The sequence below is a fragment of the Crassostrea angulata genome, chromosome 10 (assembly GCF_025612915.1).
Source record: "Crassostrea angulata isolate pt1a10 chromosome 10, ASM2561291v2, whole genome shotgun sequence".
Classification (NCBI taxonomy): domain Eukaryota; kingdom Metazoa; phylum Mollusca; class Bivalvia; order Ostreida; family Ostreidae; genus Magallana; species Magallana angulata.
Genome location: NC_069120.1, coordinates 9,052,266 through 9,124,354, shown reverse-complemented (window position 1 = coordinate 9,124,354; position 72,089 = coordinate 9,052,266). Strand labels below are relative to the sequence as shown.

The following is a 72,089-nucleotide window of genomic DNA, read 5'->3' as shown; positions in this document are numbered from 1 at the left end:
TATTTTTATCAGTGGGGATCTATTTTTATAACAACGTAATTCCACTCTACATTAATCTATACTTATAAATAAAGGCATTTTGCAAATAAACTACAAGTGCCTACACCAGAGTACTTGCTTTGGTATTTCAACACATGTGTGATGATGTCCGTAAGGTATAATTAAATTTAAACTGAGAAATTATTAATTATTTAAGTAATTATTTAAAATAATAAAAAAACCACTACTTTCATTTTCGATTAAAAGCCCAAAATAGCAAAAAGAAAAGTAAGGTGGTGGACACGCTTTGGCGGATCCATATCATGGATATGTGAGCGAGTCACATATTTTTATAATATTGGAATGTATTCCGGATTTCTTCCTATTTCTGTAGCTCCGGTTTTGTTTTCTATTATACGCCGGAAAAAGCGGTAAAAAAGAACGCTGGCACAACTATTGTTCTTCAACAGATATATTTGCTGAATTTATAGGTAATACATTACATGTTGTTTAGTTATTATTGTTATTCATACATAACTTACTGCAACACTATTTTTATATATTTAATTTGTCAATGTAAACATGCAGTCTATATTCACGGTCGATCACGTGTACACAACAGTATTACACCCGTGTTATCTTCTCGAGTTTATGGTCATGATATTTGAAGTATGATACAGTTTTGTATAGATTTGTAGAGTAGGTCTATTCTGATTTGTGTATCAGTTGCATGTTGTTACTTTAATACGTATTTTGCATATTTGCACTCATTTGACCTAGTTTTAGGTACCCATATCATCGAGATGTATTTGAAGGCATCAGTGTTCACAATTTAATTTGTAATATGATATTTTGTACATGTGTGTGCACATCATTAAGTAACCCATCATTTGTGCAAATGTATGGAACATAGATCTAGTCATAATGTTTTGATTCAGTAAACTTCTTGTAAAAGATCTGGTTTAGGATGTTGTTCCACCTATGTATCTTTTGATCTACCGGAACATGTATAGTGCTGTTAATACATGTAGATGCAATGTAATGTTGTCATGAGTAGGTTCAATTAGACAGGTGATGACCGTTTATTTTAGTTGCACACTTAACAAGAAATTCTTAACTGAAACTTGTTTCTTGTGAAAATGAATGTTTATTGTACAATTTATCACATAATTGTGTTCACTTACGAAGGTATATGTACCTTGTATATAGCTATTGTATTACTTATTGTGTTCTTGTTCATATTGCAGATTGTTATCCTGCCACCTTTTTCATTCAATAAATATGGAAATGTCTTTCGTGTCTACTTGGTCACAAATGGCGTCGCCGGTAGGATAACAATCTACATTCCAATATTATAAAATATGTGACTCGCTCACAGATAGTTTCGATCAAAATATATTCTTGCAATGAAATAATATTAAATGATTACGTAAAGAGTGAAAATATTTACTGTGAGCATACTTAGAGAATACAAAGAAGTTAAGATTTGACAAATGTTGAAGAAATAAATGAGTCAATTCGTTTCTTTAATGGGCGATTTTAATTTTGATACTTATTGGCTTGCCAAGCATGATATCTGGTGAGAGAATGGGATAGAACTTTCCAGTATGTGTAACCAAGAACGCGGATTGACTAATTAACAAAATGTGTTGGACGAGTTCATCATGCATTGCGGGCAGATTCCTTGGATCAGAATCCGATTAATACAAAAAGGTAATAAATAAATTGGAACAATTAATGCGATTTCAGCATTAATGGAAAGAACTTTAGAGCGGGGTGCCCAGAAACGGTTTGACTAATTGACATCATTGCGAAAAGTGTAAGGCAGGGTACCATCGGGCAGATACTTTGAATCTGACCACTTTGGGTTAAAAAATATGCATGCAAGTGGATAATAATGCATAACCTAGCGTGTTTTAATTTGATACTTTTTTATGCCACGACAGATAGGTTGTAAACCTTAGACATTAATTTGTAAAAATTAATGATTGATGAACTGAACAGATGTTTGTATTCTACGTCTATATGAATAGATGAGTTATGCATAAAAAGGGAAAGAATAATGGGAATGCCTCCCCCCCCCCTTTTCCAGATGGTTTTTTAAAACAAACTTTTACCTGAAATTCTTATTTGGGACAGTTATAGAAATTATATTGAAAATTGACCTAAAGAACCAAATTTTGAGAGAGGAGACACTACAAATACCCATTCTATGGTTTGAAATAAGTATTAAATATTGTGGTTTTTTTTCAGTCATCTGCAACAAACAGGATTTAGGCCACGTACATGTAAATATTATCCATTTCAGTTTAGATTTTTCACCCCTGTCCTCTCCTCTAAATTATATCCAATAATGCATTTTTTAGGGTGTCTTGTTTTGAGACAAAGTTACACCTCAAATGGGCAAGCTTTCAACTTTTTCCCAGCAAATTCTATAAATAGTACATATTGGATATTTGGGTTGGTATTTGGAATCATCTATGTTAAATTCATCGTGAAGTATGTTTAAACGTGCTTTGCTAGACATCATGCAATTTTTCCCCTCATGCATATACCAAAGCTAAAATAGTTCGGCAGTTTTAAGAGAAATGCGGTTTTGTAAACCTTTTAAAAGTTTTTTTTGGACTAAACCAGTTTTAATATGTTCAATTACAAATCTGTTTCGCAATACTTTCTTAGCAATGACTGAGACATCTTAAATGTAATACACATTGTAAGCCACATCTCAATCGTATTCAATTTGTTAGTTTTTAATTCATACACACCCATGTGATGGTTTTAATATGACACATACGTATACTTTACATGTTTTACACCTCTTCACCCACCATATCTACTTGCGTATATAAACAAGCAATATTTAAGTACTCGATAAATTTAAGGTAATACATATATATTCAAAAGTATTGTTAAGCAAAGAAACTTATTCATTAATACCGTGAAAAAAGCCAGATCTTAAATAATACGAACAACTTTGATATTTTTGTAGTCGCATTTATTCCTACGCTATAGTTCAATATGTATTGCTTGGATAAAAATTTTCCAGAAATATTTCATTTACTGATACAAAATTCATCGTGGAGTTTGATGGCTTTAGTTCTGTCTTTAGATATTATCAACATGATTCATGTGGGGTTTTTCGTTTATAACTCGGAATTCGTGTCGAAAAAGCCCAATAATTCATATTTGTGTAATACACCTTATTATTTAAATACAGCTAAGAAACTACTTGCCATGCAAATTTACACATCGTTTATCTTAAAATGAATGATAATAAATAAGTTCTAAGATTTTTTTATATACGGGGACAAAACTTTTCTCTGGAGACAGTAACGTAAGCTACAAAATGGCTTATTCATTGCGTTCGAGCCACCCGATTTTTTGACACGTTTATAAATATTTGTAACTTAGTCGATTTAAAAGTTTATCCAAGCTATCTGAAACATGATTATATTTCAAGTGTATTTTTTTCTCTCAAAATGCCAATGACATCAACTGCACGATTTCATAGACATTGGGTGCTATTTTTCAAGTTGTTGAAATTTATCTGCATTAGTTTTCACAACTGGAATGTTTGTTTATGTTTAATACACATTCAAAAAAATACACCTCGATTCATTTTCATATCAGATACCTAATTACACTATATGTTGGTTTTGATTTGCAATACATTTACTTGGAAAACTAGCGCTTGGGTAATTTCAAATCATCCTCATTCCTAGAAAATGTGCGTCTTTCTATAAAATTTTCCAATACCTTCATTCTATGGGTTAGTTCTATCTTCATACACACTCTTTTTGTAGGTTTTATCAAAACCCCTTAATATTAGCAAATAAATTTTGATATAACAAGGTTTGATAAACTTTAAAAAATATTGTTGTTTGTGCGGTCTCTGATCTTCAAGATAGTCTTGAGTTTTTCACGTTTCAAAATATGCATGAAAATTATGAAACAGTGGTTGTGGTAGACAATGGATCCGGAATGTGCAAGGCTGGATTTGCCGGAGACGATGCTTCCAAAGCTGTTTTTCCCACCATTGTCGGACGACTCAAACATGAGGTAAAATATCTCTCATATTTTCTTTATGTACAGAATTAATATCTTATATTCTTATTTGAGCATTGTTTTGGTTATTTAATTTTGTTTTCAACAATTAATCGCCCATTGTAGAAAAGGGTACAACAACATCCTTAATGGTTACCAATTGCAATCAGCCTATAAAAGATAACGCTCGTGTGCGACTGAGCGTTCGTTTGTGTGTGCTTGGGCGAGTGATTGATAAATTAGTGCAAAGAATGTCCGTCAGGTTCGAAAATAGGGCGGAGTAGTATTAGGACGTGAGTTCTGATTCTTTTAGGTAAATTCATAGGGGTTTCTGATGAATGGCATTTTGTATGTTAGACTTAACTATCATAAAATATCTGTTTCCTTTATTTTTACTAATGTTTTAATGCTAAAATTTGAATTTTACCTAGATAGAATTCATAACTATTTTCAAGTTTGCAGGACCTGAAAATACATTCAAGATATTTGATACAAGGCAAAGTCATCAAAACGAATTTTTATTCTGTTTTATGACGTTACGTTTTTTATAACTGAAAAGGTATTCACAGGAAAAAGGCAAATGATATCATGTGGAAAACTAATCATCAAAGATAGTGAATAGTGTTTCATGTATTTTCATATAGTTGATATACATAACACAGTTGTAAAAAAAATCAAACATTACAAAACATCTTAAAAAATAGAAACTTTTTACCACAACAGATGATAATTTGCAAACAAGCAAGTTTACTTAAATCGAAAAAAAAAAACAAGACTCTTTTTTTTAGGGTGTGATGGTTGGTATGGGACAGAAGGACAGCTATGTAGGAGACGAGGCCCAGAGTAAGAGAGGTATCCTCACCCTCAAGTACCCCATTGAACACGGCATCGTCACCAACTGGGATGACATGGAGAAAATCTGGCACCACATCTTCTACAATGAACTCCGTGAGGACCAATGGACAATCCCGTTCTCCTTACTGAGGCACCACTCAACCCAAAAGCCAACGGAGAAAAAATGACACAGATTATGTTCGAGTCCTTCAACTGTCCCGCCATTTGCATCGCGATGTCAGCCATATTGACCTTGTATGCCTCTGTTCGTACAACTGGTGTCGTCCTGGACTCCGGAGATGGTGTGTCTTATATATTTCCAATCTACGAGGGTTTGCTTTTCCTCATGCCGTCAAGAGATTGAATCTCGCTGGACGTGATCTGACCGAATATCTCATGAAATTCCTTACAGAACGTGGTTACTCTTTTACCACCACAGCCGAGAGAGAAATTGTCAGAGACATCAAAGAAAAACTTTGTTATGTTGCTACTTCATTTGAGGAAGAACTGCAAAAAACCGCCCTGTCCACAAAAGTTAAGAAGACTTACGAGCTTCCTGACGGTCAGGTCATCACACTTGATAACGAGCAACTTAGATGCCCGGAGGTCATGTTTTAGCCATCTTTTCTTGGAACAGATATAGGTGGTATTCATGAAAACGTTTATAACAGCATCATGAAATGTGATGTCGATCTTCGTAAAGACCTTTATGCAAACATTGTGTTATCGGGTGGTACTTCAATGTTACCGAATCTTGCTGACCGAATGCAAAATGAAATCACAGCTTTAGCTCCTAACACCATGAAGATCAAGGTCATTGCACCACAGAAAGAAAATGTTCTGTCTGGATCGGCGGTTGTATCTTTGTTTCTCTTTCTCACTTTGGTCAACAGTGGATAACCAAACAAGATTATGACGAATATGGCCCGTCCATTTCTCACAGAAAAAACAGGAAATACAAAATGTATTTTTAATAATGGATACCCAAAATTGGTCAATTTTATTACTTCTCAAAAATGTTAATTAAAAACATATATGTATAAAATTGAATAGATAACATTTACATAATTTAGAAAAAAATAAAAATGTAGACTTTGATGTTTATTTGTCATTTACACTTTGATCATGGGATTCTTAATAGAAAAGATAGTTTCTTCCTTCAGCAAAGTTTTTCGCATTTTTTTAGATAATTCAATTTGATATATAACGTAATTTAGTTGACAAAATTAAAAAAAAAATTTTGCTACTAAAAATGTGTTCTTTTTTTACATTATTTTTTAACAGGGGCACTGCATCCACATCTGCAACGTTAAATAACATTTTCCATATAATTTAAATGAATTCAGCTGCAACAATAAAAGTATGAACATTGCAAAAGTATGCATTGCAGAATCTTAAAACTCTCCATTCATCTTAAAAAATAAAAAAAAAACTTCAACGGACCATACAATAAATATTGCCAAACAACGACCAGTTTCAATTATTATTGATTGCGCATAGATAGTTAACATTTAGGTAGGCAGGGTATCAGCGAGAATGTGAAAACACCATAAATGTTGACAGATTTTGCTAGATATGGAATCAAAGGTGATAAATACAAAATACAAGTGCAAACCTTTAATCATTTTTAACGACTTATTATTTAAAATCACTTTCTGTGAATAAAGTTCAAACCGTAAAACCGTAAACTTTACCATGCAATTAAAAAAATCAAGTTTCACCACATGCATAACTTCTGTTGTTTTATCAAATTAAACCATGTTTCAAGGAATGTTTGAAGAAAGTTTAAAAAATATTAGCTGTAAATTTCTCCAATCTGCCCTGTTCAGGATAATTAGGGTCTTCCCTTTGCAACGGAAGCCCCTCTTGTTATTCTACGGTTTATTAAGGTCTTCCGTTTCCAACGGAAGACCTTATTGTTAGCTCACCTGAGCTGAAAGCTCAAGTGAGCTATTCTGATCACTTTTTGTCCGTCGTCCGTCTGTCCGTCTGTCCGTCTGTCTGTCCGTCTGTAAACTTTTTACATTTTGAACTTCTTCTCTAAAACCGCTTATCCAATTTCAACCAAATTTGGCACAAAGCATCCTTATGGGAGGGCAAATATAAATTGCAGATATAAAAGTCCGATCTGTATTCAAAGCGGAGAAAACCTTGAAACTGTAGAAAAAGGGGGGTGCATTTTTAAAAATCTTCTTTTCAAGAACTACTGATTCCAATTCAACGTAGTTTAGCATAAATTATCCTTATGGGAAGGAAAATATAAATTTCAAAAATTAAGGTCTAATTCTGTTTCAAATCTGAGTTATTACGAAAATAATAATACAGGAAAGGCGTGTTTCAATCAGTTTCATAGCTTCGGATTCGGCATCCGGTAAAATGGGTAGACAAGACTTGGCCTGGGCAAAACAAAAGATTGGCAGTTATTAATCTGCCAATCTCATTAAAATTTCAGGATATTTGATGGACCAGTATATTTGTATTTGCTGTAAATATTGCTGCAAAATAATGCGTATTTGAAATTGACGATTGCCGATCTGCCCCGGCTTTTATTTTTCCACGGCCCGGGTTTGCGTACCCATTTTACCAAGACTCGTATTCCATACTTCTAAAAGGAGGTTCTTTGTTTAAAGCAGCCATGACATTATACGAAAAAGGGTCGATCTGACTATGATGAATTTGCTTGTTGTGCAACAGTTCGCGTATGAAGGGAAACTTTTGAAACATGAAAAATATATTGGTGCCGATTTTGTGAAGTAAATTGAGGCTAAATATTTCAATGCGTTGACAGTTTTCACACATGACGTTGATGTTAGCTTGTTCTGATTTTCGTTTCGTTTTCATTATTTATGCTTTGTAACCTGGAAACTGTCGTCTGTATTTCGTGATTTTTACGTATCAAATCAAACAGAGACTTCGGTAAATAAAACAGTTACGTTAACTGTTTACCTGCGCAAATTAAGCAAAATCTGATGTAGGAGTACTGAAATACAAATAATGAATTCATTCTATCGGTAATTCGGCATTATCTTTTGCGTAATGGTTGATTAATGCAATAGGTTTTTGTTGAGATGCTCGGCATTTTCTCTAGTTTATTCAGTTTAAATAGAGTTTGATATCGCTTACGGAAATATGTAGGTATAAACATTTAATAAATGATTCATTTCGAAAAAATAAATTGTGTTCTTTATTTGTTATACATGTAGTGCATGTTTCTTGTGTTTAATTGTTTACAATTTCTATTTACTAACCATATTTGAGTGTTAAGCTTCGAATTATAAGCAAGATACAGAGATTTGCTCACAATTCTATGTTTGTACACAGATCTTAAAAGCTAAAGATTAAATCAAAGTACTGATAGTATTGAAAAGCGCTAACCCAGCTTCTGTATGTATATAACAGATATATGTATATAGCATTTCAGCTTCTGTATACGCACTATATTTCCTTATCACTGCATGACAGTCCCTGCAATGATGTATGTTAGCCCCGTACATTAATTTCACAATAGCCCGTAAATTAGATTCACAATAGCCTGTGCAGTTATGTGCATAAACCCCTGAAACTGGTTCCCTAACCAGTTAAAATGATGTATACTTTTGCTTATAGGGGGCGGTTATTCGATGCACCGTAAGTTGAAGTCTAACGACAATAAAGCGCTGCGCTTTATGGGGGTCGAAGTTTAACAAATGAATATATAGAGTAAATCTTTAGAAATCCTCTTCTTAGAAACTAATCAGCCAGGAAAGCTGAAACTTGTGTGGAAGCATCCTCAGGTAGTGTAGATTCAAGATGTGAAAATCATGACCCCTGGGGGTAGGGTGGGGCCACAATGGAGGGTCGAAGTTTAACATATGAATATAAAAAGTAAATCTTTAAAAATCTTCTTCTCAGAAACTAATTGGCCAGGAAAGCTGACACTTGTGTGGATGCATCCTTATGTAGTGGAGATTTTAAATTTGTGAAAAGCATGACCCCCGGATGTAGGGTGGGGCCACAATGGGAGATCGACGTTTTACATAGGAATATATACAGTTAATCTTTAAAAATCTTCTTATCAAAACTAATTGGCCAGGAAAGCTGACACTTGTGTGGATGCATCCTCAGGTAGTGTAAATTCAAAGTTGTGAAAATCATGACCCCCGGGGGTAGGGTTGGGCCACAATGGGGGATCGAAGTTTAACATAGGAATATATACAGTAAATCTTTAAAAATCTTCTTTTCAGAAACTAATTCGCCGGCAAAGCTGGAACTTGTGTGGAAGCATCCTGAGGTAGTGAAGATTCAAAGTTGTGAAAATCATTACCCCTGGGGGTAGGTTGGGGCCACAATGGGGGATTGAAGTTTAACATATGATTATATACAGTAAATCTTTAAAAATCTTCTTCTCAGAAACTAATTAGCCAGGAAAGCTAAAACTTGTGTGGAAGCATCCTCAGGTAGTGTAGATTTAAATTTGTGAAAATCATGACCCCTGGGGGTAGGTTTGGGCCACAATGGGAGGTCGATGTTTTACATAGGAATAAACAGAGTCATCTTTAAAAATCTTCTTCTCAGAAACTAATCAGCCAGGAAGGCTGGAACTTGTGTGAAAGCATCCTCAGGTAGTGTAGATTCAAAGTTGTGAAAATAATGATCCCCAGGGGTAGGGTGGGGCCACAAGGGGGGGGGGTCAAAGTTTAACAAAGGAATGTATAGGGTAAATCCTTGTCCCCAGGACAATTCTTTGGCTTCACGAGAAGGTTTAGAGTTTGATGTACGTTTATATCCCATATATAAACTATTGTTAGGGATCTTTTTTAGAACTGCAATACTCAACATATGATATGACTATAAAATCATCCTTTTAGAAAAGGGACTAATGATTATAAACATAAGAATATCCAGGGGAAAATGGATTTTATTTATACAGGATTTACATGAATTATTGTACATTGTCCAGATAGTTTGTATTATGACTCCATTGAGCTGATTTTATCATATCTATTGTTCCTCAGGTGAGCGATGTGGCCCATGGGCCTCTTGTTTTCGCTCGGGTTTTTTTTTTTACACTATTATTAAGGTCTTCCGTCTTCAGCGGAAGACCTTACTGTTTTTCTACGGGTTCTCATTCTTCTATATTATTATTATTTTTCTCCTTGGTAGACACCCTTAATTTCTCAGCCATTTCTCAATCGATTTTAATGATTTTTACAGGGATAATGTCTTTGGTAAATATCTCTTTGCATCCGACTTCCTGTCTGAAAATTCACTTCCGCTTCTGAATTATCTCCCTTTTTCCTGTATTTTGGAGCATGATGTTGTCCACGCATCTCCTCAGGAACCGTTATAGTTAGAGACTTGAAATTTACATGCAAGACAGAGTGGTTATGGTAGATATGCTTGCTCGTTTTAGATTTGTCAAGAAGCCATTTTCCTTGAAGCTCGCCTGAACCCGAAAATTGGGATTTAAAAACGTTGTAATTTTTTGTGGTTTTCTTTAATTATTTAATTTCTGAAAAATATTTTGTTAAGACATGTAACGTAAAAATAGTTTCTATTTACAAGACCTTTCTTTTAAAATCAAGAAAAAGGGGCTGGCTCCTCAAATAAGGGGACTAAACGACTCTACAGTCTTTAATCTGTAGCCCTTTACTAAACGATATTTTGTGAAATGTTATATAAGCAAATATGTTCATATCACAGTTATGTATCCAGGCAATGTAAAGATTTTTCCATGTGTTAGGTAATTAAGGGTTTTTTGGGGCCAAAAGTCCAAAATTTTGATCGCCCATATCTCAGAAAGGAAAAATATTCCGAAATGCAGTAGAAAAGAAATTATAAAAGTTGTTCAAAATCATGTTTTTAATAATATGCAACCTTCAAAATTTCGTTTAACAGCCCCTATAAGGAGATAAGGGACCGACATCTAAAATCTTCTTTCTCATATATCTCCAGAATGGTAACGAATTTGTTAACACTTGTTGAACAAAATGTATTTAGAATTAAGTGACCTTTTATGTGATATCAAGAAAAAGGGGTTGGCCCCTTAAATTACGGAACCAAAGGGCTCTAAAGTATTTTATCTATAGCCCTTTACTGACGGATATTTTGTAAAATGTTATAGAAGCAAATATGTTTATCTCACAGTTATGTATCTAAGCGATGTAATGATTTTATCATGTGTTACGTAATTTGGGGTTTTTAGGGGCCAAAAGTCCAAAATTCTGATAACCCATATCTCAGGAAGGAAAAATATTTTGAAATGCAGTACAGAAGAAAAGTTGTTCAAAATGATGTTTTTAACAGTATGCAACCTTCAAAATTTCGTTAAACGGCCCCTACATGGATATAAGGGATCAGCACCTAAAACCTTCTTTCCCATATATCTCAAGAACGGTAACGAATTTCTAAACATTTGTTGACAAAATGTGTTCAGAATGAAATGGCCTTGCATTTGATTTCAAGAAAAAGGGGCTGGCCCCTTAAATTAGGGGATCAAAGGGCTCTAAAGTCTTTAATCTATAGCGTTTTCTAAGAGCTATTTTGTGAAAGGTTGTTTAAGCTGAATTAGGTATAATACGTTTATATATCCTAACAATATAATGATTTTCTCTTGCGTTACCTAATAAGGGTTTTTTAGGAGCCAGAGGTAAACAAGTTTAATCTTTTCGATCTTAATTTGAAGAAATGCAAGTATTTAAAAAAAACGATATAAGAGAAGTTATAAAATGTGATACAAAAAAGAATTAGTCCTCCACTCTTTTTCCATATCATGTTTTTTTGTCGAAAATCAAAGTCGATAACGTTAAATTTCCTTCTAAAAATCGGACGGAAGACCTCCTCGTTGCTCGCAACGAGATCGTGTCTAGTTATTATTATCATTTTTCTTTTTTTTTCTTACAAATTTTGTGCACGCGATTTCTCAGAAACGACTCGACCGATTTCCATGAAACTTTCAGATCTAATAGATAAAGATCTAAACCTTACGGGTTTTTGATTTTATTGATGTCTTCACTTCGTTTTTGAGAAATTGACGTTTTAGCTATTTTTAGAGGGGTCGCTTGTCCCTCTACGTTCTCCTAAACTATAAAAGATCTTACTGGGATAGTAGACAAAAGATTGTAGATTTGTTATTTTATTTTCATTTTGATCTGTCTTGAAAGGTGCCAAAGCTCGCCTGGACCCGAAAATTGAGATGGAAATAACGTCGCAATTTTTTCTGGTTTTCTTTAATTATCTCTTTTCTGAAAAATATTTTGTTTAGACATGTAATCCAAAAAAAGTTTCTATTTACAGGACCTTTTCTTTGAAATCAAGAAAAAGAGGCTGGCCCCTCAAATAAGGGGACCAAAGGGCTCTAAAGTCTTTAATCTGTAGCCCTTTGTGAAATATTATAGAAGCAAATATGTTTTCCTCACAGTAATGTATCCAAGCAATGTAATGATTTTGTCATGTTTTACGTAATTAAGGGTTTTTGGGAGCCAAAATCCAAAATTTCGATCACCCATATCTCAGAAAGGATAACTATTTTGTAATGCAATACACCAGAAAAGTTGTTCAAATAAATGTTCTTAACAATATGCAACCTTCAAAATTTTATTAAAAGGAGATAAGGGATCGGCCCCTAAAACCTTCTTTCTCATATATCTCCAGAATGGTAACGAATTTTTAAACACCTGTTGAACAAAATTTGTTTAGAATTAAATTACCTTTCATTTAATATCAAGAAAAAGGGGCTTGCCCCTCAAATAAGGGGACCAAATGGCTCTAAAGTCTTTAATCTGTGGCTCTTTACTGAGAGATATTTTGTGAAAGGTTATAGAAGCAAATGTGTTTATCTCACGTTATGTATCTAAGCAATGTAATGATTTTGTCATTTATTACGTAATAAGGGGGTTTTTAGGGACCAAAGGTCCAAAATTCTTATCACCCATATTTCAGAAAGGAAAAATATTTTGAAAAGCAATACAGAAGAAAAGTTGTTCTTGACCATATGCAACCTTCATAATTTCGCCAAACGGCCCCTATAAAATTTTATTAAAAGGAGATAAGGGATCGGCCCCTTAAACCTTCTTTCTCATATATCTCCAGAACGGTAACGAATTTTTAAACACTTGTTGACAAAATGTTTTCAAAATTAAATGTCCTTTCACTTGATTCCAAGAAAAAGGGTCTGGCCCCTTAAATTAGGGGATCAAAGGGGTCTTTTAATTTTTTTTATTTATAGCCCTTTAATAAGAGCCATTTTGTGAAAGGTTATTAATGCTAGATTAGGTATAATAGGTTTCTATATCCTAACAATATAATGATTTTCTCTTGCGTTACCCAATTAAAGTTTTTAGGGATCAGATGTAAGCAAAATTTATCTTTCCAATCTTAACTGGAAGAAATGCAAGCATTTAAAAAAGCAATGTAAGAGAACTTATAAAAAGCGATGCAATAAAGCATTAGTACTTCACTCCTTTTTCCATATCATGTTTTGTTGTCGAAAATCAAAGTCGATGATGTCATATTTACTTCTAAAAATCGTACGGAAGACCTTCTCGTTGCTCGCAACGAGATCGTGTCTAGTTTTTCTTTATTATTAATAAATTTAAAGTCTTCCGTCTTCAGCAGAAGACTTTACTGTTATTCTACGGGTTTTTTTTTATTATTAGGGTCTTCCGTTTCCAAAGGAAGACCTTATTGGTTTTTTTCGGTTTCTTCTTCCCTATTATTATCATTTTTGGGGTTTTTTTCTTACAAATTTTGTGCACGCAAGTTTTCAGAAATGGCTAGGCCGATTTTCATGAAACTTTCAGATCTGATAAATATTGATCTGAACCTTATTGGAAATGTTTCAGAGATATTGACGTTTTTGCGATTTTTAGAGGGTCAGCTTGTCCGTCGAACTCCTCCTAAACGACAAAATATATCAAATTCAAATTTTCAGGAATTGTAGACGAATAATTGTAGTTTGTCTAAAGTGAATCATTTATGTCTGGCACAAAAGGCGCCGAAGCTCGCCTGGACCCGAAAATTGAGATATAAAAAATGAGGTGATTTTTCTTGGATTTCTTTATGTATTTTTTTTTATCGAAAATATTTTGATAAGACATGTAGAACAATTAAAATTTATTTTTACAGGATCTTTCATTTGACATCAAGAAAAAGGGGCTGGCCCCTCAATTTAGGGGCTAGAAGGGCTCTTAAGTCTTACATCCATAGCACTTTATTGTGAAATATTTTGTAATATGTTTAAGAAGCAAAAATGTTCATCTTACCTTTATTTAACTAATTAGGTGTTTTAAGGGGCCAGAAGTGCAAAATTTCGATCACTTATATTACAAAAAGGACAAATATTTTTAAAAGCAAAATAGAATAAAAGATGCTAAAAATGATGTTCTGAACATTATTCAACCTTTATAATTTCGTTTTGTGGCCCTGATAAGGATACAAGGGGCCAGCCCCTAAAACGTTCTTTCCCAAATAGCTCAAGAACGGTAACACATTGAACACAATATGTTTAATATCAAAAGACCTTTCATTTGACATAAAGAAATTTCGGGGCCAAAAGGGCTCTGAAGTCTTTCGTCCATAGCACTTTACTGAGAAATTAGTGAGTTATAGGGTCGGCTTCTAAAATATTTTCCAGGTATATAATTTCTAAACACTTGTTGAACATTGTTGAACAAAATGTGTTTAGTTTTAAATTCCCTTTCATTTGATACAAAAAGGGGGCCTTACTGTCATGTACCAAAACAATATAATATTTTTCTCTTGTGTGACATAATTAATGGTTTTTGGGGGTCAGATTATCAAAACTTTGATCACCTATATCTCGTAAAGGAAAAAATATTTTGATAAGCAGTATAGAAGAAAAGATGCTAAAAATGATCTACTAAACAATACTCAAGCATCAAAATTTCATTAAAAGGTCCAATAGAAGGAAATCAGGGATCGGACCCTAAAAAAGTCTATCTCAGATATCTAAAGAACAGTAACAAATGTCTAAATATTTGATGAACAAAATCTTTTAGTTTTAAATTCCCTTTCATTTAATATCAAGAAAAAGGAGCTTGGATCCTAAAATTGGGGACCAAGAGGGGCCCAAATCTATTCCAAATATCTTAAGAATGGAATCAAATTTTTAAATACTTGTTGAATGAAATGTGTTTAGATTAATAATTTTATTTATTTAATATGAAGAAAATGGGGATGGTCCCTCAAATTAGGAACAAAGAGGGGCTTAAATGTTTTGAACCAGAGCGCTTACAATGAAATAAAATATACTCTGCCCAAAGAATGAAGACCTCTTTCTTTTATTTTCAAATCATGTGTAGCTGTTAAAAAGCAAAGTCAAGGTCATTAATGTATCTCAAGTTCTTAAATCGGACGGAAGACCTCTTCGTTGCTCGCAACAAGATCGTGTCTAGTTATTATTTTTTTTTTCTGAATTTTCAAATGATGACGTCACTTCCGGTTTCAGATATTGACGATTTTGTAAAATTTTTAAGGGTCATTTTGTCCACGCACCTCCTCCAAAACTAATCGAGATAGAAGCTTGAAATTTTCAGGGATAGTAGATATACCCCCATGCTTCCAATTATGAAAAATGCTTAAAGCCTTGAAGATCGCCTGAACCTGAGAATTAGCACCAAATTTTTTCACGAAATTTTCGCATATTTTCTGTACTATCTTTTGATATATAAATATTTTGCTAAAACATATAATGCAAAAGTTCTTTCAAATTTTACGGGCTTTCATTTGATATCAAGAAAAAAGCATGGCCCCTCAAGTTATGGGCCATGAGGGCTCTAAAATCTTCTTACAAAAACTTTTTACTGAACAATAATTTGTTATCAATTATAGAAACAAAAGTGTTCATTGTAGAGCTGTTTATCTATACAGTACCATACTTAAGTCACATATTCGTAATTAGGGGTTTCAACGGGCCAGAAGTTAAAAACTTTGATCATTAATATCAGAGAAAGGAGAAATATTTTGAAAAGCAATATAGAGCAAAGGTTGTTAAAAAAAATGTTCTGTACAATATGCTTTCTTAAATTTTTTTGTTCATGGCCCCATTAAGGAGTTTAAGGGTCTACCCCTCAAACACATTTGTTCAGATATCTCGTAAACGGTTAACAATTTGTGAACACTTGTTGAACACAATTTGTTTATATTTGCAAGACCTTTTATTTGATATCAAGAAAAAGGGGCTGACTCCTCAAACTAGGGACCAAATGGGTTTTAAAGTCTTCTTACGATAACTCCTTACTGAAAAATAATTTGCTATTAATTATAGAAACAAAAATGTTCATTGTACAGCTGTTAACCTAATCAGTACCATACCTTAGTCATAGATTACGTATTTAGGGGTTTAAAGGGGCCAGAAATTCAAAGCTTTGATCATTAATATCTCTAAAAAAAGACAAATATTTTGAATTGCAATGTAGAACAAAAGTTGCTCAGAATAATGTTCATAACAATATGATACCTAAAATTTTGATGTTGGTGGCTCAGAAAGGAGTGTAAGGGTCGGCCCCTAAAACGCGCTATAACTCAAAAAGTATTTGGTCAACTTTCTCTAAATTTACAGGACTAATAGAGCATTAAACGTTCTTGCGCGTATAAAATTTTTAGCTGATGGCGTCCCTTCCGGTTTGAGATTTTCAAGATTTTGTGAATTTTTAAGGGCTATTTTGTCCACGTAACTCCTCCGACACTAATGGTAATAAAAACGTGAAACTTTCAGGAATATGTAGATGGATGTCTGTAGATGATCATCTGTATTTGACATTGTGAAAAATGTGCAAGGCGCCGAAGCTCGCCCAAGGTCGAAAATTAGCACCAAAAGTTTTGTCAAAATTTTAACACGTTTTGCAAAATTTCTTTTAACATGTTGATATTTTGTTAAACCAAGAATTATTCGATTTGTTTTATATTTTTCTTTGATTTATTCTTGTAGTTGGTTTTAGAACTTTGGTTCTTACAGGAACTTCTAGCTTTACTTTCGACACTAACAGAAGACCCACTCGTTGCTTTGCAACGAGCTTTGCTCTAATTATGTTTATTCTTGGTAGTCACCCTTAATTTCTCAGCCACTTCTCAATCGATTCTTTTTACATTAACTCTTTACTAAATGATCATTTGCTATCAATTATAAAAGTGAAAGTGTTCACTGTACAGCTGTATCTTAACATTACCATATGTAAGTCATAGGTTACGTAATTAGGGGTTTCAAGGGGCCAGAAGTTCAAAATTTTGATCATTAATATCTGAAAAAGGAGAAATATTTTGAAAAGCATTTTAAAACAAAAGTTGCTCAAAAAAATGTTCTTAACAATATGATACCTAATATTTTGTTGTTTGTGGCCCCGGTAGGGAGTTTAGGGGTCGGGCCCTAAAACAAAGTTGTTCAGATATCTCGACTACGGTTAACAATTCGTGAACACTTGTAGAACACAATTTGATTATATTTGCGAGACATTTTATTTTATATCAAGAATAAGGGGCTTAGCCCTCAAATTAAGGGCCAGAAGGGCTACTTAGTCTTTTTATAATTACTCTTTTCTGAGCAATATTTCTATATTATTCATACAATCAAATAAAGGTGCTTTTATAAAGCTTTCTTTAAAATTGAAATTATTTTTTAAATCAGACGATGCATTACAGAGATATTTGGATTTAAAATTTGAGTTTTCCGGAAATTTTGAATTCTGCGTTTTTGGTTAAGAAAATAGTGTTACGTTCAAAGTTTTATTAACTCGTACCTAAACTAAATCGTAAATTGTTAATTCGTACTTAAACACATTCGGGATTTTTTTTCATTAAGTCGTTCTTGAAATGTTTAAGGTTTTTGTTAACTCGTACTTGGAATCATTCGTATTTTGTTAAGTCGTACCAAGAATTATTCGATTTGTTTTATATTTTTCTTTGATTTATTCTTGTAGTTGGTTATAGAACTCTGGTTCTTACAGGAACTTCTAGTGTTACTTTCGACACTAACGGAAGACCCACTCGTTGCTTTGCAACGAGCTTTGCTCTAATTATGTTTATTCTTGGTAGTCACCCTTAATTTCTCAGCCACTTCTCAATCAATTTTAATGATTTTTACAGGGATGATGTCTTAGGTGAATGTCTCTTTGCATACAACTTCCTGTCAAAAAATTAACTTCCACTTTTGAATTATCTACCTTTTCATGTATTTTGGTACATGATATTGTTCACGCATCTCCTCAAAAACTATTATAGTTAGAGACTTGAAATTTATATGCAAGATAGATTGGTTAAAGTAGATTTGCTTGCTTGTTTTAGATTTGACCAGGAGTCATTATCCTTGAAGCTTGCCTGGACCTGAAAATGTTGATGTTAATTTTTTTGACAATTTTTAGGAAATTTAAGATTTGAGTTCGAAATATCTTTCTCATAAATATTTTGTAAATACATGTAGAGCATGAAAAGTTTATCTATACAAGAGCTTTCAGCTGACAACAAGCAAAAGCGGCGGCCCCTCAAATTAAGGGCAAAGAGGGGTCTAAAGTTTTTTTTTTATCTATATCCCTTTTATTATAAATATTTTGTAATGCATTATAGAAGCAAAAATGTTTTTCTTTCAGTTATTTATCCATATATGTTAAATGTTTTCTAATATGTTATATAATAAGGGGTTTTAAGCGGCTGTCAAAATAACATTTGTAATAATATTTAACCACCAACGTTTTGTTAAATGTCCCTGATAAGGAGATAAAGGGATGTCCCCTAAAATAATCTTTCCCAAATTTGGAAACACTTCATAAACAAAATGTGTTAAGAATAACAAGACCTATCTTTTGATATCAAGAAATAGGGGCTGGCTCCTCAAATTAAGGGCCAAGAGGGGTCTAAAGGTTTTTATCTATATCCCTTTTATTATAAATATTTTTTATGCATTATAGAAGTAAAAATTTTTTTCTTTCAGTTATTTATCTACGTATGTTAAAAGTTTTCTGATATGGTACATCATTAGGGGTTTTAAGGGGCTAGAAGTCCGATATTTTGATCATTTCATATCTTAAAAAGAAGAAATATTTTGAAAAGCATTTTAGAAAAGAAGATGTTCAGAATAACGTTTGTAATAACAATTAACCACCAAACCTTTTGATATCAAAAAAGGGCTAGCCCCTTAAATGAGGGGACAAGAGGGATCTAATTGTTTCCAATTAAAGCTCTTATACATGTATTATAGAAACAAAACAAAGATTTTGTCTTCTATTTCCAAGATCATGTTGAGCGGGTAAATAGCAAAATCGACTGTCATACATGTATCTCAACTTCTAAAATTGGACGGAAGACCTCCTTGTTGCTCGCAACAAGATCGTGTCTAGTTTTTTCTCAGCGTCATTTCTCAGAAACTATTCGACCGATTTGCACCATTTTCAGGATTTATATAGCTTTATAGTCGCTACAGATTATTAAACTTTCAAATGATGCATCCCTTCCAGTTTTAAATATTTAGGATTTTGTAAATATTTAAGGGTCATTTTGTCCACACATCTCCTCCGGAACTAATTGGGATCGGAGCTTGAAATTTTAAGTGATTGTAGATGAATGTTTGTAGATGTCCCTCCCTGTTTCCAAATGAGAAAAATGCAAAAGGCTTCGAAGCTCGCGTGAGCCTAAAAATTAGCACCAATTTTTTTCACGAAATTTTTGCATATTTTCTGTGATATCTTTTAATGTAAAAACATTTTGTTTAAACATGTAATGCAAAAGTTGTTCAAATTTAAACAGGCTTTAATTTGATATCAGCTATAAGGAGCTGGCCTTTTAAATTAGGGGCCAAGAGGGTTCTAAAGTCCTTTTAGAATAAGTCTTTACTGAACAATAATTTGTTATCAATTATAGAAGCAAAAATGTTTATTGTACAGCTGTTCATCTACATAATACCATACTTAAATCATATGTTACGTACTGAGGAGTTTCAAGGGGCCAGAAGTCCAAAACTTTCATTATTAAGATATAGAAAAGGAGAAATATTTTGAAAAGCATCGTTGAACATAAGTTGTTCAGAATAATGTTCTCAACAATATGTTGAAAAACTTTGTTGGTGACCCCAGTAAGGATATTTTTAGAACGGTCAACAATTCCTTAACATTTGTTGAACAAATTGTGTTTAAATTTACAAGATCTTTTATTTGATATCATGAAAAAGGGCTGGTCCCTAAAATAAGGGGCCATCAGGGCTTTAAGTCTTTTTATATTAACTCTTTACTGAAAAATAATTTGTAATTAATTATAGAAGCAAAAATGTTCATTGTACAGCTGTTTATCTTTACAGTGCCATACCTAAGTAATATGTTACGTAGTTAGGGGTTTTAAGGGGCCAGAAGTCCAAAACTCTGATCATCAATACCTAGGAAAAGAGAAATAATTTGAAAAGCACTGTAAATGAAAAGTTGCACAAAATAATGTTCTTAATAATATAATACCTCAAAAAAATTGTTGGTGGCCCCGGTAAGGAGTTGAAGGGTCGGCCTCTAAAACACAAACACGGTTGTTCGGATATATATTTAGAACGGCTAACACTTCGTGAACACTTGTTGAACAAAATATGTTTATGATTGCGAGACCTTTCATTTGGTATCAAGAAAAAAGGGCTAACCCCTCAAATTCGTCTTTTTTATTATAACTTTTTAGCGATAATTTATTAATCATAAAATCAAAAATTTAAAATCGGACGAAACATTACAGAAATAAAGGGGTTTAAAAATTGATGTTCCCGGAAATTTTCATTCCGCATTCTTGGTAAAGAAAATAGTTTTATGTTCAAAATGAAATTAACTTGTACCTAAAATAATTCAAAAATTGTTAAGTCGTTCTTGAAATTGGGTGGGTTTTTGTTAATTCGTACTTAGAATCATTCGGATTTCGTTAACTCGTACCAATAATTCGATTTTTTTTTTTTTTGCTTTAGTTGCTTATGTTTATTGGTTTGAGAACTCTGCTTCTTTAAAGAAACTTCTAGCTTTAACTTCAACATTAATTGAAGTTCCACTCGTTGTTTTGCAACGAGCTTTGCTCTAGTTCCCTATTATTATTATTATTTTTTTCCCTTTTTTTCTTACAATTTTTGTGCAGGCGATTTCTCAGAAACGGCTCTGCCGATTTTCATAAAACTTTAAGATCCGATAGATAATGATCTAAATCTTATAGGTTTCTGCTTATATTGATGACGTCACTTATGTTTTTGAGAAATTGACGTTTTAGCGTTTTTTGAGGGGTCGCTTTTCCGTGGAACCTCTCCTAAACGATAAAAGATATGGAGTTCAAACTTTCAGGGATAGTCGACAAAAGATTTGTAATTTTATTTTCATTTTGATCTGGCTTGAAAGTCGCCGAGGCTCACCTGGATTCGAAAATTAAGATTTTTAAAAAGTAATTTTTTCTGGTTTTCTTTGTTTATCTCCTTTCTAAAAAATTAAGTTAAAATATGTAAAGTAAAAAAAAATCTTTTTACAGAACCTTTCATTTGATATCAAGAAAAAGTGGCTCGCCCCTCAAATAAGGGGACTTAGGGATATATTGTGAAATGTTATAGAAGCAGATATGTTTATCCTACAGTTATGTATCCAAGCAATGTAATGATTTTATCATATGTTACGTAATTAGAGATTTTTAGGGTCCAAAAGTCAAATATTTTGATCACCCATACCTCAGAAGGGAAAAAGATTTTGATAAGCAGTATAGATGAAAAGATGCTCCAAATGATGTATTAAATAATATGTAATCATCAGAAATTCGTTGAACGGCCCCTAAAAGGAGATAAGGGATCGGCCCCTAAAATCCTCTTTCTCATATATCTCAAGAACGGAAACAAAATCCTTAAAACCTATTGAAAAAAATGTGTTTATAATTAAATAGCCTTTCATTTTCAAGAAAAAAGGGACTGGTCCCTCAAATTAGGGGACCAAAGGGCTCCTAATTTTTTTTATCTATAGACTGAGGGATATTTTGTGAAAGGTAGAGAGAGAGAGAGAGAGAGAGAGAGAGAGAGAGAGAGAGAGAGAGAGAGAGAGAGAGAGAGAGAGATTTCCCTTGTGACAATTTAAGATTACTTCACACAGGATTGGGTTTTTTTTTAAATTAGTATAAATCTAATTGTTTAATCTTAAAATGTGAAAGTTGGTAACTATTCTAAATACCTGTTGTCTGTCGCCCTTCCGCATACCCGTTCACCTGCTTGTATACTTCTCACATTTTTTGGCTTCTTCCCTGGAACCACTGGGCTGAATTTAACAAAACTTGGTACATCCTTATGGATATGAAAATCCAAATAGTCAAACTAAAGGGCACAACCCTTTAATTTAGGGGAGAAAATATTCACAACATAGCTTGTATTTGGAGAAATTTTTAAATTGTTAAAATCCTGGACCCCGGAATAATACTGTGGACCCAAGAGATATTCAAAGTTTAACATAAAAAGATATAGGGGCATAGGGAATATGTTTCTTTTTCTCAAGAACTGTAATGCTACAATGTGTGATATTACTATGCAAGCATCCTAAGATAGTGAAAATTCTAAATTTTTAAAATTGTGTCCTCGAACTTATACTGAGGTCCCAAGAGGGTTCAAAGTTTGATATAGAAATATGTAAGGAAGATGTTTAAACATATTCTTACACTGCTCAACATTAACGCCTGTCTGCCTGCAGATACAAATGGACAAAAACTAAGTTAAGTTACTTGTCCGACTAGACAAGGGCATTTTTATTTCTCGAGATATTATTTCTTTCAAAAAATTTTCAAAAAATATTAATTGAAAAAATATAAAAGAATAACAATTTTTGCAGACTCTTTTTTATATTGAAATTTAAAAACTTGATCAGACCATCTTTTGCAAGTATGTACAGTATTTATAATAATTATATAACACATCAACTGAGACCATTGTTTTATAATTAGCGAACTTCGATTCCGATTAATTTTTTTCCAAACATATCATTTATTATTCAAGTTTATTTGGTCATAAAACTCGTTTATTTTCTTAAAGAAATACAATGAAACATTTAGTTATTTTACCATGTTTTTTCTTATACATGTAGGTTTTTATATTCATTTCCTCATATTAAAGTCACAGTAGCCTTCTTTTACTTTTTAAAACTATGTATTGTATATTCTAGAATTTTCTTATCTAAAGCTGCCTGGTCCGATTTTATATCAGATTTGATTTTGTGTACGATTCTAAACGATGGTTATACTAAGTATGTGTATAATAATAAACATTGCAGTAGTTTTCCCAGTTAAGCTTTATTTCAATGAAAAAATGATATACAATTTTTTATTACAAAATAAACGGAATAAAAAGGGTATCACGTTATTTCGCCTCATAACAAAATCCGCCCCTATCGTCGAGGCGGGGATAATTGTGTCACGAATTTGACATCGTTATTAATAGGGTCTAAATATGAAAGTGTTCTCGAAAATAAAAAATAAACCTGTGTACATGCTGTTCACTACTTTTTCTAAAATTTGTTTTGTTTACAATCAATGCATAACATGGTTGAAAAAAGACCCAAACATTCGGGGAACGAAATTAAACGGTTCCCATTTCTAAACATCCCCCCTGATGCATTTTGGTTTGTTTTTTGTATGCCCATAAAGAAATTATTTTTACTTACTTTGAATATTATATTTTTAACTTGATAGGAGATTAATTCTGCAGGTGTAAATAGGCGAAAATCTATAAATCTCTAAGACAATTCGTTTGTATGAATTATTTGATACTTGTACTGTAATAGTCAAAAAATAGGACCATGAATCTTTAATACATTGAGGTCAAGGATAAAAAGATAAGTCAGTTGATGCATATTAGATCTTAGGATATAATGACCAGAAATTTGCTTCTTTATATGCATTGTTTCATGTATTGTCAAATATTGTCGAAATAGAATTTTACAAGTACAATAGTTCAGAGAAGCGATGTGGCCCATGGACCTCTTGTTTCATCCCCCATCACTATAAAAGATTTGTTAATTATGTTACGGTTGTTTAAGGATTTTTTAATTCTTTGATTCCTTTATATATATATATATATATATATATATATATATATATATATATATATATATATATATATATATATATATATATATATATGTGTGTGTGTGTGTGTGTGTGTGTGTGTGTGTGTGTGTGTGTGTGTGTGTGTGTGTGTGTGTTAGAAATACCTTTGCATTGAAATGCGTAAAGAGGGAAACAAAATCTGCTTTAATCGGAACCTTACCCCTTTCATTAGTTTGTGTTTACGTCGTTTTAAAGGCTTAGAAGTAAATCAAAGCAAACAAAAAAATCATCGAAACAACCTTGGTAATGTCATCATGTTAACAAGATTTAATTTAAATGTTAGATTCTAGCAGCTTCAATTACCTAGAAAAACCCACATCATATAAACATTTCCATTACATAACGCTCTAATAAATGCATATGTTAATAAAGGAAAACATTCACGGAAAATGCAGAAAAGTAATGGAAATATTTGTTAAATGGTTGGCTTGGTAAACTATGACACACACACAAAAAGAAATTGTATGTAATTAGAAAACCAACGTGTATTTAATAAATTATTTTTTAGAAACTCTGCTTTCTTTTTAATTGACAAAACAGTGGGGCTTTTGAAATGAGAAAACTTTTAAATAAGAAGAAATAACTCATGGAAGATTATAAAAAAAAAGTCACAATTGCTATCTAATTGTTTGTTATGTTATTCATGGTAAAAAACCAATACAGGAATGCATTTCTTAAGAACGTTTCTGAAAATTGATAATAAAGAATTAACTTTTTATAACATTTTGAATACGAATCTTTTTTAATTTGCTCCTTCAGATTGGTTGCGTATTATAACAAACATAATAAAATTCTCATCTCCTATATTTTGATTGTAAAATCAATTCGTTTTAATCATTTTTGTACTGTAATGGCTGAATTCTCGGTCAAACTTCAACATTGTATTCCACCCATTCTCATGGATATGGTTTTTCTGCATTTTTTAATCATACAAGACCTATTTTCTACGGAAAAAATTAACATAGCTAACTTAAATAGTTGGTTAATTATATAAACTGACTTTTTTGAGATAAAAACACAATTTTAGAACCTAGGAACAAAACGATTTGAATTTTTGACATGATTTCATGATACATACCGCAGATCCTTTGATAATACAGAAAGACGATGCACCAATGACGTATTTCCTCTACAAAGTTATTCTTTGACAAACTGTGCACAACAAACTTAAAAAACTTGATGATCTATTTAGGAAATTCTTGTTACAAAGTTATTTTTATAACAGCAGATTTAACAGAGGTATAATATAAATTCTAAATTGTCAGAAAGTGCTATCATTGTGGAAATCAGGAGATATTCTGATTATCAAATAATGCCTGCAGTTACCTATTGGTGTCGAAGTAACAATATTCTCATTGCAATCATCAAAATAATGTTTGGTATTTTTTAAGTTACTATATGAATCTTTTTAATTCAATTGTAATCATGTACTTTACTATATTGTAGTTTGATAGTTAAATATCACTATTTCTTTGATGAAAACAAAGAAAAACTCTTTGTAATTCATAATTGAAATCAATATAAAAATGTACCACTCCTTTTTTTTTTTACTTTTTTTTATATGTTTTATTAATTTTTATTGATTTGACAAACTTGATATATATTTTTCTAAATAATAACCATCGAGTAAACAATTGCTGTCTTTATATTTAGACGAAAACAAAGTTAGATGCATTCAGTTCCTAGAATGAAATTCAATCATGCGCAGTGTTAGTTTCTATTTTGAATAAACAATTTATGAATAAGGTTTTGTACTCCGTGACAATAATCATACAAAATGTCTGACGATGAAGGTTTAGCAGTGATTGTGATTGACAATGGATCCGGAATGTGCAAGGCTGGATTTGCCGGAGATGATGCTCCCAGGGCTGTGTTCCCCTCTATTGTCGGACGCACAAGATTTCAGGTATGTTACCTTATTAAATTAATCATGGATTAAAAGGAAAATAAAAATTTTACATTTCTTGCATAATGGTGAAGGAGATATGAAAAATTATATTTTCATAGGGCAACACCTGATGAAAAATATGATTTTTCCGGTGTAATAGATCTTTATACATGTATATCTTGAACAATCATGCAATAACTGTTTATCATTCCCAACGATTAATATTTTGACTTCCAATCGTTTTAACTTCTAATAAAAAAGCAAAAACGTCACGAGTGTTTAACTGTCTATTTTTCTTTTATAAATTCCATTCATGTATGGTTGAATTTGTTTTTCTAATATTATAATACTAAAAACTCTTTAAAGATATTTTATAACATTTTTCTTTACGTCGTAAACTCATCTTGTTTTTTTTTTTTATGTCAATAGAGTACAAAATACCCGAGACTTTCGAAGAAATGAGATACGATATAGATTTCCCGGAACATATGACGTTTTGTTCGCTGTTTTCTGTCAGGAAAATATCAGATAATGGTTATACAATATTATCATATTGAGGTACAATAACATACATGTACTTTATTAAAGATTTTAATAATTTATAAGTCTCTGGTTGACAGAATTCTAACATTCTAAAAAGTTATTTTATTACTTCCATGGTACCTACGAGGTGAATATAACATTTTTTTGTCTACATTGAACAAAAATTAGAACATTAATTTCAAAAATGTTGCGATTGGTTATAATTCCGTTATAATTCCTGTCGTCAAGTGAAATTCTGCGTTTCTCCACATGTTCTGCTGTGACTTTAAACTAAATAAAGATGATGATGTTTTCTGAGCTTGAAACACTCAATTAGATATTTCCAATTTTCAATTTGTCACTCAATCATTTAAAATAGATATTGCTTGGTTTTTTCAAGCAAAACGATGATTAAACTTCCCTAGAAGTAAACTATTCATACTGTCCTTTGGGTTCGTTGAATATTGTGCTTCTCGGGTATCTAAATCATCGTATTGAAATAAAATACCAAAATTAATTGATATCATCTACATGTAATTGAATAACTTTGTAATCAAATAGATATTAGCAACTATCTAAAAAAGTTATTACACCAATTGGAGTAGGTGATATCACCTATTCAATCGAAAAAAGTATCATCCTCTACGGTGTAATGCATTTAATTTAAATTATTGTACACTTTTAATGCATGGTTAAGATAACGTATTCAATCTTTTTTGAGGCGTTGTTTTAGTACTTACTGTCATACTCAAATAATAAATTAACAACTTCAAAAGTTCTAAAGTCTTGTATCCTATAATTATTTTTTTTAAAAGACAGTATGATTTTAAGTTTAAAAAAGGGGAAAAAACTCAATGTCGATTCAAAGATATAGTATTCTTAAATTAAATATAATTCATAAATTTAGGGTTTGACTGTAAATGTGGGACAGGAAAGTTATGAAGAAAACCAGGTTTAGAGCTAGAGAGGCATCCTTACCCTCAAGTACCCCATTAAACGCGGTGTCGTCACCAACTGGGATGACATGGAGAAAATCTGGCATCACACATTCTACAACGAACTCAGTGCCGACCCAGAGGAACACGCCGTCCTTCTGACCGAAGCCCCATACAACTCTGTGGCAAACAGAGAAATGATGACAAAAGTTATGTTTGAAAAATTCAATATTCCTGCGTTGTCTGTTGCTACCCAGGCCGTATTCTCCCTGTACGCTTCCGGTCGTACTACTGGTATCGTACTGGATTGCGGAGATGGTGTCACCAACACAGTCCCAGTTTACGAGTTTTCGAGGGTAACGCCCTTTCTCATGCCATCATGAGATTGAGTCTCGGTGGACGTGATCTTACTGACTACCTTACGATGATCCTCACAGAATGTGGCTACTATTTTACCACCACAGCCGAGAGAGAAATCGTCAGAGACATCAAGGAGAAGTTGTGCTATGTTGCCCTGGACTTCCAACAAGAGATGAGCTCTCTAGGAAAAAGCTATGAACTTCCCGACGGTCAGGTCATCACCATTGACAACGAGCGATGCAGGTGTCCTGAGGCCCTGTTCCAACCATCCTTCCTTGGAATGGAATCTTCTGGCATCCATGAAAACACTTACAACAGTATCATGAAATGTGATGTTGATATCCGTAAAATCTTGTATGCTAACATCGTGTTATCTGGTGGATCCACCATGCACCCCGGCATTGCTGACCGTATGCAGAAGGAAATCACAGCTTTGGTGCCTAGCACTATGCAAATTGATATTGTTGCCCCACCAGAGAGGAAGTATTCCGTCTGGATCGGTGGTTCCATCCTTGCTTCCGTCTCCACCTTCCAACATATGTGGATCAGCAAACAGGAGTACGACGAATTTGGTCCATCCATTGTCCACAGAAAGTATATCTAAGAATCATCAGAAAAATTGCTTTACAATTAAACTCACATAACAGAAAATGTTTCGTAACCCCATCGTAAATCATAAACCAATTTGACTGCTATTGTATTTATGCGGCGTTTATATGAGTATTTGTAATTCGTATATTGTAATTATTACTATTATAAAAATAAATAAAATATCAAATTACACGTTCATAAAATCATTTTTTTCTCAAAACACAACTAACCACTCGAAAATCGATAGGAAGGTAATTATTATTTTCCAATAAACTAAAGTTTTACTTAGATATAACACCAGAAAGGGGGGGGGGGCAATACCTATTTAAATATCTCCCTTGCAAGGTAAGAAAGTGTTTATAAAAATGAAATATGCTGTAGAGGACATCTTGATGTTAATGTGTTTAAAGGTAAGAAAAAAATCACTGACAAATAATTTTACATTGCAACGCCCTGTTCCACCTTAAATTTCATTATTGTTAACTTATAGAACCATTACAAAGTTGTCATATTATTTTTTATCTATGAATTAGGCAATTTTGTTCCCGAAAATGCAGCTTCAAGGACTCATACTGATATATGTTAACCAGTGTGAATAGTAATGCTCATATCTAAATATGTTATCATACCCTTGGTGTCAGCTACTATGTACGAACATGTATTCCTGTTTTTTCCTAAACTCAGTAAAGAAATGTTGAGAGCTTTAAGATACCAAGCCATGACTAAAGATTAGATACATGTCATAGAGATTATTAACAGCGTCACACGAAAGGCAATTAAGATGAAGATAATAATAACTTTTGATTTATTGAATGCCGATTATAACACAATGGAAAAGACGGTGTAAAGTCCATTGTTCCAGTAATTAAATCAAATATTTGGAAACGCACGCTGTGGGTTTTTAGAAATATTAGAGAAGGAGTCTTTTCTGGTTTTCGACTTCTAAAATAAATTTGATTCAATGTTCATTAAATCAAGACAAAAGGAAATTAAAATATTATATTTTTTTTACTATCATACAACTTGGCATAGAAATAGTAATCAAGGTTTAGAATAAAAATAAAATAATCAAAATATCTTTAAAATAAAAAAAATAACAGAGGAAATGCGGGCTAAGTATTAAGTTAAATATTTATTCCAATTAAGCAGCTGACAGACATTCTATTTTTCTAGCATAGAATAGAAACTTCATGTCTTAAACAAGTGTCTACATAACTGCTGATAACTACATTTATTTAATATCCTTTTAGTTGAGGGAAATGGTATTGACATTGGCCTGACCTTTATGCAAAAACAAGAAGGTCAAATTTGATGAAACTGATAGAATCATTAGTGATCTGTTTGACTGTGTCAAAATTTTATGAATATCTTAATATAAAATTATGTGTTATAACGAGAAATCTCATTCATTAAACATAAATCAGATTATCAAAACTGTAAATGTGTTGAGGAATATAAATTCAATCTAAGTATCTTGCCATCAAAACTTTAATCGATTACATGTTTTGAATTAATGTTGGAAAATGTATAGTTAATTTGCAATAAATCTTGAATTTGTCTAGGAAGAGAAAAAATATTATCTCTTTTCATCTACCAATAGCCCGGTTTATTCGTAATATATAATATTCGTCCTAGTTTGTTCTGCTGGGAAAAAAAATTGTAGAGCATTGCAACAACGCGCTATACTTTTTTACATTTCGTGTGACAATGTTCATAATTTGAAACAATCAGGGAAACATCTTTATTATTAGCTCACCTGAGCTCAAAGCTCAAGTGAGCTATTCTGATCACATTTTGTCCGCGGTTCGTCGGTCCTTCTGTCCGTCTGTAAACTTTTTACATTTTGAACCTCTTCTCTAAAACCACTTGACCAATTTCAACCAAATTTAGCATAAAGCATCCTTATGGAAAGGCAAATAAATATTTGCAAAGATGAAAGACCGGTCTTATTCAAAGCGGAGAAAACGTCGGAACTGTAGAAAAAGGTGATGCATTTTTTAAAATCTTCATCTCAAGAACTACTGAGTCAAATTCAATGTAATTTACAATAAATAATCCTTATCGAAAGGAAAATATAAATTGCAAAAATTTTGGGCTAATTCTGTTTCAAATCTGAGTTATTACGAAAATAATAATAAAGGAGAGGCGTGTTTAAATCAGTTTATAGCTTCGAGTTCGTTATTCCATGAGTCTTGGTAAAATGAGAAGGCAAACCCGAGCCGGGGCTAAACAAAAGATTGGCAGTTATTAATCTGCCAATCCCATCAAAATTTTCAGGATATGTTACGGACCAGTATCTTTGTATTCACTGTAAATATTGCAGCAAAATAATGCGTATTTTGTAATTTATTGACGATTGCCGATCTGCCCCGGCTTTTATAAAGACTCGTATTCAATACTTTTAAAACGAGGTTATTTGTTTAAAGCAGCCATGACATATGATAAACGGGTCGATCTGACAAAGATGAATTTGTTTGTTGTGCAACAGTACGAAGAGAAACTTTGGAACATGCAAAATACAGTGGTGCCGATTTTGTGAAGTAAATTGAGGTTAAATATTTCAACGTGTCGACAGTTTTCATATATGACGGTGGTGTTTGCTTGTTTTGATTTTCGTTTCGCTTTCCTTATTGCTTGTTAACCTGGGAACTATCGCCTGTATTTTGTAATTTTTACATATCAAATCAAACAGAAACTTTTGTAAATCAGACAGTTAACTGTTTACCTGTGCAAATTAAGCAAAATCTGATGTTTTAACTAAGCACTAAAATACAATTCATTTTATCGGTAATTCGTTATGATCTTTTGCCAAATGGTAGATTAATGCAATGTGTTTTGTTGAGATGCTCCGCATTTTCTCGAGTTCATTCAGTTTAAATAGAGTTTAATATCGCTGACGGAAATATGTAGATATATACAAGTATATGATTCATTTTGAAAAATAAATTGTGCTCTTTATTTGTTGTAGTGCATGTTTCTTACGTTTAATTGCTAAATTTTCTATTTACTGACTATATTCGAGTGTTAAGCTTCGAATTATAAGCAAGATACAAATATTTGCTCACAATTCTATGTTTGTACACGGATCTGAGGCCATTCTTTTTTTCCATTTTCAATGCTGAATAGGAAATACAAAGTTAAAAATCATAAGCTGAATGTAATAAACTCATGTGAACAAAATATGACTCAAACCTAGCAGAATTGTGAGCTCTGTATCTTGCTTATAATTCTACGATTTACGGTGAAATTTTGGTCGATCATTAGAAATGTCTTGCTAAATGTTAAATACTTGTTAAAAAAATTAAAGGATGCTGAGCTGTATATAATCTCTGGGACCCCATCTTCATACAATGAATAATGTGAAATCTTTATCAATTTTGATAGTTTTTTAGACACGAGTAAATAAAAACGACACCGTTAAAACAGTCTCCTTAGTTCTGTCACATTTCTGTTGCGGGGATAAAGGAATTATCGCTATTCCTAAGAAAATATTACAGCAAAAAATTATCCGGGTTTGTATATAGCAATTTGTTATTTTTGAATAAAGATGAAAATAATGGGTGGTCCTTAGTAAAATAGAATGATGTGCCTGTCAATACTGTAACATTGATTTTTGTAGCTCTTTAACATGTCACGTGACAACATTTTTCATTTCAGTGTATTCATCAGTCAAGTGTGAGTAAAGTTATAAAAGCCACACGAGTTTACGCCAGTCATTTAATGATAATGGAGAAGAGAAATTAAATTTTTGAATGTTTTTAATTTGATGAATTGAGCGCATTGAGGTACAATTTTCATTTTCATATCTATAGGATTTAACTATTATATTATAATTTTAAAAAAATACAATAACTAGTAAGTAGTTGAGGAAGAAAATGTACCTATAAGCTCTCATATATTTTAATCGCTTTATAAAGTGGGGAGAGGGGGAACAGAACGAAAATATAGGGAATCGGAAATCAACAGTGTAACCCTACCAACTGTTTAAGAAGGCGCGGAAGGAGCAAAGCTTACCATGATCTAACCTAGAACATTACCATTTTTTCAAACTTCATTGTCTTTTTGTTTTCAGCCCTCTAATATAAGATGTCAATCGAACAGTTGGCGTTGGTATGAACTTACATATTAAGAGCATCGCTCATGAGAGTTTTCGGGCAATTCCTTAATTGATAATTAAAAAAACAGCAGAAGGCCCATCGGCCACATTGATCACATGAGAATCGAGAGCCATGATAATATCAGATTTATAGAGTCATATACAACATATCTGAACAATGTAGTATGACAAACCCTGCATTTCAAAATATCAAATTTTTTACCCTAAATATTACGTTTATTGATTTAATAGTCATACCAGTATTATTAATTGAGCATTGCAATTCTCAAGAAGATTTTCATCAAATAAGATATAAACCTAGATCAAACTTGTGAAGCCCATGAATTGTCAAGGGTTCAAAGTCAAAACAGATTTGAAAGGTTTAGGCACCCCCATTTTAGGAAGAAATATTTTTTCCAAAAAAAGAGAATATATGCTTGCACCTCTTGTGAATTTTTAAAAACCTTATCAAGATAAAAAAAAATACTTTATCAGGTTGCAAATGTGTGTATACAAAATTTTAACAGATATTTGATGAGTATCACTTATCTTAATATACATTTATGTTTAAACTCTGATTTTGTAGAGAAAGTATATCAAAGATTATCATCAATGTTTCTTAATTATTTTATCATAACAAAAACGTTTCCTTACCTAATGATAAATTACATGTATAAGGTAGGAGTATATTTTCTATTATAAGAACAATAAATAATGGCTGGTGCAATGGGTAGCGATACATAAAAAAGAGCTCCAGAGGCCACATCGTTCACCTGACAAGAGCCGTAACTCTGATAAAATCAGCTCACTGGTATTAAATACAAAATATCTGGACAATTGAGAAGGGTAGATTTTGTTTAAGAACGCATTGTTCTTTTTCTCTTACACACTTTTATGTTAAAATGTTTAAATTTGTTATATAGACTTTTAAAAAAATCATATTCCTCCTGATGATAAATTCAAACTCCTATATATCGGTCCCATCCCAGGGAGTCATGATTTGAACAAATTCAAATGTCCACTACCTAAGGATGTTTCCACGCTAGTTTAAACTATTCTGGCCAAAAATAATCATGAAATAACTAATCTTATAGAATTTTCTTTACTTGTTATATGTAATATGTATATGTAAAAATGCAACCCCCTCTCTTGTAGTATATGTAAATTATATGTAAATTTAATAAAATTGTTTGCTGTGATAAGAAGTTGGAAAGACAACTGGTCTGTTTCATACTTTATCATTTGTTTTTAAAATAAGTTGTTCGTTTTGCATTTACGTCTTTTTTTACCCTTTCTGTCGCATATAAATCCTATAGTATTTCCTATGGCAAATTCCTCATACTTTGAACCTTCTTTACCTTAAAATTTGAAAAAAATCCAGACATTTTCAAAGAAATGATGCCTCCGTTTATAAGTACTTCTAGTACTTTGATTTCATTATTTTTGTTTTCCATCGCACTTTGCAATATTCATGTATTGTACGCAAGATTACACAACATTAATTCCCAATGGCGACTATAGGTCTCATTACATTCTTAAATTTTCTATACATTCTTACCAAAATTGCTTTTAGAATAGATACAGATCAAAAATTCAAAACGAAATTCTGTGAAAAATCATCTTGACATCTTTTTAACAACGCTTCATTTGGCCTTGCATTATAATTACAAAACTGGGTTGGTCAGAAAACTTTTACATTGTTTTTTTTTATCTCAAAATAAAATCAGCCCTTGCCGCGGGTCCCACATCCAAAGGGGAAGTCGGGATTCATTTTGCTTCAGCAATGTTACACATATGTTTAGGTTAGTGTTTGTTTGTTTGTGTTATCACAAAGGAGATTCAATTGGTCTCAGTATACTTGTTTCACGATCGTCTTTCAAGTTTATAGTAATGCAGATGTCTAGTGAAGTTTAAAGTAATGCAGATGTGATATAACATGAAAGTAAAACGGCTTTTAAAAAAATATAAGTACAAATAAAAAATAAACAGTATTTCTGGACTTAGCTGCTTACCAAAGTGAATTAATAACATAAAAATTGCGCTTAACATCCTAGCTTTAAAATTCTGAGAAAATTTAATTATAGATTTTCTGAGTAGTTTGTAAAAAAAACCACGAAGAAAATGCAAGGCCGTCCAAAGCTGACGTGTTTTCGTTCCAGGTGTAGATAATGGGCATCAGGTACTAAGGTACTCAGATTTACCTATTTCATTTGTATTTTCCTGGTACTGCATGCTCTAGAAGATAAATATGTTGATCAAAATAGAATACAAGCGGGATGAGTAAATGAATATGCAGACATGTTTATTGTTCGGTCTTCTTATTTCCTAAAACAATGTTACATAATACCGGTGACACAATGGCTTAATTCATTACCGGCGCCTAATAAAACATGATATCATTGGTGAATCCACAAAAATGGGAGAGGTTGTAAACGTTGATATGGGGATCACATTTTAATGATAAACAAGTTTGCATGCACTCAAACCATTTTTTTTCGACGCAGAATCATCCAGATAGATAATATTTTGAAATGATAACAATCTTACATAATTATTTTAAAAGACCAAATTAGACCAAGCCTAATATCGTCGTCAAGAGGTTCAAAAATTACAAAGTACTATAAAAGACATCCTTGCTCATCTTAAACATGCACTCAGGTCGTCTGATAGATGCTTCGGAGTAGAGAGGAAGAGTTGTTTAAACTCAAAATGATCAATTCAACATTACCCAATATTCAAAACGAATATTGGGTTTAATATCCATGTTCCTTTCATACATGATTCAGAACAAATTTTAATGTTCAAACCTTTGTAACGAGATAAGCCGCAAGACGGATGACGACGAGCAACCTGAGATAGCAGAAAGTCGGTTAATCTCTACGCCAATTTTCACCAAGACATGCCTGCACACTTTTTTCCATATTACTTTTCATTAGTTGATATCTTTCCCTTCTTCTTCTTCTTCCACACAGGGGCATTGATTATAGTTAAATCTAATTAAAAACAAGGTACTTGAGGAAAATAATTTAAAAGTATTAACAGTAAACTGCCAGGGGCTCAATGATTTTAATGAGAGAAAAGATGTGTTCAAAAATCTTAGAATGAAAAACTACAATATTTATTTTTTACAAGATACATACTTTAATGAAAAAGAGGAAATATTAATACAATCACAATGGGGATCTAAAGCTTTATTTTTTAATAGTTATAAAAAAAAATTCAAGAGGGGTAGCAATTCTTTTTAATAATAATTTTGAATATAAGGTACACGATGTACATAAAGACGATAGTGTTAATTATCTTATACTAGATACCACTTTTGAAAATATGAACCTTTTACTGGTTAATGTATATGGTCCAAATTTAGATACACCCAATTTCTATTCGAAAATAATAGGTTAAAGCTGCTTGGTCCTTTTTTTTTGTAATTACAGTATCAAAATTTTTTTCATACAAATCATTTATCTTAGAAAGTTATGGACTTTGGGCAAACGAAAAAACAAAACAAAATGCATCATGGGAATGTTTAGAAAAGGAAACCGCTTGGTTTCGTCCCCCGAATGATTGGGGTTATTCAACCCGCATGCTATGCATCGATTGTAAAGAAAGCAGACTTTGGAAAAATTAGCGAACAAAACGTACACATGTTTATTTGTAATTTGTCTGATCATTTCGACCGTAATTTAAAGCGATGTCAAATTCGTAATACAACCATACCTGTCTCGTCGTCAGGGGTGAAATTTAACATGAGGCAAAATAACGTGGTACCTTTTAATGTCGTTTGTTTTGTTAGCAAATTTTGTACGTATTTTTCTTCATTGAAATTTGGCATAATTGACGGGTAAAGCTACTGCAATGTCTATTATTATACATATACTAAGCATAGCCATCGTTTAAAAGCGTGCATAAAACTTGATATAAAATCGGACCAAGCAGCTTTAAATTGACTCTTGTCTTCATACCAGACATATTATAATGGGGGTGATTTTAAATTAGTAATGAATAAAGCACTTGAACAACCAAAAAGCAAGAATGGAAGTATTGATATAGGTAGAGACATTAAATCTGATAGACATATTTAGGGAAACTAACTCAAATCTAAAGAGCTACACATGGAGAAGAAAAAACCCTGAAAACAAGCTAGACTAGATTTTTTTCTAATATCTGAAACACTAACAAACCGAGTACCACAAATTAGATATGAAAATAGTTATCGATCAGACCATTCTCTTGTAATTTTAGAATATAAAGTAAATGAATTTATAAACGGGAAAGGTTTCTGGAAATTTAATGATTTCCTTTTAGTTGATATGACATATATTAACTCTATAAAAAATAATAAGGAAAGTAAAAAAACAATATGTCTGCCCCATATACAACTTAGAAAACCTAGATAATATTAGAAATGATGAAATGCAATTTATTATTGATGATCAACTTTTTTTGGACATTCTGCTTACTGATATAAGAGGCAAATCCATCTCATATTTTGCTTATAAGAAAAGAAATTGAATGAAAGAGAGAAAAATTACTTAATATTAATGGAACATTTATAAGCTTTAAAAAATTGCACAAATCAATCCAATGACAAACTTTATTGAATATGTAAATTTAAGAACTGCTGCAAGGACCAGATTGAATACACAAGATTTATACATACCAAACTTACAAATAATGAAAGAATATGGACTGGTTATCCCAAATCATATCCTATTGTTTGATAATAATTGTAAAGTCTGCGAACTTATGTACAACTTATTATTAGATAAAAAGATAGAAACATGTACATGTACATCTATATCAAAATGGAGAGAAAAAGGTCATAACTATGCACAAGAAACCTGGAACAAAATTTTAACTCCCCATTAAACCTACACAAGAATCAAAACTAAATTGGTTACAGTTCTAAATTCTCCACGGGATTGTTCCGACAATAAATATCTAAAATAAAACTAGATGCTGTCATTAGACAGTAATACCCGCACCAAGTATTTGCACCTAAATGACACTGTTTTGTACCAGTTTAATTAAAAATGAAGGCCACATGCAAGCTTCGATAATACATATTAAAAATTATAATTTTCATAACTGACGGATGAGATCCCTTCCCATATCATAATATGAGCATCACTTTATATGCAATTTGGGGTTGAACTGTTTGCAGTGAATTTTCAGTTAATAAATAATCTTAACATTTCATGTCATAGAAAGTATAATGGTCTATATAATTATTACAAACAAAATTAAAACTTAAATTATGCCCCCTCCCCGTGGCGGTTGCCGGTTTTAGATTTACTTCTGTGTGCCTACGTGTACATCATCGTGTGCACAGATTTAGAGAAGGGGTGGGAGTGAGGGGTCCAACCCCCCCCCCTCCCCCTCCCCCTCCCCATGAAAATTCATTTATATCAATAGTAAAATTACCAAAAATACACCTTGGACCCCAATGCTCTTACAGACATGTAAACGCTCTAACCCACTGCGCTTCAATGTTAGGTAACATTATTTGGGGGGTAAATATTTAAGTAATATTTAATAACTTTATTGTTTATCACAATAAGAAGTATACATCACAATATGCAGGTGTCCTGCGCCACCTCAAAGCTGTTATTTACCTAATAAAATAGTGCAAGTGGATTTGAAGAATAGGTCATAAAAATACATGCATGTTATAAATAACTGATCTTCGTCTGAAGTTACGTACTCAACACAGGTCTGTAGGTCTCATTAGCGGGTACTATAGTTTTACCCAGCTCTTCGATTAGATTGCCGGTTCACGTGTATACATACATGTATGTGTTTTCCATATGCAGAAAAGGATTAGTTAAGATCAGCTAAAGGAATTCATTATTGTGTTTTAATTGGATTATCATTATGATGTTGACCAATAGAGGTAAGCATAATACATGTAGTAGCAGTAGCACAATATAATGAGATGCCAGCATACATAATTTAATTCTACTTTCACTTTCTAAATGTGATCTCCCTTTGACAGCATACTGTATCATCATCTTTTAATATTTAAATAAGCTTATCATCGTTACCTATCCTATCGCATTTGTAAAGTTTCTGTCATTTCAATTGCAAAAGTTATTTTTTTCATTTGTCAGACTTGCACTATTGAGTTGACCCGATATTGACCCTGTATAAATAATTTCGTATTAAATTTGTGTATTACATGTACGTAAGTGTAGACACTTATCATTTTTATATGAGTTATAATAGGAAGGACGGAGTATTTCTTTCTTAATGTATTATAATGCATCAAATACAATGTAGGTCATGACCTTATGGGACTGTTCTGACCCCACGAAACAGGAAAATACAAAATATCTTCTAATGTTATTATGATGCATCATATGGTGTAAAGTACATTAATGACCCCCATGTGTTGTCTTTAACACCCCCCCCCCCCCCCCGCCTTTATGAAATAGGAAATGATGATACACTGTATATTTTGTTAACTTCGTAGATCTGAGATCCTAGCTCATCCCTAAACCATATAATTTATTCTTGCTCTTTGTGTCATTGCGCGTAAAATTGTATATAGATTATGCCCCCTTGGAGACACTCTAGAACTAGAAATAATAAAGTATTTTATCTTATTCTTATGTAGTGTTTGATCCATGTGGGTAATTCCTAGCCTAATGATGACACGGCTTTGTTTAGGAGACTTTACAATTGCCCCAAATAGGCGAATACACATGCATATAACATTTTGTTTATAAAAATTAAAAATTGAATTAAGCAATTTCCAAAATGTTAATGTGCATCAGGAGAGAAAAAAAAATCAAGAAATGATTCAAAATTTGCTACTTTACACATGTAAGAATGTATTAAGAAGACTGAATCTTTAGAACCAGGTTAGTTTGCATGGGGGGTGGGTGGGGGTGAATGTGGAGTATAAACATTTATAATTTGAATCATTTATTGTTATTGATTTTAACTTGTCAATGAATACTAGTTATTGATCCCAAGGTAGAAATAAGACCTCTGATCATATCTCAATAGATCATTTGTCAATTATGCAAGGTGTAATGTAATTTTTTTTTAAGAATAACATTTTTTACCAGTTTATAAAAGATTTTAGTCACCCAAATTATATTTTGATTTTAATAGATCATTCGACAATTAAGGGGGGGGGGGAGAACAGTTTATATTTGAGTTTGTTTGGGGGTGGGGGTTCCAAGTCATATATGACAATTTTTTAATGTAATTTAAAATAAGACTCAGCCATACTACAGTCATGAACATGAATAGTATAGAACAAATCACAAACTATTACATGTATATATACATAGGAAGTATTACAAAAAATAGATGATTGATCTATATCTGGGTTCTTAAATTGAATCATATATATCATGTACATATTATCTCATTGTTTCTTTGTTCAAGACATTTCAGATGGTATGTAGGTCATGATCCAAAGTGCTCTTCCTGAAATTAACAAATATCATAAAAACCATTGAGATCCCCACCTTAATCCAAAGATAGTATTCCTCCTTAGCTCATGTCGCATCAGATCATTATGGCATGTAAGTCATGACCCTAAGGGGTCATCCTGACCCCCTTAGAATCAGAAATTATCAATTATCTTTAAATTATTGATGTTTGATGATCCTATCTCTATTTAATCTTTATTATTAAGTCTCCCGAATGAAATTTGGAGACTTATTGTTTTTGTACGGTTCTTAATACATGTATTATCATTCTTCGTCTTCTTCTTTTTCTTCTTTCCCGCTCTGAACTTGTTTCTCAGAGATGGCTGAACAGAATTGTACAAAACTCTAGGATATGATAGGCCTGCATATCTAGTTGTGCACCCTGGTTTGATTTTTCTCTTTTTGGGTTAGACAACCACTTTTCGGGGGGGGGGGGGGGGGAAGGGGAGGGGGGGTCAAAAGGGTGTGGGGTCTAACATTGAACGTTGTAGGAAGAATCGTAGACTCTATTGTAAATGGTAACTTGAAAACGGACAAAGATAATAATATAGGGTTTTCATAATCATATATTTACTGTTACTGGCAATATATAGGGTTTATTAGATCTGACCCCTGGGGTCACCCCTACCCCCCAGGAATTTGAAATTACCATATATCTAAGAAACTGTTATAATCATGACCCCTTAACCATATATATTCATGTTTCTGATGTCAAGGGGCATCAAATGTTACATGTATGTAGGTCATGGGCCCTCTGGGTGGTCCTGACCCCCTCAAACAGCAAGTCCCTTAATATTTTCAAAACAGTTGAGATCCCCACCCTTAAACCATATATATTCTTGTTTCTTGTGTCAAGGGGCATCAAACGGTATGTAGGTCATGGGCCCCGGGGGTGGTCATGACCCCCCTCGAACAGGAAGTGGACGAATATCTCGAAAACGGTTGAGATGCCCACCCCTTAACCATATTTTCTTTATCCTTAAAAGCATCAAAAGGTATGTAGGTAATGGGCCTCAGGGTTAAATTTAATTTTTCAAAACTGTAATGCACATCTATGGAACAGTTCCTATCATATCCCAAAATATGATGTGTCTATCCATTAAATCATAAAAGGAGTTCTAGGATCTATGTTTTTTTGAAGTGATAAACGTCAATTTTCTGCTACTTTTTGACTCCCTGGATGAAATTTAAATTTTTAAAACCTTACTGCACATCTATAGAACAGTCCTATCATATCTCAAAATATGATGTGTCTATCCATTAAATCATAAGAGGAGCTTTGGATCTATGTTTTTTTAGTAATAAACGTCAAGTTTCTGCTACTATTTGACTCCCTGGATGAAATTTAACTTTTTAAAACCTTATTGCACATCTATAGGACAGCCTAAATTATATCCTAAGAAATGACGTAGCTACTCCAAAAGTTGTAAGAAGAGTTCTGGGAACCATACTTTTTTTTTGCAAAAAAACGTCATTTTTTGTTGCCCAATGATCCCCTTAATAAAAAAGAAATTCTGGAACCGGATCACACTTTAATATGACACCCCCAATCATATTCTAGAAGATCATTTGGCTAATGCCAAAAAAAAAACGTCATTTTTCAGCCATTAAATGACCCCCAGGACAAAATTGAAAATTCTGAAACCTTATTGCGCATCTATAGGATACCCTAAAGCATATTCCAAGAGATGATTTGTCTACTGTTGAAAATGTAGGAGGAGTTCGAAGAAGAAGGTTTTTTGTGAAAAAACGTCATTTTTTACCAATTATTTGACCCCCAGGACTAACAGAAAATTTTTAAAACCTTTTTACAAAACAACATGATACCCCAAATCAAACTCTAAGAGTTGAGTTTGCTGGTTTATAAGATGTAAGAGCAGTTTGAGAAAGTAAAACGTGACAGACAGACGGACGGACGGACGGACGGACGGAACAGGGTAACAACAATATACCCGAACTTTCTTTAGAAAGTGCGGGTATAAAAAGCAAAGTCTCCTGTATGCACTTTCTGTTAAAGAGATGAAGAGAGTATTGGACATTTATTTTATGAATGTACTATTGTAAAAGAATTATGGTCTGCTGTTGAAGACTGGATCATGTGACAGTTTGATTTGTTAATAAAATTTGATAAACAATCGGTTCTTTTCGAAAATACAAAAATAGAGATATTTATAGATTTTTTGACTTGATAGTTCTTAATGTGAAGCAATATATTTTTTCTTGTAAATACAGAAGTAATGCAAATCCATATATAAATGGATTTGAAAATGTTATAATTGAAAGGCTTTTGACCGAAACATATATGCTAATGAAAAATTTAGATATAAGGAGTATGAAAGCTATTGGCAAAACATATTTGATAAGCTGTAGCACTGCAGTCTATATATATATATAGTTAAATTGTCTCTCTATTGTGTGTCTCATCTCAATCTTGTTTAGAAGTGAGATGTCATTTTTTTATTTGTGTGTGTGTGTGTGTTTTATCCTTTTTTCCTCTCTCAAGTATCCTTGTAGAACAGGGACCTTTCAAATTATTATGGTTTACTAGTATATTCTATATAATATGTGAACAAGGCCCCAGTTTACTAGCTTTAATCTTTACTGCCTAATAAAAATATGTTGTTGAAATATCTCTAGATAAGTTTTCATACTGGAATTTCAGTCTTTGTTTAATGCACTTATGATTTCTATGATAAGTTGCACTTAAGAATAGCACATTCTGGATCTGTTTCATTTCAGATACTTAATACTATTAAGTAACTATCAAGAATGAATTTTACTTGGAAAACTAGCGCATGAATAATTTCAGCTCATGCTGTTTCCTAGTAAAAGTGCGTCTTTCCAAAAATATACAAAACAAACTCGCAATTTCTTTGGATTTATTATGTTATCAATTTGCCCAATCTTAATCTCTAACACAGACACCACTATATATTTCATGCATAAGTAACATCAAATCTGACTAGATTTCATTTACTTCTTAATGATTAAGAAATAAGCTTGTTGTTTGTAACACTTTCTTGAAACTCTTTTAATTGTAGACACGTTTTCCAGTTTTTCAATATGTATGATGATGATGTTGCGGCGGTTGTCATTGACAATGGGTCCGGAATGTGCAAGGCCGGATTTGCCGGAGATGATGCTCCGAGAGCTGTGTTCCCCTCCATTATTGGACGACCCAGACACCAGGTAAAATATGTTTTAGTTTTTTTTCTATAGATGTAAAGACGCAACTTGTTAGGCTATATCAAATATGCTTAAACTATGACATGCCAAACGTACAATTAAAGTACTGAAGTAATGTTAGCCGTGCTCTTTTGATGTGTCATTATGCATAGTGTGTAGTAGCTTGCTCTCTCTCTCTCTCTCTCTCTCTCTCTCTCTCTCTCATGCTTTTAATATCGGTAAATGTCGGAGAGCGACTACACTTTTTGAAATTCCTTAACAAAAATATGTCTGTCTAAAAGAGAAAAATCAACAGCGCATTGAATTTTGAAACCAGTGTTGTAAAATTAATCCTCCATTTCTATGTGCAGCTGAATACCGATGCTTCGTGAATAAGTTAATAGAATGTCATTGTGCATGGTCCAAAATGCACAGTTTTGTTTCTAAAACATGTTATTTATAAGAAAACCAAAAATTCCAACAGCTTTGACACAACATGGCTATTTGGTATACCAGAAGCTTCTACTTTAACACTGTTCGGTTTTCCTTTGCAGTTGTGCAAAACTACGAAAACACTGGCACTTTGTTTCGTATTTTCAGGGCGTGATGGCTGGTATGGGATTAAAGTGCAGTTATGTAGGAGACGAAGCTGAGAGTAAACGAGGCATCCTTACCCTCAAGTACCCCATCGATCATGGCATCGTCACCAACTGGAACGACATGGAATTAATCTGGCATCACACCTTCTACAATGAGCTCCGTGTGGCACCAGAGGAACACCCCGTCCTCCTGACCGAAGCCCCACTCAACCCAAAGGCCAACAGAGAAAAGATGATAGAAATTATGTTTGAAACATTCAATACACCCGCCATGTACGTCTCGATACAGGCCATATTGTCCCTCTACGCTTCTGGTCGTACAACTGGTATTGTACTCGATTCCGGAGACGGCGTGTCTCACATAGTTCCAATCTACGAGGGTTTCGCTTTTCCCCACGCCATCATGAGATTGGATCTCGCTGGACGTGATCTCACCGATTACCTAATGAAAATCCTGACAGAACGTGGCTACTCTTTCACCACTACAGCCGAAAGAGAAATCGTCAGAGACATTAAGGAGAAACTTTGCTATGTTGCTACTTCATTTGAGAAAGAATTGCAGAAAAGTACTCTCTCCTCATCAGTTGAGAGGAAATACGAGCTTCCTGATGGTCAGATCATCACTATTGGTAACGAGAGATTTAGATGCCCGGAGGTCATGTTTCAGCCATCCTTCCTTGGAATGGAATCTGCTGGTATTCATGAAAATGTATATAACAGCATCATGAAATGTGATGTTGATCTCCGAAAAGACCTTTACGCAAACATTGTGTTATCTGGTGGAACTTCAATGTTTCCAAATCTTGCTGATCGTTTGCAAAATGAAATTAAAGGTTTAGCTCCTCATACTATGAAGATCAAAATTCTTGCCCCACCAGAAAGGAAGTATTCCGTCTGGATCGGTGGTTCCATCTTTGCTGCTCTCTCACACTGCGGTCCACAGTGGATCATTAAACAGGAGTATGATGAATGTGGTCCATCCATTGTTCACAAGAAATGTTTTTAATGAAAATCATTGAATCAGTTAAATCATTAAAATACATTTTCAAAGCTGCTTAAAATTCAGATTGAGACAACACAGAAAAAAAATTGCTTTTATAGATGTTTATTCTGATTAACGATGCAATTAAATGCTTTCTATTATTAGCCTTATTAATATATACTTCCTGAGGCTAGAAAAAAGTCGTTATTGTGTTTGCTTATGGGCAAAAAATAAGTTTCGAGGTCTATTGTTTCAATGAATTGATAAACAAATATCTTCATCAACTTTACACTATTTATAAAGAACATTCTTTTAGTTTGTCGAATTGATGTAAATTTTGGATAAGTTTTGTAAGTTAATTAAAGGACAATATACATGTATATAGATTAAACAGTTTCATACTTCATAATTCATAGTTAAGTTAAAATGAACTAACTTTACCAAACAAAATTTTCTGATTTTTTTATAAATGGTTCGTGTTGTTGTGTTTAAAAGAATAACCATGCTAATCAAAAAATGACAACTAAAACACTTTAATACATGATATCAAACTGAATAAACTAATTTTAAGACACCTGGAACTTGTTGACCCGAGTTGTGCTTAGAATGTTAGGTACCTAAAAATTATTTTACGGACTTCAGTAATATGTACTTTGTGGATGACTTTTATTGTTTATAAAATGCTCAAAATTGAATTTAGATGTCTTCAAATGTAGATTTACATCAAAATTGTATCCACAACTTTTTTTTTAAAAAATCAAAAACTTCAGGATATTGTATATCATTAGCAAATTATTTATATAAAAATATAAATAGTTTGCTAATGATATACAAAATCCTGAGGTTTTTGATTTTAAAAACAATCGTTTTTATTGATCAATATATAAACATTATTTATTTAGTTTGAAGTTTCAGCCATTATAAATTGAAGGTATTGGGTGCGCGTTTGAGCTAAGAGACGCCAAAAGAGCGTCTTTTAGCTGAATGTTGTGCAGTGACCTTAAACAAAGTTTCTCGGTCTAAGGTTAAGATCATAGCAGAATCATGTGGAAAAATCCTTGTCCGGAGCATTTTTATACTCTTCTTTAAAGTCATATCATATCACGCAAAAGATCTTTGTTTGGAGCTTGTATACTATGTACTCAGCTCTCTATGGCTCCTACTCTAAACAAACAGAGCTGTTGGGTATAAAGCAGTGACCTTGAAACGTGTTTTAGGTCATATGCGAAGGTCAGAACAGATTCATTTTGATAAATCAAATTGAGTTTTAGACCCTTAATTGTTTCCCATTGCATAATTTTGCTCAGATAACCAAAACCTGTTATATAAGCTGTAATTTCTCATTCTCAACCCGCTTCCCAACCATTTGTAAAACAGTGGTCAAGGTTAAAGGTAATTGGACACAATTTTTGATCAAATTTTATTTTTTATGTATCAAATGCTTTTGAATCATTTTGAATGATTGACCAAAATTTGAATGCTAGAAGTCAAGTTATAAGAGAGATAAAGAGGTAAGAATTCATTGTTATGTAAACAAACCTTGAGGCCTTTATTTGTTAACAAATACTATGAAGTATGGGTTTACAATTTCTTTGACAAAATGACACGTGGCTAACAAGGTAAACTAATTCAATGTGTTCATAAATAAGATTTTTAAATTCAACCAATAAAACACATATGTAAACAATAACAAGGCTGTGTTTACAAAACAAAAGAATTTCAAACTCCGTTTCTTCCTTATAACTCAATAATTAAATAATTGGAAACGGAAGACCCAATAGTGATTGTAATGTTTCTTCTTATTCCCCCCCCCTTTTTTTTTGTCCACAAGATTTCTCAGAGATGGCTAAATAGATTTTCTTGAAATTTTCAGGACTGATAGAGAATGATAATATCTCTTGGCGTTTTTTTTTTCTTCATTTTTTCAAAATTCACTTCCTGTCGTCCGTTTCCTGTCCCGCAACAAAAAGCTTTGGACAATGAGATCTCAGAAACGATAAAGACTTGAACATCCAAACTTTGAGGGATGATAGACCTATAGTTGTAGATGTGTTTAAACTATTTTTTTCTTCTTCGTAACTTCAGGTCGTCACCTGAAGCACTTCAAAAATTATGTTAGCTAAACATAAAATTTCTACTTCCGGTGAGATATCTCAAATATCTCAGGTAGCTTTTTTTAAAACAAATGTTTGAACCGCGAGATCTCAGCAACTGTAAGCGATCAAGACACGAAACTTACATGGATGATAAACATTTGATAGAAGATGTATTTAACCGTTTTCATTTTGTCAACCGTCACTTCCGGTCCACACCGGAAGATTTCAAACAAATCAAGTTGTTTAAAAGTTTAACTGTTTTTTTGTTGACAACTCAGACAAATTGATAAACAATTAAGTCTTGTTGCCAAATTTTGAAAAAAAGAACCAACTTTTATTTTCATCAAGCACTTCCGTTTGTCCGTTTCCTGTCCCGAGACAAAAAAAACCTTGAGTCTTTGAGTTCTCAAAAACGATAATGACTTGAACAATCAAACTTTGTAGGACGATAGACCTATGTATAAAGATGTGTTAACATTATTTTGTTTTGTTTGGCGTAACTTCCGGTCGTCACCGGAAGCACTTCAAAAATTATTTTTTTTTCTTATTTTGTCTATTTTAAATGGAATAAAAATATCAGTATAAAATCTTATATGTGTTATCTATACAATGTTGAATAAGCAAACAATTTCTACTTCCGGTAAGATATCTCAAATAGCTTTTCTTTTTACAAATTTGATGTCCACGAGATTTTAATCACTGTAAGCGATTGCGGCACTAAGCTTTTATGAACAATAGACATTAGATTGAAGATGTGTTTAACGGGTTTCATTTTGCCAACTGTTTCTTCCGGTTTTCACCGGAAGGGTTCAAACAAACCATGATTTTAACACTTTTAACTGACTTTCTTAAGTGTTTCATCTAGCATGATAAACAGTGATGTACACTAGGCAAATGATCGAGAAATACCAACTATTGTTTTTATCAATCACTTCCGTTCATCCATTTCCGGTCCAGAGAGAAAAAATGTTGTTTCAACGAGATCTTTGATTTGGCAGAGATGTAAAGAACCAAACTTTGAGGAAAGATTGACTTATTATTGTTCAAATGTATAAATTGCTTGTTTTGTTTGGCGCTACTTCCGGTCGTCACAGAAATTACTTCAAAAATTGATCTCTTTTTTATTCTCGTTGTTTGACATAGAAGTAACGTCTGGATATTTAATTCACAATGATTATCATACCTATTATTTTTTCTATGTGAGAGAAGCAATGTCTTACAATTCAATCGATACATGTGTATCAAAACGAATGAACTTTTTGTTGCTTTTGCAAAAAGAGTCTAGTTATTATTGTTATTATTGATTTTGTTATTTGATATTTATTATTACAATAATTTATAACATTTTGACTTTTAAATTTTGATAAAGCACTGAAAATACTAATATTAACCATACGGAAGTACGGAAGCCTAGGAGGACATTGACTTACTTCTTAATTGTTATGAGCCCTGGAAGGACATATTGACTTACTTCTTAATTGTTATGACTTATTCATTATGAATTAATTGTTATTATTTGATTAGACTGTTTTTGAATTTCAAGCTAAAATCATGTAAAACGTGCTCCAAGAGTTATACGGATTAAGAGGGGAACAGAAAATAAAAGCCTTATTATAGTTCTTTGCAACCTCTTTTTCGATTCCTTAAAATGACTCTATGGCTGGTGTTAAACATTTTCGATGGTAAAAGTACGTCAAACCAAAGAAAGAGGCGTAGTGGGAAGTTCTTAAGAAGCTTGGGATTCATTCGTGGATTAATCTATTTAAAGATATCAAGGATACTAGAATGTTCAACTTGGACAATCCAGTTGTTAAAGAGTGTCCGCGATTTTGCTTCATGGACGCCTTTCACACTGATTTGGATAGAATAGCGGATTACAGGAATTCTCAGAAAATTCGGCCACAGAGAGGATATGCTGAACTGCTTTCTGGTAAACCAGATGTCTTGTATTTTGGGTCTGAACTGACAGACAGACAAACACCCTAAACACCCGTGAATGCTGAAGATGTAAACGTTTGTATTACATGTACATGTAGTTTGTATGGAAAGAAAAAGAAACTTGTAGCGAAGAGTTCAAAGGACTTGTGAACTTATAACCCGATGTTCAAATCCCAGTTCATCTTTATTAATCTTTGGAATAATTCATTGAATTGAAAGACATTCTCAAAGACTACGTAATTGATCACCGAAGATTAGTACAAATATTTGGTTCATGTATGTAGAGCCTTTTCAATTGCACTGTTTCTAAAATAATTTGTGTTTCATTACTTGTTCAAGGGCATTTCAGATCATTTTGTTACTGCTGCAAATATACAGGTCATAAAACTAATCTACATAATGTATTTGTGTTATTCCTTTCCGCACATGTTTAGATAGCATAAATCCTAATAATTTAGCAATCACCGCTCCCTTTTATGGACACTTCCAATTACATTATGTACTTAATGCTTCCCTCATAACATAGTCAATCAATTCAAAATCGTGGTAGGACTTGGGCTATATACTTCTTGTTTCTTGTATGTACTTATTACTCACTTGTTGTTATTTAATAATTACTTGTTATTTATTAAATTTTAATACTCACTATCTATTACTTAAATACTTGCTTGTTAATTGTTAACTTTTATTTCTTAACTGTTAATACTTATTCTTTACTGGTTATTTATGAATTCTTAATACTTATTTGTTCATCTTGTTATTTTCTACTCATTTCTGATTTTATTTTAATTTTTCATCTCTACGACAAGGCTCGTGTTTATACAATTTAAAGGAATTGGTTGGAGCTATTAAAGAGTATCATAATCAACGACATCTTACGTTATCGCGCTGTGCTCCAATACACATAACATATCGAGCAACCCTTGCACATCTATGGAACGCCGGGACTGTCTTATATGGGGATTAAACATTATACGCAGTGATCTCCTCATTATATTTGGTAGTATATTCTTTATATGAGGTCTTTTTTACATTAATACATCGTGTGCATATTCCATTATATATAGTACTTCTTTCAATATATGATGTAGTTATTTCACTATATTATGTACATTTATCATTATATGAGGTGCTTCCAACATTATATGAGGTGCTTCTAACATTATATGCGGTCGTTCTAACATCATATGCGGTGAACACAACATTATATTATGTACTTATCACATTACATTCAGTATATTCATTATTATATGTAGTATTTCTGTTATTATGAAGATGATGAATATTAAGTATTATGTCCGGTCCTGTCAGCATTCCTAGCAGTAGATTTTGCATTTCGTTGTGATGTAGACACAGCATTATATGCTGTGCTTTCATCTTTACAATATGCCGGGGGAGAGTGGACATCTCGTGTGAAAACAGAAATATGTACATTAATATTCTATTTTCATCACAGGAGAGTTTGTTTACTTAAAAAATTAAATTAAATGGAAGTAGAGGTGTGAAGCTGAACTCTTGTACTTGTGTATTATCAAAATAAATAAATAATAATAGCGGGAACAGAACATATAAGTTGTCAACATTTAATCTGTAGGTGTGCACGAATGAAGGTCTTATTTCTTTATGAATTCAAAATGCCAAATTTATAATATGCAGACATTACCGATGATTGTTCAAGCTCGAATGGCGTGCATTGAGAGAATAATGGAAGGTGGAGGAGTGTCTTAAAATTTCAGAAACTGCTCATTCATCTTCATTAAATGCAGCTGTAAAGTTTACTATTTGGGATAAATATAATCTAAATTACAAATTTTAAGTAAACGATATTTATAAATTTGGTGGTTAAGAAAAGTTTTGTCTCAAGGAATACATCTGTGAAATATGAAAGCAATTGCCCCACCAACTCAAAAGTTAAGGCCAAGATTTATATTTTTGCGGACAAACAGATGGACGAACAGGGCAAAAACTACATACTTCCGAATCTTCGATTAGGACGGGGGCATAAAAAAGCTTAAACTTAAAAATTTAAAATGTCTCTGTGCTAACTAACGAATCGTGTACCTTTGGCAAGCGAACATGTTTATCACGGGAAGGCCCAACAATGAATATTGTTTTAAGTATTCAGGAACAGATCGAATATTTATTTCCACCCACCTCTTTTCCAAAACCAAGAAATAAGAATTCCTTTAACGCAAATGGGTATTTCTAAGAGAATAATTTAAAATAGAGGCAAGGTCCTAGAAATATGGATAAAAACTTAAGTTTAAATTTTGAATTGTGATTTGTATAGTATTGAAATTATTTTTTTTTTTAAACTTATCAGGTGAAAAAGTTAAATAGACAATGTGCAGATCTATTTTCATGCCTTATAAATTGGAAAGATATGCTTTAATCCTCATCAAGTATTTAAGAATGTTTAAGCAGGACTAGACAAATAGCATTGCCCGGCAATGGGTACATCCATCTATAAATTGAGCCATTTTAAGATCCCGTAAAATATCATCCATTTTTTTCATAGCACGACTTCCGAAAAAAAGCTTCCGAAAGATCATCATCATAAAGATGAAAGCACAGCATATAATACTGTGTCTACATCACAACCAAATGCAAAATCTACCGCACGGAATGCTAAGAGGACCGGACATAATATTTAACGCTCATCATCTTCATAATAACAGAAATACTACATATAATAATGAATATACGTAATATTCATAAGTACATAATAAAATGTTGTGTTCACCGCATATAATGTTAGAACGACCGCATATAATGTTTGAAGCACCTCATATAATGTTGTAAGCACCTCATATAATGATAAATGTACATAATATAGTGAAATATTTGCATATCCATTGTTCTTCCCCACTGTAAGCCTACACAGAGGAACTGCAATTATTTTTCTATAATCGCAATTGCTTTGTCTGTATACTATGACGTCATAAAGGATACATTAAAGTCTGAATGTTTATTTTTGATGCAATACCTAAATGTCTAGGTCTAAGCAAATACAGGGTATTTGCGAGTGGTAAAATGCAAATATAAGTAATAAACAACGATTATTTAGTGAACATGGCATTATGAATAGCAACTGCTCTGCTGGCATATTTTCCATGATGCGCTAGCGCGCATCATGGAATATGCCAACAGAGCAATTGCTATTCATAACGCCATGTTCACTAAATAACGTTGTTTATTTCTTAAATAACTACATCATATAATGAAAGAAGTACTGTATATAATGGAAAATGCACACGATTTAATGCAAAAAAGACCTCATATAAAGAATATACTACCAAATATAATGAGGAGAACACTGCGTATAATGTTAAATCCTCATATAAGACAGTCCCGGCGTTCCATACACATCTGTACATTTTACATATTAACTGTTGAAAAATTAAAATATATCTGTAAAATTTTACCTAACTAGTATAAGTACGTATTTATGGTATGTTTTTGTTCCTCGTACATGAATGAAAATAAGAATTTTTTCAAGGTCAAATACTAGAAAAATACCATATCATTTATATGCCCTTGTTTAGAATGTTTAAAAAGATAACCCACCCAAAGATAATACTGAAATTAAATACGAGAATCCCAAAATTCCGACACGCAGGGGATTTTAAAAAGAAAAAGGGGCGTGGTCAAGATTTAAGCTAAAAATTTATATTTAATTTACAATAACATTCCAAATCGAAAATATTTTTTTCCACAAATTGTGATGAACACTTGAAATTTATTCATTGTGTTTATACATAACTTTTTTTTTATAAACTTTTAATAGGAAAAAAAGACAGCTTTACAGTAAACTTCAACGGTGAATGGAACCCACGTAAACAAAACCATGACAGACTTGTTTACTTGTCAACTTGTTGTTGTTTGTATGTCGACAACTATTTTATGCAAATCATTAAAATGTAACAGTAGAGCATTCGTTGGGGGGGGGGGGGGGGGGGGGGGCATACTCATCGAAAAAAAATCTTGACAAGCATATATAAAATGAGTATAGTATATAACTTCAATTTCAAGCCCCCCCCCCCCCCCCCCCGATGCTACGTGCCTGGACTGAGAAGCAGCGGTGTGATTTACATTTTTATCATATGTAATCATATATAGCCGGTTAAAATATCCAATAACTTAATAGGGGATGAAGCTTTCCAGATAAAGTATGTACGGTATTTTAAATATCTTGAACTGAACATTTTTCTTACTTATCTCTCGTATACTTTTTGGTTGTTTTTTTTTCAAACAAAAAGAGCCAATTAAGCTGCGTACAATTCTTATAATGAAATAATTTACCCATATAAGGCATCCGTTTCCTTTTTTAGTTAAACTATACCTTTCAGTAGGTTGTCATACTTTGAGACGAGGATATTAAAGTTCTCAACATGGGAGATGAAGATATTGCAGCTTTAGTTATTGACAATGGATCCGGAATGTGCAAGGCCGGATTTGCCGGAGACGATGCTCCCAGATCTGTGTTCCCTTCCATTGTCGGCCACCCCAGACATCCGGTATGATACTTATCTTAAAAAGACCGTATACTAGCACACAAAAGATTTTTTTATATTTAAAAATCAAGTGTATCTTTTTAGTTGATATATATAAATGCACAAAGAGAATTTTCTTGCTAAAAATAATGACTTGCCAAAAACTAATGGAATATTTCGTCATCTTTAAAGAAATATACACAAATGTATAATTAAAAACGATATTGAATGTTCCTTGTTTCAGCTGCAAGGTTCGACTTTGTGTTTATTTTGGGTGGGTGGTGGGGGGGGGGGGGTACCAATATTTTTTTCGATTTTTTGTTCACTTGTGAGGAATCAGTTGGGTTATTAATGTTCTTATCAATGTTATCAAAGAAATTAAATCTTTGAATGAAATGGTAAACGTAATTTTGATGGGTTACAAAAATACAAAGAATTGAAAAGAGCTTCTTATCAGGTATGGATAGGGTTGCTATATAGTGATTCTTAATGTTATTCATTTTGACCATGACTGCCATTAAGTATAAAGAATAAAAAGTCAAAAAATTGTTCATATTACAAAATCAAGAAACGTATAGGTACCCTACGTACAGAATGTAAAAATCACAGCATTAATACCGTTTGTGTACCCCATGAATAACAGCAAGACATCTGCTCCTTATTGCGTGGACCCTGAGGTCCACGAAGAAAATATATAAGCGAGGCTATACCGGATGCTATGGGGGGAAATTCAGCCTGCACATGAGCTAGCCTTGTTCCTGTGCGTAATTGGTAGCTCAGGGAAGCAGGCTAGCACACGTTTATCTGAATTGGGATCGGGATTCAATGCTATATGCACACATAAGTTCAAAGGCGCTGTGATTGTAAAGTTGTCAGTAAACAGTACAGAAACAAAGAATTCCTTTTAAAGAAATGGTCGGCATGTGATATGAACTGTCAGCATTGTGAAATAAGTTAATGTTATGCCAAAACTACAAGAGGCATCAAATAGCATAACTTGCAATGTTTTGTTGTTTTCTGAAAACACATGTCGCTCAACCTTACTTTTACAGCCAGTAGGCGAGGCAAGAGTACTGTCCGATTGAAAATATTTAAGCATTTAAGTACGATCGAATAATTATGTGAATGTATGTAATAGATGATTGAATAATTATGTCACTGTATAAAAGTTAAAATCTCAAGAAAAATGCATCAAAATATGAAATTAATTCACACAAAGCTGTCACTGCATAGTTATTGTCTGTCCCAAGTTATTGCTTCCATCACTTTTTGATGATTTTTAATAAAAATACACATACCTGTGAAAGAAATACAGTTGAAATCGATGAAAGGAAATATATCCAAGATACCAAGATATCTTTACTGAACGATATCATTTTTCAATCATAAAAGTTCACAGGAACGAAAACAAATTTCTTACTGAGATTTATAATGGGAATCGTTTACATCATTTCTCCATTCGGAAGTACTCGGGATACCTCGCGCAATTTTTCAACGTTATCATCCGGGCTTATTAATGGCTGATGCAATGCAAAATTCACGTACACTTTTTATTCTTGGATGTATATTGAAACCTGAAGCGGTAGAGGGGTAGAGGGGGCGTTTCAAAACAGATAATCTGGACATTTTCATATTAGTGGATGAACGTAGTTTGAGCACAAAGGTATTTATGATTATCGAAATATCAAGCAAAAAGTGGTGGAAGCAAAAACTCGGGACAGAGTATAACAAAGTAGTGCCAAGCGTAACGTGTGCGCAAATAGTAGAATTCGCTGAGTGTCTCATACTTTACATGCAATCTTCATTAATATAGATCATAATTATTTTAGAAGTATGAACCCTTTAAACTCTGAGATAAAAAGTCGGAGCTATACATATACGTAATACAACGTACAAATTTTGTGGTTAAAAGCAGGGGGTTAGAGTCGATGAAATCTCAGATAACTTTATACTTTCACGTTTTCGTTAGAAACACATGCATTTGGTCCACGTATTGCAGTCCTTTTTTAAAGGACAGCAACTTGAATTGAATAAAAACCTTATTGAATGTTAATATATGTGGTTATTATGTCTCTCTGTAGTTCCGCTTTTTTTTACGACCGGGGAAGCATCTTAAACTGCTGCACGAAATTTCTAGAAACTAGGTATTTAGAACACAATGCGTAAATATGCATAGTATAAATAAACATTCCAATTTCATGTCACTTCTGGAAACGGCCCTTTTGAACTTAGAATGTTGGCCCTCTGTTGAATATAGTAAAGAACAGTTTGTAAACGCAACTCCTTTTAACCGTTGCATGAAATTTAAAGAAACTTTCTATGGATATATAACACATTCTGTAGATGGGCATATTACAAGGAATTTCCGATTTCATTATTTTTCTGAGAATTTCGGCCTTTAGAATTTTGTATTTTTATTTGTTGTTAAAGACAGAGAAATGGTTGTGCATATTTGCAGGGCATTTTTAACTGATGATTTTTTGCGAATTATGCTCTTTATCAATTTTTTGTGTATGTATTTAATGCATACAATGCCATTCATTATGTGTATCATTGTTAAATAATGAGGGAGCATGGGGTATGTGAGCTTGATCATTTTTCTTTCATTGCATCATGTAATTTAAACTCAGACTTCTCAGAAAAAAAGATTTGTATATTACATTTACAATCCATCTTATATCCCAATGGCAATCATTGGCTAAAAGACCAGTAAACACAAGTTGATTTCAAACAAATACATACTGATACAGTACATACATATTTAATCGTAGAAATTGAAAACAACAAATAGAACAAAAAAATATAACAATGTATTTTATAAATATGGTAAATTTGTTTTAACATTTTAAATATACTAGAAAACATGAAAGGAGTACCCTGAAAATTAAGAAACTACAACTGACTATTGATTTTATCCCCCACATGCATGAATGCAGTCTACATGAATATACTTGTAACAAACATATTTTGAAAATGAATACATATAAGCATGTGTGAATGTGCGGATTAAGAAGACTCACAAACTGTTCCTTATTATATTTAACATAGGGTCAAAACTCAGAAATTAATATGCATAATTGATATTAAAAAGTCAAACTACAATCTGAAGAAACATAGATTCATGACGTCCAGCTGCACTTTATTTACATGATAAAGGCATCTGAGGGAATTCCAGAAACACTTAAAATTATGATTTTAAACATTAAAGATAAAGTGAAAATAGCCGTAGGTCATTATAAAAAAAGGCTAAATTTTTCAATAATTTGCAGAAAGCACACATTGTTGACATGCTTATTCAACACTTCTCTTTTTGAACACAAAAGAGTAAAAAAAATTCAAACATAGATAATTCATTTTCAAGAAATGTAACAGTTTTTAACTATTTTTTTCACAATAATAAAAGTAGCTTTCCCATTGTGTTTTTACATTTTTAGATAGCTGAAGGTTCAATAATTTTAATTCTATTTTTGTGAAACATTGAGCTTACTGGATCATTTTTTACAGCACTGCATTAATATGGGAATTGTAATGAACAGTTTGGGTAAAGTTTCCTTGGGTACATAGACAATTTGACTTGTGATTTTGAACGGTATAATAAAGTCTAAAGTTTTCTACGCTTGCCGAAAAAGTTTAAGTGCTCACAGAGAATAGTAGCTGCAATAATGTAGCCCTCTCCCGATTTATTTTTTTTTTGGGGGGGGGGGGGGGAGAGAGAGAGAGGGCTACAACTCCATAGGATCTCCGTAATGCTGCAAGTGCTGGAGTGATTCACTCCCGCAACGATTTTGTCTCAAATCGTTTATAAATGACAATAACATTTGCATTTCTTACCTGAACTCAAACGTTGTAGATGTCTCTGGCATAAATTAATCCAAAAATATCAAGTAAAGTCCATATATCGGCTATTTTTCGTGTATGTCAACAACGAAAGTTGAATTTGTCCGCCATGTTTACTGACCTTGACCGGTTTTATTTTGGGACAGCCAATGAGAATTCAGGAGCGGATCGTAAACTGAATATAGGAATTCCCCTATTTTAAACATAATTAACGCGGTAAATATGAATTTTCCATTATATACCATTTCCTTAAATGATGTTTTAGTGATATAACCAGGTAAGATCGATTATTTATACTGACATTCACGTTATCAAGCCCATCAAAACTCCAAGCGTACATCCCATAAAATCACGCGAGAACTGTCATGACTGCTGAAAAAGACGACTGTAAACATGATGATTTGTTTTATCTGATTTATATACGGTTAATTTGTACAATCTGCATAAGAAAATCATTTAACTAAAGGAAGTCAAATATAAAATCGATCTTTTCAGACCGAAGTCAGCCGCATTAAAATTAATTTTTGCACCATTAAGGAGATCCTGTGGAATTGTAGCCCTCTCCAGTAAACATCAGGTATAAAAAATCGGAGAGGGCTACATTATTGCAGCTAAGAGAATAGCTGTGTATGTAGTTTATTTCTTTAACTTTTATAATAAAATAATTTATTTGGTTTAAATTGACAAGTGAGTTTATGCTTAGACTCCTACAAATTTTGCATCATTTATTAAAAAAAACAACTTTATAAATAGAATGTCTGCTAAAAATTCAGTACGTTTTGGGACCAAATCAACGCCCTTAGAAAAGACAAAAAATGAAAGTGTGTGAAAAATGTGACCAAGACTGTGCACTTTAATTTTTTTATTTCAAAGTGCGTTATCTTGTAAATCAACATATTTTATCATAGAAACACTAAAACACACTTTGAAAAAATAAGTATAAAGCAGAAGTCCTGAAGGCATGTTCACGAAGCTATCTCAGGACTATGGTGTGTCCTAAGTACATCTTAGGATATGTCTTAATCCTAAGTCTGTTTCTCGAAACTCTCCTAAGTTTAGGAATCGCCATAACTTTGTCCTAACTTAAGGACATCACTTACCTTGTAATTAAACCATCCTAAGGCTGTAAAATCACGTTTTGGAAGTTATTGGGACTATTGTGAAGCTTTCTCTTAAGACCGTTAGAATAAAGCATTATTTTCTGCAGTTCCAACATTTCCGACAAACCAAAAACTCCCAATGTGGGGGGAGGGTCATAGTCATTTATTCTATCATGTATGTTCATTGATTTTTAACAAAACTATGTGGAGAAGGACCCCGAACTCTCACAGTCCGTTACTACAAGCCTGCCTGGAAGCTGACAAATAAATTAAGCTTTTTTTTTCTTTTTTTTTTTTTTAGTAAATATTGTTTCTGTTTCGCGAATGAAAATTATTCACTTATTTTTAATAATTGTACACTAAGTGAGTTACATTCAATGTTTTGATTACTTTAGGAAATTATTCAAATGTCCTTGCTTAAAAAGTAAATTTTCGTCGGTTTATATAAACAATTTGTGATCAGAAAAAGTAATCTATAAAAAAAATTCGTTTTGTTGAACAAACTGTATGTATTTTCGAGATTTACCTCTTATTAAACATGTTCGTTTATTAAATACATTGCAGATTAAAGGGAAATTGGTTGTGTTTGTGGGTGCACACGTACGTTAAATTCTATGAAAAATGCGTGTTCATGTTTTACATGTGCTTGAATAACATTATCAAATGTGAATTTAAATTCAAAAATGAACACGACCGTAATTATTCGATTGTAAGCCAATTCTTTTCTTTAAAAAAGATAGCCGTCATTTGGATTTCGGGGGTGTACTATTGTTTAGATAATTTATGATTTATTTATTGAATTGGCTATTAATGACGCAAAGAAACAGATTTGACTTTTAAAAATTTTCGGTAGTTCGGTAGAAGTGTGGATAAATTCAGGGAAGGAAATGACGTCACATGTCAGCAAAAGTTTAGATATCATAATGTACAGGGTTTTTTTTACGAAAGCATATGTGTTGCTAACTGTAGAGTTTTTGAAGCATTTTTTTTAAATTCTGAAATGAAAAAGACGTAAAAGCTAATAAAATCGTTACTTGTTTGGATAATCAAATTTTAAATACACATTCTGAAACAAGAGATTCGTATTATTAGTTAACATTGGTTTTAAAAAATGCTCAGTTAAAAAAACTACAATAATTTTATATTACAAAAATATATGGCATATTTCTACGCCAGTGTTCCACCAAAAATATAGTTCTTGTTAAATTCTGTACTGTAAGTTTGATTTCTATGCCAAGTTGTATAACTATACGCTAAATTCTATACTTTGATTTCTATTTCCATGCCATATAACTGTATTAAATGAAAAAATTCATAGCTTATTTTCCTTAATCTTTGTCTTTCTTGATGTAATGGAAATTGTTCAAAATATACTTTTTTTATATTTTAATAAGATGAAAACCAGACAAGTCTCCATCCTTAACTGTGCTGCGAGTGATTATATAATATAACTATTATGGACATCATTGTACGCTCAATATTTGGTTACATGGACCTCGCAACCCCGATCGATATCACTGTCCTTGTCCTCGGTCGATATCACTTGACATGGGTCAATTAACCACATACCGACCTACAATGAAGTCCAAAATTACAAAATATATAGTAAATTACACTTTTCATCCTCCAAAAAAAAAAAAATAGAAAAGGTTAAATAATTTATATATCATCTGAAAATTTAAATACTGACTTTACGTTTGGTCTACAGATTGTTACAAAACAAAAAGGAAAACAAACGTCCCAAAAAAAATAAGGCTAAACGAACTTTTCTGAACCAAACAAACGTTTAGAGTTTTATTACATGTCAATACTGGTTATAAGCAACTTGATGTCTCATGTTCATGCAAAATGCATTTTTTTCTTGAAGAAGTAACTAGACATTACATGTTTTCAGGGTGTGATGGTTGGTATGGGACAGAAGGACAGCTATGTAGGAGATGAGGCTCAGAGCAAGAGAGGTATCCTCACCTTCAAGTACCCCATTGAACATGGCATCGTCACTAACTGGGATGACATGGAGAAAATCTGGCATCATACCTTCTACAATGAACTCCGTGTGGCACCAGAGGAACACCCCGTCCTCCTGACAGAGGCCCCACTCAACCCCAAGGCCAATAGAGAAAAGATGACACAGATCATGTTTGAGACCTTCAACTCTCCCGCCATGTACGTCGCCATCCAGGCCGTACTGTCCCTGTACGCTTCCCGTCGTACAACCGGTATCGTACTCGACTCCGGAGATGGTGTGTCTCACACAGTCCCCATCTACGAGGGTTACGCCCTTCCACACGCCATCATGAGATTGGATCTTGCTGGACGTGATCTGACCGATTACCTCATGAAAATCCTTACAGAACGTGGATACTCTTTCACCACCACAGCCGAGAGAGAAATCGTTAGAGACATCAAGGAGAAACTGTGCTACGTTGCCCTGGACTTCGAACAAGAGATGGCTACTGCTGCTTCATCCTCATCTCTAGAGAAGAGTTATGAACTTCCCGACGGTCAGGTCATCACAATTGGTAACGAACGGTTTAGGTGCCCAGAGACAATGTTCCAGCCATCCTTCCTTGGAATGGAATCTTCTGGTATTCCTGAAACCACATACAACAGTATCATGAAATGCGATGTTGATATCCGTAAAGACTTGTACGCTAACACTGTTTTATCTGGTGGTTCCACTATGTACCCTGGCATTGCTGACCGCATGCAGAAGGAAATCACAGCTTTAGCTCCTAGCACAATGAAAATCAAGGTCATTGCTCCACCCGATAGGAAGTATTCCACTTGGATTGGTGGTTCCATCCTTGCTTCTCTCTCCACCTTCCAACAGATGTGGATCAGCAAACAGGAGTTCGACGAATCTGGACCATCCATTGTCCACAGAAAGTGCTTCTAATTCTGTACAGATGTGTTACATTTATGTTTGTATCTAATCATACCCCCCAAAAAATAATTTTATTGCTTAATAATAATAAAGCGACTGTTTATTCCAATAACAGTGATTTATATAATTTGTCTTTATTTTGAAATTTTCATTATGGGATGTTAACTTAAAGAAGTTTATGGTGCATTTTTTAAGTTATAAGCTTCTGTATTTTTTCCCAATGAAACAGAAAACGTATCATTAAACTTAGAACAAAATCAAAAACGTTAATTTTCTTTACACAAAATATAATAAATATTGTATATTATTTATGGGTATTTTGTATCCAGTATCGGTTTATAGCTCACCGAGACGATGTCGTGGAGTTTATGCTATACCCTTTACGTCCTGTCAAAAATTTTGGAGCAGGTCCCAAAGCTTAATCTCAACTGGTCCCAGTCAGATTTGCTCGAATAGTACATTTTAAGAATACTTCGTAAGAACTAACTTAACAGAGTTGGATGCCAAACACTGAGCTATTGTTTTCACATGTTGAAGAAGGTTAACGTTTTTCAAACATATTAAAGATTTTGGAGCATGTACCCTGTAATGGCACTGTCTTAAGTTATCACTTGTCCCATCTTCACCAAACAGATGTATGATGCATCTTTTAATGCACCGCACAGGTTTGGTTAAAAGTTTTTGGAAGAAGTTCACTGTAATTGCCATTTATAAGATATAACTAGTTCGAATACTTTCTTTACCAAATTTAAATAGATTATACATCTTCTAACATTCAAGTTCATAAAAGACTTATATGCATGAAAATTATAACTGGTTGTTATTTCTTTATTGTGGGTAAAATTTACTTTTTTTATTGGTTAACTAGAACAGCATTTCGTGCAATTACTCGTTCATGGATGATTAATCTTTATTTATTTATAGTTCTCATTATTTGTCTTGGATTTAAATACGTCGATAAGAGGGTCCATAAAATTAACAATAATTGAAGCAATACAAATGTCAATGATTCCACAGTATCTGTCAATGCCCAACAACATGTGCTGGCAAGGAATAAAATTTGAGAGGTGAAGCTAACCTGCGAAGTGAACTCGATAACATTTTTGCAATAAATGATAACATATGGATATCGATAAAACTAAGCTGTTTGAATTTTTATTATTCCATGTCGAAATTTCTCTCTCGATATGACTAAAACTCGTCAAAGGATTATTATTTTAAAATCCATATTTTGTCGATATGGCAAATATTAGCACAATAACTGGCTAATTACACAATGGCGATTTATAACAAGTAAACTCACCTCAATACAATGGGATATTTGTATAAATAGAATGACGTAAAGAATATTAATGAATAACTAATAACACACCATGTGTAGGCCTCTTAAGGCTTCCATAGATTATTGCTTTTTAGTCTTTGTCATTTTTTTTTACCTTAGATGTTTTGTTTTCTCTTAGATGTTTTGTTTTTTATTTATACAAAACACTTTGCAAAATATTATATGATGTTTAGGTTACTTTTTGTATGTTTGTATCACTAAGGAGATAATTGAATTGGTTTTAAGTATACTTGTTCCACAATCATCGATCGAGTTGCAATTATGAAATATCAACAACAAAAAGCAAACGTTTTCTTCAAAATATATTAGCACGGAAAACGATACAGTATTTTAGGAAAAAATTGCTAACCCGTGTAATGTAATAAATTAACAATTTTTTTTTGCTAATGCAATGTTGCTTTGGTAAGGCTTTTGAAAATTTTAATATACATCTATTAATTTTATTTAAGAGCTTAATAAATGGAAATTTGAACATTCTCTTAAGAGTAAATATTATCAAAAGAGTATTTGTTTATACTGTAAAGAAAGTGGTCTGATAAAAAAAATGATTTTAATGCTTAAAAAATCTTGTGAAGATTTAATTACTTAAGTACATGTAAATTGAAAACTTTTAGCAAAGGACACAAAAAAGACAAAACCATCTTAAGATTTCGTGCTTTCTTTCAAGGTGTGAAAGCATCAAATACTGAGATATACCTATATCATATACACTTTCCTGGAATTTCATGCTCTTAAAATAAAACGATTGTATGTTGATCGCAATAGAATACAAGCAGAACAATTACTGGAGCCTTATAAAACCTTATTATAACAGAAATGAATAAACACAGTGGTTGCTGTGATCGCCAAAGAATTAAAAATCTGCAGAACAATACTTTCTTTTTAGAAAGTTCCTTTTATTTGACGGTTAAAATACATCCTTAATTTAAAGTGACAAGTTTTTTTGGCTATGTGTTCCAGCAGTACAGATTGAAAAAAGAATCGCAAAGTGATCAGCGGAATTTTGATGATTTCCATCAAGGCATTTTATGTCTTTTGGTTATCAAACGTATTGTCCTAAAGCTGTATTCCATTCAACTGTAAAACGCCAAAGATATTTAAATTGAGCAATAATTGTTTATAAAGAAAATTGAAAGATTATTTGCCTGAAAAAATAGGAAAAACAGAGCTTAGTTGCAAGATAGATAATTTTCATATTATGTATGAATGTTGTTCATTTTCATTTTATGTATGAAAATAGGCAATTTCAATATACAAATGAAACAAGGCAATCTTAGGGGCGTAATTTTACAAAAGCAGTACATTCCAAGTTGATTTTCATTCATTTTATTTATATAAATTGTCATTATAAGCATGCAACTGATCAAATAAAAAAATAAAGATGTATTCTAAGTTTAGACAGAGAGTATTCAATGAGATGTCACCCAAACATTTCCGTCAAAATTCCATTTTCTATGGAATCCAGTACAATAAAATCAACTAGTAGGCTAATTATAACAGACAGAACGCCATATATTGCATTTTATTTTGCATTTTATGTACAAAGGAGCAAGTGTGATCACCTACGAAGAGAGAGAGAGAGAGAGAGAGAGAGAGAGAGAGAGATTAGAATAGAAACGCAATAAATTCGTGGTCTCATATCTAGGTCATGGTACCCGTGTTTTGTATCTTGACTGCCTGAATCAAAGAATCAATTCTTGTTGAAATATCTGTAGATCAGTTAACGTTTTTAGAACAGGAATGTCTTTGGTCAATGCACCTACCAAGATGAGTTGCTCTAAGAAACATTATACTCCGATTCTGTTTCATATTAGATGCTTAAAAACATTCGGTTACAATATCAAAATTTAATAAAATTACTTGGAAAGTTAGCAAATGAATTTCAAGACAACCATTCATTGTTTTATCGAAAATTGTGCCTATAAATGAAATATTCAATACAAACACTCAATTCTTGGAGGGGGGAAAGAGGAAAAAGAAATTATTAAGCTTGTCAGCTAGTTATACACTTTCTTTGAAATTTTAGACAAATAGACATGTTTTCCATGTTTTTATTATGTATGATGATGATGTTGCAGCGGTTGTGATTGACAAAGGAAATGGAATGTGCATGGGCGGATTTGCCAGAGACGATGCTCATAGAGCTGTGTTTCCTGCCATTATCGGACGACCCAGACACCAGGTAAAATATATTCAAGCTTTTTCTATGGCTAAAAATCACTATTAGTTAGACCATACCTAATATACTTAATGATAGCATGTCAAATTACAAAAATAAGCCAAACACAGTTTCACAGTCGATAAAATAGGTTTATCAACTGTAAACTATAGTTTACAAACCTTTTTCATCTGTTAAGTAAGAAAGCTACTCTGAGTTTATCTATTTGTAAATAAACCTTAATAAATTAATAGAATTTGCTTATAAATATAAATTCACATCCATAAACTATAACTTACAGCTAGTTTAGAGTTGTTAATCATTGTTTCACACATCATGAAACTATAAAAGACTATTTATGTTTTGCAATCGGAAATGACTGTGTTAGATCAATGTTATATATAGTTTACACTTATAAAACATTGATTTTTTGCATTAACTATGATTGACAGATATAGAATACAGATTAACGGCTTTAACTACAGTTCAATGTCCGTGAACTACAGTTTACAACCAATAAAACTTGTTTAGAAATCTGTAAAAATACATGTATTTTTTGTGAATCATATAGACTTAGTATAGAAAACTGAACTATTACATATTTTTTCGGAAAACATGAATAATCAGATGAAAATACAATCACTCTTTGTTAATTAATCGACATTGTCAATGACAAATCTTTTGTTATTTAAACAAAAATGTTGCATGTTAAGACTAAAAAACTTCTTTAACTCGGATTCTTAGTATAATTTAAGTTTTTCTTTCACTGTCAACTTTTGTATTTTCAGGGTGTAATGATAGGTATGGGTTTAAAATGCAGTTATGTAGAAAGCGATGCCGACAGTAAACGAGGCATCTTTACCCTTAAGTACCCCATCAAACACGGTATCATCACTAAATGGCATCATACCTTATACAATGAGCTCCGTGTGGCAGCGGAGGAACACCCGGTCCTTCTGACCGAAACCCCACTCAACCCAAAGGCCAACAGAGAAAAAATGACAGAAATTATGTTTGAAACATTCAATACACCCGCCATGTACGTCTCGATACGGGCCATATTGTCCCTCTACGCTTTTGGTCGTAACTCGATTCCGGAGATGGAATGTATCATTGTGTAAGATCTTATCAAATTCTTGCATTTTGCAAAACAGTGTTTGGACCCAACAAACCCGCAAATCATGGTTATTCATCACCACTGACAAACTAAAGTACTTGGAAATAATCTACAAATCTGATGTAAAATATTTAGAAGCATCAAAGCATCTTGTTTTTTACAAGCTTAACTTTAAACGTCAACCTCAATGGTCATTTTAAATAAACAACAATTAAAGATGCTAACAGTAACGATAAAAATATCATTTATTACAGGTGTTCAAATACGAATTTAATGAATTAGTGCAACCTTTAACTTCTGATGAATAATATTGAATCATATTTGCAATGATATATGAATGATAGACAATCTCGGATTTGATAAAGCTGGCATATCAGAAATACAACTGAATTGACCTTTTTGTTGGGTAAAGAATCATGAAAATAGTGTAGTCATAAGTAGTCCGTATGTCCTGTATTCATGCATATATATTTGCATTTCCATTGTTCTTTCCCACTGTAAGCCCATATGGAGGAGCTGCAACTATTTCTCTATAATCGCAATTGCTCTGCTCTGTCAGTATACTATGACGTCATAAAGGTGTAACGTTAAATATACTTTTCCATGACGATATAGATTTAAACCACTATACGATACATCATGTGTTTTTCTCCAACTCAATTAAAATTGACGTATTTACATGTAATATTAAAACATGTTTTTGATAACATTTTAAAGGAATTACTGTTATAACATATCATTGATTCTGTTAACAAATCTATGTGCATTAAAAAGATACATTACAGTCTGAATGTTTACTTTTGATGTAATAGCTAAATGTCAGGTCTAGGCTAATATAGGGTATTTGCGAGTGGTAAAATGCAAATATAAGTAATAAACAACGATTATTTAGTGAACATGGCGCGCATCATGGAATATGCCAACAGAGCAATTGCTATTAATAACGCCATGTTCACTAAATAACGTTGTTTATTTCTTAAGTAGTAACAACAATAATTTTCATATATTCAATTGTTTGGTATGAAAAAAATAAGCTGAATTACATAAGCATTAAGGTTTTTAGCTCACCTTAGCTCACCAGAGCTGGAAGCTCAAATGAGTTTTTCTGATCTTATTTTGCCCGGTGTCCATCTGTCTCTCTGTCTGTCTGTAAGCGTTTTAAGTTTTCGACTTCTTCTTCAGAACCAAAGGGCCAATTTCAACCAAACTTAGTACAACGCATCAGTAGGTCAAGTTTGTTAAAATGCATGCCCACGCCCTTTTTCAAGAGGGAATGATTAGGAATTATTAAAAATTTGTTGATTTTTAAAAAATCTTCTCAAAAACCATTTGACTAGATAAGCTGAAACGTGTGTAATTTAGAAGCATCATCAGATAGTGTAGTTTCAGCTGGGGAGGGGTGATATCACAATGGTAAGTTGGTTTATTATGGGGAACTGTTGTTTTTTTTTTCAAGAAATCTGTAAAAATTTTCTCAAGCAATTTCGCAAAAATTGAGATATGAAAAGTTAATCTTTACATGGGATAATAGAGAAAAACACATTTTCAAATTCCAATTTGCCAACTGAAACTATATTGAAATCTCATTTAGTGTAAATCTAGTTCTAATCAATCAAATAATTCTAATTTTTTTCATCAAAGACTATGTTTAACTTTGATAATGCTTGAACATAATTTTGGTTCAATTTTTTGGTAAAATGGTTTTTAGGAAGATTTATTATCAAAAATGATAACAAATACCCATGATTATAGATTATCTCTCCTTGAAACAGTGAAATGCTCTTTGTTTTATAAAATTTAAATTCCCTTAACCAAAGAGAGATTTAGTTGAACTAGAAAATCTAAATAGTTTACAGACGGATGCAAAAACAGACAGACGGACAAATGAACGCCAGACAATATGTAATTTGAAAAGTTTACTTAACCTTTAGCTCAGGTGAGCTAAAAGGATAAGGGCAACTTTCCGACTGAAGAATGTAACGGAAAATGATACACAGGCTATCATTCATTGAATTTATTTGCTTTATAGACTTTAACTTACAATACATTAAAGAAGATGGGTGAATAAGGCGTGTAAAATGCACATATGAGGAATGATTTGATACTGCAAAATTAAAATATCATTAAATCTGATACTTTTTTTTACAAATTAATTAAAAACAATGCATATTTAACGTAACATTGGTTTGTAACCCTTGAATATTTTTGATACTTGCAATAGGTTGATTTAAACTGGCGTATGCGTGTCAAATCCTCCAAATAGAGTAATGTTTATAACTTCAATGCCTTTTCTTTCATAGAGTGAGTCTGAGCTCCATATTTTTGTCATTGTCTAAATGCGGTTTAATGGAATTTAAACCGATTTTAATCAACAAAGATGTGGACAGATGACCCACTATACTTTAAAATTGTCATTTTGTAGCCCAACAATAGAACGTTTTAGAAAAAAAAATACAAGTCCGTAAATTCGTGGCCAACGCCTCATATAGCATTTAAACATCGCACTTTGTTGTGAATAAAATGGCTCAGTGGTTAGAGCACCAGACATTATATAACTTGGGTTTTTAGTTTGGGGGTTCGATACCACCAAAACTTATGGATTTACTATTTTTTTCTAATCCTTTTTTGGAATATTTCAAACTGAATAAATTCGGAAATTACTTTTTTGTAACCTTGTATTATAACATATCAAAATATTTAATTGAAAAAATGTTAAATTTGAAATTGTATTTTACGACTAAACCAAATGGGCAATTGCGCCATATTATTCCCCCATCTTCTTTAAGATAATGTAATATTATACATGTACATTTATATACATAAAGAGAGAACAAATGTGACTGATCATGACGTTAAAAGTAGTAAGATTCTTAGAAAAACAGAACAATTTAGATGCGCTTATATTTCGAAATGGGATATCATTTCTTTGCGTAAACATCAGTGTGGAAAGGAAAAATTTCAATTCATTCAACTTTTCTTTTTCAGAATATGGTGTTATTTGATATTGACAAAATGACATATGATTGATATCTATTTCTTGGAAAAAATTTTGTTTAAAAGGATATAAACCGCGTTAAATTCCAAGAGTGATTGGTCATTGAACTATATATAAGCATCAATGTCCCTTTGAATTAACATATATCTTTTTAATCAAGTACTTGAAGACTGAAAAAAAATCAACACGTTTTGTTCAAAATGAGTAACGAAGACGAGGTTGCAGCTTTAGTTATTGACAATGGATCCGGAGTGTGCAAGGCCGGATTTGCTGGACACGATGCTCCCATGGCTGCTTTTCCATCCATTGTCGGACGCCCTAAACATGAGTTATACTTATAAAAATGTATTTATCCTAATCAATCAATAAAAAGAAATTCAATTTTATTTTATTAAATTGTCTCTATTTTGGTAATGGGCAATATATTACATCTTAAAGAATGGGGGGGGGGGGGGGTTAGTCGAGTATAATTTATGCCCACGTTTCCTAAGGCTATCAAGTTTTGTATGGAGGGTAATCGTGTTCAAAAATCCAGACATGTAAACTTGTAAATCCGAATATGCAATCGTGTTGATGTATGAGCATGAGTATGAATATGTGTAATTCTGATCTTGTAACCTATAAAACTCGGGCATAAATACGTGTAAGATTTGACTTCGCTTGATGCACATTTTGCAACTTTATTGTTTTCATTAGTTAGTTAAACCTTCAACTTTGCACACTTTCAATCCGTAGTTTCTGCATTTGTAACTCCAGGCTTGGCAATAGCACATATGACATGATACAAATGGACAAATTTAAAGTCTACAAGTTTGTCGAATTTTGACATGACCTTATATGGCAACTGCCTTGCTGCAGGAAAAGGCATGCCGTAACCGCCGGAATGGACGAAAAATAAACATAATATTCAGCTAAACTGTTGCAATAAGCTTTTAATGAACGACACCTTTTCTATCGAAAACACCGGTATTATTTGTAGAAAAAAAATTGAGGTATGATTGAAACTGGACCAAACAGGAAGAGGTTCATGTAGCAAAAAAATCGTTGCCGATATGACGAATGCGCTAATTTCCGTAATATAATTCTTATGGTATACTAAAAGGAAATGCCTAATATGTTCTTTCTCTAAAAAAAATCTGACATGTAATTTAAACTTGAATATAAGTTAATGCGTACTCTTTTCTAGAAATGAGACGGATCAAGAAATTTGCTAAGTAGGTATACATATTTTGAGCGGCATGGGGTTCGAAGACCGCCGTGAGGTCCCATGTAACTCCATTGCTTCTGAATTCTTAGAATTTTGAGAGAGAATTTTTAACCGGGTTTCCGATTATTGAATAGTAAAAATGGCGGGCGGGCGAGTGGCTGTCAAAAAGGTACCCCTATTGTACCGATAACTCCTCGAACAGTTTTCAAGATAGGAAGTTGTTCTTTTCCAGATCAATTATACATGTATACAGAGGTATGCAAATTGCTAGGATTTTGATTTCTGATAATTTATGAAAAAATATCAGCTGTTGACACAGGGCGAAAAACCATCTTTAAGCAAGTCCTTAAAGGTGGCTTAAAGGTGACTTAAAGGAGCTTAAAGGCTATACAACCTTTAAGCCGCCTTTAAGTCACCTTTAAGCAAGTGCTTATAGGTCCTTAATGTCCAAACTTCTTTAAGCTACCTTTAAGCCACCTTTAAGCCACCTTTAAGCATCTTTAAGTGGCATTTACGCTCTCTTTACACTGCCTTTACACTGTCTTTAAGTGGCCTTTAAGTCAATATTGATCAAACTGAACAATAAAAACATATATTAAATGCAAAAGCTCTTTTATAGAGATGGGAGGGGGTCATCCGAGTGATAATATAATTTCCAAGGAAGGGGGGGGGGGGGTGTTCCAGGCGGTTTTAATCGTCGCTCCATTAAACACAGATCGCTATCATCAGCACCGCTCTGATGGACACAGATTGCCGTTATAAAATTCTTTATAATTTTTTGGGGGTTTCAAAATTATTGTAGGTATGAGCGCAGTCTCTGTATCTTAATATGTGCATAAAACTAATTAAAGTATGTTTGTTTCCTATTATAAATTAATCGGTGAAAAAAATCTCTCTCTCTCTCTCTCTCTCTCTCTCTCTCTCTCTCTCTCTCAGTTCATCCGGTTATTAAACAAAATAAAGATAATGAACCAAAAAAGCATGATTTAATTTGTTAATCGGTTTTAGGTTTGTATTTTTTTTTTCAATTTTCATTATTTCTAACTCTAGATCTGCTAGATACATGTTAAAGATGAAAAGACTCTCAACTGCCTTTGTTATATCGGGCAGGATATTACTGCTTTGTTTGTCTAGACATAGTTTTGTTCGTTTGTGTATATCTAATTAGAGTCTATTGTTTGTCCAACTTAAGAAAACCCCTGGAACTAACACAGAATATACAAGATATACACAGCAGTTGTGTCGTGTGCCCAGGTGCATGTTTGTGTATATCTAATTAAAGTCTATTGTTTGTCCAACTTAAGAAAACCCCTGGAACTAACACAGAATATACAAGATATACACAACAGGTGTGGCGTGTGCCCAGGTGCACGTCAGGGTTTCTAAAGGCGTTGAATCTTAGTATGTACGAGTATACGATAAGTCTAGTGAATAAAAGTTAATTTACATTTGTAATTCATTTTCAAAGTATTATTTCCTAGCTCTGGGTTTCAAAGATGTTACGTCTACAAATTAACGATACATGTATGTAAGAGTAAAATCTTGAGGCTAATTAATTAATGTACCGGTGATCATAAATAGGGGTTGATTATTTGAATATATGTATAAGGGTAAATATGTGAAATATACCCGGCCTGGCACATCATACAATTGTATGTACAAGTCATTTGCAATTGCCACATGCAGTAAATGCGTCACCGGTAATTGGTAATTTTGTTTGTTATAGAATTGATAGTTTAAAAATCATGTACATGTACATACAGTTACATGTAAATATTTAAACATATTGGAACGGCGCCGCGATCATGAAAACCGGGAAATTGCGGGAAATTGAACAAATACCCTAATAGTATCAATGCATTTAATAAAAGAAATGATTTCATTTTCTTTCTTACATTTTTATAGCTATAAATTAGATGAACGTATATCTACTCGGTTTAAATTTATTAACTAAGAAAGCCTACTATAGTGAACCTAACGGTTTCCATTTAGGTATAATATATTTTTGTTCACTGAAGACCAAGTTTCGTATTTCATTCTAAATACATGCATGCATGTAATTTATAAATTAGATATAATTGTTTGTTACAAACTGAATGGTTTGTCAAAATCTTTTCAAGTAAACACATTCAATACAGTGATTCAATATCCACTGATATATAGGATATAAAAACGCTGAGATATAAGTAAGTTGCCGTGGCGCAGAGGATGTGTAGTGATGCTAGTAAACTAAGGGTCCGGGGTTCAATTCTCGCCGTGGTCGGTTTTTTTGTGTTTTTTTTTTTCATTTTTCTTTCTTGAACAAAAACCGTTTTAATACCTTTTCTTTCATAAAGTTAATACATTTTGTTGGAAATTAAGCACAATATTGAATTAAATTTTTTTTAATGGCTTAAAGGTGGCTTAAAGGTAGC

General features: G+C 32.7%; 2 protein-coding genes and 3 pseudogenes across 2 annotated transcripts; all 5 read left to right on the top strand.

Moving 5' to 3' along the window:
• The first annotated feature begins 2,593 nt into the window (after positions 1–2,593).
• On the top strand, positions 2,594–5,858 carry LOC128165498 (actin-like; annotated as a pseudogene).
• Positions 5,859–25,699: 19,841 nt separating this feature from the next.
• On the top strand, positions 25,700–28,284 carry LOC128165494 (actin-1-like; annotated as a pseudogene).
• A 14,468-nt stretch (positions 28,285–42,752) lies between these two features.
• Positions 42,753–44,583, top strand: LOC128165491 (uncharacterized). Its single transcript, XM_052830096.1, has 2 exons — positions 42,753–42,948; positions 43,525–44,583. Exons 1-2 carry the CDS (start codon positions 42,823–42,825, stop codon positions 44,527–44,529), a joined length of 1,131 nt encoding a protein of 376 aa, XP_052686056.1. The 5' UTR covers positions 42,753–42,822; the 3' UTR covers positions 44,530–44,583.
• An 8,346-nt stretch (positions 44,584–52,929) lies between these two features.
• Positions 52,930–60,994, top strand: LOC128165490 (actin-like). The gene is made up of 2 exons (XM_052830095.1): positions 52,930–53,056; positions 59,864–60,994. The coding sequence occupies exons 1-2, from the start codon at positions 52,931–52,933 to the stop codon at positions 60,866–60,868; spliced, it is 1,131 nt and encodes a 376-aa protein (XP_052686055.1). The 5' UTR covers position 52,930; the 3' UTR covers positions 60,869–60,994.
• Positions 60,995–64,254: 3,260 nt separating this feature from the next.
• Positions 64,255–72,089, top strand: part of LOC128165497 (actin-like) — a 16,907-nt pseudogene continuing 9,072 nt past the window's right edge.

Bases quoted from the DNA above. Each gene is read 5' to 3' on its own strand.
- LOC128165491 (XM_052830096.1), top strand. From the start codon at position 42,823: ATGTATGATGATGATGTTGCGGCGGTTGTCATTGACAATGGGTCCGGA. The intron at 42,949-43,524 runs GTAAAATATGTT...TCGTATTTTCAG, and splicing joins TTGGACGACCCAGACACCAG to GGCGTGATGGCTGGTATGGG.
- LOC128165490 (XM_052830095.1), top strand. From the start codon at position 52,931: ATGGGAGATGAAGATATTGCAGCTTTAGTTATTGACAATGGATCCGGA. The intron at 53,057-59,863 runs GTATGATACTTA...ACATGTTTTCAG, and splicing joins TCGGCCACCCCAGACATCCG to GGTGTGATGGTTGGTATGGG.